Below are 71,670 nucleotides of genomic sequence, written 5' to 3' on the forward strand. Positions count from 1 at the left end.
AATTAAATAATTCTTTCTAAAAAAAATATAATTACATAATTAATATTTTCGCATTAAATATAAAAATATAAGATATTTTTATCATTACTATAAATAATTTTTTCTTTAATAAATTAACTAACTATTCACATGAATAAATTTTAAATGTGGTATCTGCTTAATTTTTTCATTTCTCTATGATTATAAAAAAAAAATCACTGATTTTATTTTTTGTTTATATTAAAATAAATCTTTCTAATTTTTATTGATGTGAATGCCCAGTGTATATTTTCATTTAATTATTAATATTTTTTCTTTTTTTAAAATTTTATTTCTTTTATTTTATTTTTTTCTAAAAACTATAAATTATGATTTTACAAAATTACTTTTTTTCCCTTGAAAATGATGGCTAACATAACCATGACTAATTAATGCAAAGTCTGTAAAAAATTTACAGAGGATCCAATATCAAAAAATAGGCTACAAATATATTTATTAATTGTTAAGTTAAAAAAAATATAAAATATAAAATATAAAACACTAAAATAAATTTTTTTTTTTACCCAAATAGCAATATATAAAAACATTCAAGATCCATGATGAAATTTCTCTATTTATAAAATATGAAAATTATGGTATTTAATTTATTATTAAAATAATTATTTATAATAAAAATAGAAAGATATTTTTTTTAAATAGGAAAGATACTAATTTCTTGTATTTAATAAAATTAATTATAATAATTTTTATGGATGATATTTTATAAAAATAATTAAGTTAAAAAATTAAAATTACATTTAAAAAATTGTGACTTTAGCTATTTTAGTTATGGAAATATACTCACTCTGATAACAAGTAATATAATTTAAAAAGGTAATTTAGTCATTTTAATAATAAATAGTGGCAAAAACGTAATTTTAAAAGGGATAATATTTTTAGTTAACAAAATATACGATGAAGATAATTTAGTTAGATTTTAAACAATAGAAATTTATTAATGGTAAGATGAAAATAGTAATTTAATATAAAATAAAAAAAAGTGAAAATAATTTAAAAGAAACAAACGAGAGAGGCAAGGGGCTTATTTTTTACTGTTAATTTCCGCTGGGCAAAAATGCCAACGGTGAATGAAAGCGACTGAAGCGAGAACCCTGCTTGTACAAGGTGATGGCCCCAAACTGACATGTGGCCACATCATTCATTACTATTCACAGATGGCAACGTTTTAATACTTGTGCTGGTTCCGTATACACGTGTTACTTTCTGTGTATCTATTCAGCTGGGACCAATAATCACTCTCCACCTATTAATCTCTTTTCTTATTATTTTTTGTAATTTTCACAAGTAGAATAAATAAAGAATTTTTTTTTTTTTTTTGCGAAAATTAGAACGGTGTTTCCTAATTCAACAACCAGGTAGCAGAGAAAGGGTGGTTGCCTTGCCTTGTTAAGCACGTCTCTTTGGCCTATCAAACTCTATAAATACCCTTTCTTTTCTCCTTCAATTCCTTCCTTCCCTTCTTCTCTTTTCCTTCCCTTTATCATTCGTAACATTTCATTTCCTTCCCTTTCCTTCCTAGGGTTTATCCTGCATTTCCAGCCTTTTTGTTTGGGATTTTCAGTTTCTGATCTGACAACTGCATTTTAGAGATCATTTCCTGTTTGATTCATGGGAAAACGATAATCGAAGACACCATCACGTTTTTTCTACACGTGGGATTAGGTATGTAAATGTTTCTGCTGCTTGTCTTTTATTTTTCTATTTACTTTTACCTGTGGAATCTAAATTTTCGCGTTTCATGTGCATTGCTGTTACCTTAATTATTAACTACTTAAATAAAGATGAAACCTTTTTTAAGATCCATATTGTTCTCTAACTCTTTCTGGTTAAACATGCGAAACCCATGATTTAAAGGTGAACCCTTTCTTTTTGGTTCATAAAGGCGAAATCTTTTTGTATTTTGCAGCTTCAATTTCATCCTTTTTATAAATCTAAAAATGGAGCTCGTTGACGTATGGTTACTCAACCATAATATTTGAGTTAACCGGTCTACCTGCTTCTTTGAGATTCTCTTCGATCTCTGTGAGTCCTGGGACCTCAGGTTGTCTGACTTTTGACAGCCTATGGTTCTTGATGAATTGATTCTGTGAACTAATGTTAACAGTGATTTAAGAGTATTTATAATTTTAAGGGAAGATTGATTTGACAGCCGATTTCTATGTTTTGTTAGTGTACCAGATAATATTTCTATTTTTGTCGGGTGTTCTTAACCAGCCAAATCTGTTGAGGTTTCGAAACGTGTCTTAATCGTTTTCTTTCGATGTGACTCGATGACACTTTAATAGGAAAATTCTATGATTTGATGTTTGGATGCTTTTTTTTTTTTAACGAGATGTTACAATGCCGTTTGGCCTGGCAATTATAAATAATGGGGTGATAATGTTCTAAGAAATTTCTTTGATTTTGATTTGCAATATATAATTAAGTATAATTTGTTTCCAGTATTTTTTTTTCTTTTTCCTGGTGGGGGTTGAAGTCTACGGTCGTTTTGGTAGTTGCAGTGTCTTGTCATTATAGGAGAAAAACCAAAAATTTTCCATCTGTTCTCAATTTTTTTTTCTTTGTTGATGAAAATTTTATGCAACAATGAAAGGGGTGCATTATTAGATCCACAAGCGAAAGATCCTTTCTAATGGCCCATGGAGACCCACCATCTGCATCACACACATATACAGACAAGTATTACATACATACACATTTCATTGTATGAAGTCATGTTTTATGTCCATTGCTGCTGCTATGCACTATGGAAAGTCCCAGAATTATTTGTCATCAATGTTTTCTCCTATAGGAGCTGCATCTAGACGAAGAAATGGCATCTCCGATCGTATTGGGTCAGGTGGAGCGTAGTTAGAGATAACTTGATTTTGTTAGAACTAAGTGGTTCTATAAGAATTCATCATTATTTATTCTTTGCTAGATAATGTTTGTTGTCTTTTTCTAGATCTTTTAAAAAGAATTATAAGTTTATATATATATATTATTTACTTGTGCCTTTTGATGCACTAGGTATTCTTGATTAATTGCACTCCTATAAAATTAGCTTTCAACAAACTAATCAGTCTTGATTTATTTTGGCACACTTCTTGAAGAAAAGGATTTTCCCGAAGGGTAGGTATGCAGATGCCTAATCTCTCAATCAATTCTTCTGTTGTGAGAATTGTTTTATATTTATTTGTGTTTATATGTAGAGATGCACATAGTTTCATTGGTCTTCTTTGCTGCCAAAAGAATACATTGAGCTAATGGTAGATTTTGAATTTCTGAATAAGATGTCTTTAATTAAAACTAATTCTACAAATCGAATATGCCTTGTACGGTAGGCTGGTTTTCTCGTTTGTGATACTTGACTTTATATTAAGTAATATGGAATTGCAAACAATAAAAGTTTAAAAGGTTGTAGGCTTGCAGCAGTTTTTTTTTTTTTTTCCTTTTAAACTGTGTTATGAGATGTGGAATGTTTAAAGAATAGTCGTCTCAAAAGAAATCTTACACCACACACTGTGATAGCAAGTGTTGTTTTTTATTTTTTTCTTTTAATTTGTAAAAGATATCTTAGATTAACAACAGCATAGCAAACTGTCATTTTCTTTTTGCATAAGTTCTTTATGTTGAAAATTTTGATCAAGGCCTAATGGCAACCCCAGTTAATACCTGTCAAAGCATGGCTACCCTGCTCGGGGTCATTAATTTTCTTTGACCTATATTCGCTATAGTATTTAGGATCAGTTCGATTCCCAAGATTTTATATATATATTTTTTTATGTTTATTGCTTGAGTATAAAGTTAAAACCAAGATGGCAGACTTTGATGTTGATGTGGACGTGCTAGTTTCTTAACTTGAACAGCAATGATTGTCAATATCAATCTGTGTTGGATATGACTGAGCTACGAAATCTTTTAAAATCTCCAAGTATTGCATTGGAGCTGAATTCAGAAGGAAAGATCGTTCCGTGACGTTGCAGGACTTTTTCGTTTTGAATCTTTTGATATTTACTTTCTAATTAATCCTTTGAAGTTTTATTTGTCATGATATTACTTGATTAATTTTTTAGGACCGGGAATTCTTACTCTTTTTTGGAAACCCTGGTGTTGAACAATTTATTTTATTATTGGAAATTTTGGACCATGTGTATTGATCGGATACCTTTTATATTATTATTATTTTGGTTTATCAATATAATTTTTGGCTGATTCAAGTCACTTGTGTGAATCTTCAAACTTGTTTATTTCAACAAGGCAATGTTCAGTAACATGGTTCTTTTCTTCTTAAAACTCTGAGCAGCTATTTGGTGCATTTTACTGGAGCTATATACCATCCTTTCCTCAAGGATTCTTGTGCAAATAATGTTTGGCAACTTGCTATAAATGCGGTGTAGTTTGGGGGATGAGAAGGTATAGATGTTTGATAAATATGTTACATTATTATTTTGGAGAAATTTTAGACTTCAATTTAATGATTTGCTGTCCAAGCAGTTTTCAGGAAGCCTATGCTTGATGGACTGCTTTCCCAGCAGCAGTGACAAGAAAACATTGAAGAAGTGGTTTTTCATTGATAAAAGGGTTGGGTAAAAAGTGCTGTCGGAGGTGCATATATCTGTGTTTTGGCTTAGTGGTTTGTTAGTATCAAACACTTAAATTTACAGTTTGGAGGTGCTTTATAAGTAATATTCTGGATCCAATGGACATGAAGTCAAATAATTCATCTCCAGTTCTCACTGATCCCGCACCAATAAACAAATCAAGGCTCGGCATCCGTTCTAATTTGCTGCCTTTCCCACAATCTGGAGCATCTTTTTCCTCTGGCAAGAACATAACTATTCCCAGGAAAAAACCAGGAAAGCTTGATGATGTTCGCTCCAACGGATGGTTGGATGCCATGAAATCCTCATCTCCGCCTCGTAAGAAGTTCATTAAGGATTTCAACTTTGAAGTTGCTACAGATGAGACTGACATTGCGTACTTCTCTTGGATGGTATGCTTGGCTTAGTTTTAATAAATTCATAGGATGTTATAAGTTAAAAATTTAATGTCCACTGCTTTGTTGATACATTGTTAAAAGGATGGAATTTGTTTCGGTACATTTAGTGATTGTTTGTGCTTACAAATTCTCATTTATTTCTTTTCATCATATTGTTTCCTCTTATTTCTGACTCTGCAGCTTAAGTACCCATCAGCACTTAATTCTTTTGAGCAAATTGCAAATTTTGCAAAAAACAAGAAGATAGCAATGTTTCTAGATTATGACGGGACTCTTTCTCCCATAGTTGATGACCCAGAGCAGGCCATCATGTCTGATGATGTAAGAATTGCCAATAAATATTTTGCATGTTTGATATAACTGTTTTCCCCTTTTCCCGTTAAATCCTCATTTACCACCTTTTATTTCCATCACATTGAAATTAAGATTAACTGTGTGGTTTTCAGATGCGTTCTGCTGTAAGAAACGTTGCAAAGTATTTTCCAACAGCAATTATTAGTGGAAGAAGCCGTGATAAAGTAGGCGGATGGTCCCTCAATTGATATACTAAGATTTGTATATGCATATTGTGTATTAATGATCTTGTAATTATTTGGCTGCCTTTGGGTTGCTAACTGGCTGCATATGTGTTGCAGGTATATGAGTTGGTAGGACTAACAGAACTCCATTATGCCGGTAGTCATGGGATGGACATCATGGGCCCTACCAATAAGGCAGTGTCCAAGGACATAGCAAATTGTATTAAATCTACTGACCAACAGGTATCAGATATGACTACATGTTATGCAACTGCTCATATTTTCAGTTCCATACAAGATAATAAAAGTGGTCTGTTGACACTAACTGATCTGTTTGTGTTGTTGCAGGGCAAGGAGGTAAATCTGTTCCAGCCTGCTAGAGAATTTATACCTATGATTGATGAGGTGCTTGATTGTTTTGTTGCATTTACATATAATGCATATGAAGAAAAAAAAAATTTCTGTTTGTCAATTTGTCATAGTTATTTATTTAGGTTTTGATGCACAGGTTTTTAGAACCCTTGTCGAGAATACTAAAGAAATCAAAGGTGCAAAAGTTGAGAATCACAAATTTTGTGCTTCTGTTCATTATCGTAATGTAGATGAGAAGGTAAGGAATGCTAAGGATTCACAGTCCATCTTTTTTTTTTATTTTTATTTTTAAAGAAGTCTGTCCCACTGCATGCATTTCAAGTTTGGCCATCAAGTTTTAAGATGCATTCTGTTTCCATTGATTTCAGAACTGGCCTATAATTGCACAATGTGTGCATGATATTCTAACACAGTATCCTCGTTTGCGGTTAACTCATGGGCGGAAGGTAATTTGCTTGCCTATGTGCTCTGATGATTTTTTTTTTGTCCCTCAATGATGTAAATTTTATCTTGCATGTCATCTGGTAATTTAAAAATTCTCGACTTACTTTCCTATGGTTATTAGGTTTTAGAGGTCCGTCCTGTGATTGACTGGAATAAAGGGAAAGCAGTTGAATTTCTGCTTGAATCTCTTGGTATGCAATCTCATTCTTGGTGATTCTAGCATCCTAGGTGATATCTCTTAGTATAAATTCTGCTATTCCCGCTTGAATCTCTTGGTATGCAATCTCTTTCTTTTATGCAATGCAGGCCTCAGTAACAGTGATGATGTGCTCCCAATTTTTATTGGAGATGACCGAACTGATGAAGATGCATTCAAGGTATTGAGTTAATTTTGTATTTGTGAATTTCTTGTAAATTCTGTGTAAAATTTTGATGTAATTTCAGGTGTTGCGAGAAAGAAATCAAGGTTATGGCATTCTGGTGTCTTCTGTACCCAAAGAAACCAATGCATTTTACTCCCTAAGGGATCCAATGGAGGTACAAATTCTGCCCTACAAGGCCGGCCTTTGTCCTTCATTTTTATTTGTACTTTGATTTGCTTGTGCTCTAACCTTAAGGGGAAACCATGTTAATCTTCAGGTAATGAAATTTCTGTCATCGCTGGTGAGATGGAAGAAGCTAGGAGAAGAGGACGCTCCATGAATAATAATAATAATAATAATAATAATGATGATGATGGAGTGTATATTATGATCAGCATGGCAATAGCCATTTAATTTATTTTTGTTGAACGATTATTGGTAAAATCGCTTTATGGTCCAATTCTGCTATTTGCTGTTTTATTAAGCAGATTAAGGAATAATGATTCTCCATCAAAATTGAATTCCATTTACATCATGTATTTTTTTTTTATCTAAATTTCTCAATTTAATCTCATTTGAAACAATGATGACCGACACATCGCTCCTTCATATATTTGTCAATTTTATTTTAAAGTTTTTCTTTACATCATAAGAAGGTAAGAAATTATGTAAATTATTATATTAAATAAAAATTAATAATATTAATATTTATTGATTTGTATGTTCACAATTAATTTTAACAAATAAAATTAAATATCGAATAAAAAATAATTACAAATAAAAAAATCAATATGGTATAAAATTATATCAAATTAAATTTTTTTTATTATACATATACAATTTAAAATTTTCACATTGATTATATATATTTTATAAAAATTATAAAATGTCAAAAATTAATTAGTGTTGATAAAATTAAAACTTTATTATTAAAGAAATTTAATAAAAAATATATGAATCAACATAATAATAAATAATTAATTTTACATATTTCTAAAATACTAATTATAAGATTATAACATAATAATAAGTTTTTCATAATAAATTTTATTTTTATAATTTTTTTTTATTTTTTTTAATATACTTATATTTTTATTAATTTAATTTAAAAATTATAAATACATATATAATAGACATATTATAAAAAGCAAAAATTTATTATATTATCACAATAATAATTAATAAATTATAATAATATTATATTATATAAATAATTAATAAAAAAATTTATATAAAAATATTAAATTATAAATATATTAACGAGAGTGTAGAAAACGTGTAACACATATTTTAAAAATATTAGTTATAAATAAAATTATAAATAATATATAAATAAATGAACATTTAATTATAAATAAAAAAATAATTAGTAAATAATTAAAATTTGAAAGTTTTAAAATTACTATAGAATTATGGAATCAAATTATATATAACTCTTATTAAAATAATTAAATATCATAAAAAAAATAACTTTCATTCATTTTATTCCGTTATGATTAAATAATACAAACCCTAAAGAGCCACTTCCTTAATTTTCGCTTTTCAGTCCCGTTGACATTTCTCTTAAGAAAATTAAAAACGCTAAATAATTAAATAATTTTTAAAAATTTATAAAAATTCAATTTTTAAAATTAAATTTTGAATAATATTTAAAATATTTCCTTAAAAAAATAAATATCTTATATAAACAGTAAGTAAATACCTAATATATCCCCAAAAGAGAAAATAAAACAAAGAAAGATCACAGTAAAAGCCCAGATGGCTCCATAAGAGAAGAGAGCACCTGTCTGTCAAATCCTCTGTCTATAAATCTCTATTCTCCGATTCACTCTATAGCACAAAACTGCACTATTCATTCTTATTTATTGTCTCTTCAGGTTCTCTCTTTTATGTGTATTGATATATATATATGGATATCTTTTAATGTACGTGTGCAGTGTGTTTTGTAGCTGATTTTGATATTTGGATTCGTAACAGAATGGAGGAAACTTGAGGCTGCCTGGTGAATGGGGAACTTCAAATGCAGTCTTCTTTAAGTTCCAACCATTTTCCCCTCAAATTCGTGCTTCTACCGGCTTCTCTTCTTCTCTAGATACTGGTTTTTCTCTATTTTTCTTCTCTTTTCTCTCTGATTTAAGATTTTTTTGTATTTAATATGCGACCCTTTTGTTCACTTTTCTTGAAAATTCATTCTTTGTGGTTTTTTTTTTTTTTGGTTAATCTAGGTCCTAGCACTGAATTGGATGCTGTCTCTAGCTTCAGTGAGATCGTTCCTGACACTGTAATCTTCGATGATTTCGAGAAGTGGAATATCTTCTATTCCCTTTAAATTGATCTAGCTCAACGGGAAATTGAAAGTTTCGATCATCGTATTCTGTTTGATTGGTTGACAATTGTGTACATAATTTAGTTGTTACAATTCTCATTTTTAATTTTTTTTTTTTGGTGGTGATTGTTTATAATGCAGGTTTCCTTCAACTGCTGCTACTGTTAGCTCTTCTCTTCTTTTGGGTATATTGACTCTCCCTGACACGATATTCAGAGTAAGCACCAAATTTATCTATTCATTTCGGGTGTGGGCGAAGGGAGAAGTATATTTGGAGCAATTATTTTGGCCTGCATATGTTCTTTCTTTGCTTTAAAATCGAAATCTTTTCTTTTCTCGTAGAATGCTGTGGATATGGCTTTTGGCAGATTCAGGGTGTACTGCGTTGGAAAATCCTGAATTGAGATCTTCTTTCGCAAACAAGGTTGATTTTACTAAACCTTGATTGTTGTTGTTAATAGATGCATGTTGACTTTGTGTTGTTGGATTGATGACATGATCCACATTGATGTAGGCTTTAGTTAATGTTGGAGGCGATTTGGTGAAATTAGTGCCTGGCCGAGTTTCAACTGAAGTTGATGCGCGGTTGGCTTATGACACTCATGGCATTATTAGGAAGGTAATCATTTCAAAGAAAATGATAAAAGTGTCCAGTTGTCAGTTTTAGTAATATTTCAAAAATTCCTTTTTTTCTGTCACAGATTGTATGTTTTAGTAGTTGTCTGAGTCCGTACTTTTACTTTGTAGTCTGTTTGTTTGGAGAATTGTTGAAATACATCTCTTTTTTATTTCCATTAGAAAAACGTGTACTTGTACTAATATTAATGGATCTCTGAGTATACTTTTTGTTGAATTAGTCTATATGAATCACATTGAATATGATTTATTGTTTAATTATCTTTGTCTGCTGTGTTATATGTATAATCATTACAATCACTTTGGGGTTTCTCTTTGTTAAATCATGTTATGTTCATGGATTTTGTATCTCACATTGATTGCTGCATTTGTAACTCAATTAGTTTGGGAGCCTAGAGCAATTAGTTTATTAGGAATTTCCTTGGAATGCTATCTGATGTTGGTTCTGTATCATGATATACAGGTGCATTCCTTGCTGAAGTTGTATGATGAAATTAATGTTCCTCCAGAGCGCTTGTTATTCAAAATTCCTTCAACTTGGCAAGTGAGTCCCTTTACAGAATAAGTCATTATTAGCAATATTAAGAATTTCCTACACAATCAAACGGGAAAATTGATGATTTTTTTTTCACACTCCTTTATGGTTTAATCATTTGGTCTTTTATTCAGGGAATAGAGGCCTCGAGATAGCTGGAATCTCAAGGCATACAGACGCATTTGACTTTTGTTTACAGGTGAATATTATGTTCTTAACTGAACTCATCAGAAACTCTACAATGAAAAGTAAATATATGTTAAGTTGCTAATATTAAATTTGCAAGTATGTCAATTAATTAATTTATTATTTATTGGGTTAGTCTATGTATTGGAGGTACTCATGGGTTTAGTAGTAATTATGGTTAACCTTGCCAGTTTCAAATAAAATTCCTGTGTGTGTGGGTAAGACTTATTTTTTGTGCATGTTACATTCTGAATGATTTGCTTGAGTTACAATTTTAAGTGTAATAAATATTAGTAAACTATCTATAGAATCAGACACTTCTTTGTATCTTTTATATAATTTGATGGTTGAATAGATTACTTTTAGACATTATTTGCTTATTCCCAATGTGTATATTTTTCATGTTTTCCACACTTTCACGGTTCCACCTATCTGCAATGGTTTACCAAAAGCAATTTATGAAGATGAAAAATGAAGTTAGACAACTAATGTTCAATTTTCCCATAGGGTAACAATGTATTTTAATGTTTATTTCTTGATTTGATTGTTCCCATGTTTCTCAGCTTTGCTCAAGCTGCAGCTGCGGCCCAAGCTGGTGCTTCTGTAATACAGATTTTTGTTGGGCGCATCAGGGTAATCATCCCCCTTGACCAAGGATAATAATTACATAGATTAGCGAAACTTAAGTTGATATTGTTGTTAAGGTGCATCTATTATCCTTCAGGACTGGGCACGCAGCCATTCCGGTGACCCTGAGATAGATGCTGTTCTGAAAAGAGGGGAAGATCCTGGTTTGTCTTTGGTTAGTCAAACAAATTTACTTTTCCATTTTTTATTTTTTGGCTGCCTTTATGTGATTAGTTTGTTAAGATTTCTTCTATATAATAAGCAGATACTTCATGAACTTAGTTTCAAGGAACAATGAAGATTCACTTCTTTGCTTGTTTGGGAATCATAAACAGACATGTCTCCAGGCACAATTTTTTGTTTTGGCCCTTTTCTTGGGGCATATTCAGTAGAATTTCAGTATTTTCTGCCTTTAATTATTGCTGCATTCAAGTTCACCAAGAGTTTTCACCATTCATGCATTGCAGCTGTTGAATGGGTTATGTGATTACTATCCAGTGTATTTTGCATGCAGAACATGATGTTGTCAATGCATTCAGAAATTTAAATTATGTTGTCTTTCAAAACTAGTTAGGGGAAAAAACAATCATCTCTTGATTTCAAGAATCTTGTTTGTGCAGCTGTTGAATGAATTACATGTTGAAGATATAAGGTTGTCATTATTTCCATTTTGGACTAAGTATTTAAAATTTTTTTATAACAACTGACAAGTGACAACATCACGTATGTGTGCCAGATACAATTTGCTAAGTTACTCAATAAAGAGTAGAAATGGCAACAAGAAAATTTGAGGCAGGGAAGTTTGTTGCCTCTCACTTTGTTTTTCATCCTCCTTTCTTTCCAAAACAAAGTTGGGGTTCAGATGAGCCCCAATTACTTTAGTGACCTAACAAATCTTCTATTTCTTCTTCTTCTTTTTTTATTTTTTTATTTTTTTAATTTTTATCTTTCACCTCTTCTAGTTCAATTTCACCAGAAGACCTAAAACCATTTAACGTGTTTTAAATTCATTCATTCATTTTTTAACTTGATAAAGCACCCAGACCTATTTTTACATTCTATACATTGATATATGTCATGTTAAAATATTCTACACAGATGCAATTTGTCAACTCAACTCAACTAAGCTTTTATCCCAAAAATTTGGATCGGCTATATGGATTCGCTTTCTCCACTCTAATCGATTTTGGGTTAAATCCTCAGAAATGTGTAATGCTTTTAGGTCACGTTGTACTACTCTCCTCTAAGTCAATTTAGGTCTACCTTTTTTTTTCTTTCTATCCTCTAACCTAATGTGCTCTATTTGTCTAACTGGAGCCTCCGTATGTCTACGCTTCACATGATCAAATCACCTCAATCTCCCTTCTCTCAACTTATCCTCAATTGGCACCACTCCTACCTTTTCTCTAATACTCTCATTACGGACTTTATCTAGTCTAGTATGGCAACTCATCCACCTTAACATTCTCATCTCTGCAACTCTTATCTTAGACGCATACGACTCCTTCAGTGCCCAACACTCACTACCATATAACATAGCCGGTCGTATGGCTGTACGGTAAAATTTTCCTTTCAACTTATTGGGAATCTTGCGATCACATAAAACTCCCGTAGCACATCTCCACTTCAACCATCCGGCTTTAATCCTATGACTAACATTCTCCTCACATCCCCCATCTACTTGAAGGACTGATCCGAGATATTTAAAGTGATTACTTTGGGACAGTACCACTCCATCCAAACTAACTCCTTCCCTATCACTAGTTTGGCCTTCATTGAACTTGCAATGCATATATTCTGTTTTCGTTCTACTTAACTTAAAACCTTTTGACTCTAGAGTACTTCTCCAAAGCTCTAGCTTTCTATTGACTCATTCTCGCGTCTCATCTATCAGAACAATATCATCCGCAAACATTATGCACCAAGGAATACTCTCTTGTATATGTTTCTTCAATTCATCTAAAACTAATGTAAAAAGGTAGGGACTTATAGCTGATCCTTAGTGTAATCCAATTGAGATCGGAAAATCTCTTGTGTCCCCTCCTACTGTGCGCACAATAGTAGTTGCTCCTTCATACATATCTTTCAACACTTGTATGTACCTAATAGATACCCTCTTTTGTTCTAACACACTACATAAGACATCTCTTGGAACACAATCATAAGCCTTCTCCAAATCAATAAAAACCATGTGTAGATCTTTCTTCACATCTCTATATTTCTCTATCAAGCTTCTAATGAGAGAGATCGCTTCCATAGTTGAACGACCGGGCATGAAGCCAAATTGATTGAGAGAAATAGAAGTATCATGACGTAGTCGATGCTCCACAACTTTCTTCCACAACTTCATAGTATGGCTCATGAGTTTAATTCCCTATAGTTTGAGCAACTCTGTATGTCTCCCTTATTTTTAAAAATAGGTACTAAAATACTCCTTCTCCATTCATCAGGCATTTTCTTTGAGTTTAGAATCTTATTAAATAATTTAGTTAATCATGACACTCTCATATCTCCCAAATACTTCCACACTTCAATTGGTATTCCATCGAGTCCACAGGCTTTATCCACTTTCATTCTCTTAAGTGCTTCATTTACTTCTAAAGATCTAATCCTTCTAGTATAATTCACATTATTTTCTATTGTTCTATAGTATATATTCACGCTATTATCATTTTGACTATTATTAAAGAGATCATTAAAATAATTTCTCATCTTTCTTTAATGTCCTCATCTTTCACTAACACTTTTCCTTCTTTATCCTTAATGCACCTAACTTGATTGAGATCTTGACATTTTCTTTCTCTCCTCCTTGCTAGTCTATAAATATCTTTTTCCCCTTCTTTAGTTTCAAGTTTCTCATGTAACTTTTTAAAGGCCTATGCTCTTGCTTGACTAACTGTCTTTTTTGCCTCTTTCTTTGCTATCTTGTACTGTTCATATGCCTTGTTATTATCATATTTAGGTAATTTCTTATACCATTTTCTTTTTATCTTCACTGCCTTTTGTACTGCCTCATTCCATCACCATCTCTCTTTTGAGGGTGGTCCATGTCCTTTAGACTCTCCAAGTACTTTTTTAGCTACTTCTCTAATCATTGATACCATCTGTATCCACATATCTTTGGCCTCCATATCCAGCTTCCATGCTTCGGACTCGAGAAGCTCATTTTTGAACTTCACTTGCTTTACTCCTTTGAACTCCCACCACTTTGTTCGAGCTACACTATTTCTTCTGACCTTACTTGAATTGTTCCTAAACTTGACATCCAAGAGCACTAACCGATGTTGACTTGTTAAAGCCTCTCCTGGAATGACCTTGCAATCATTGCATAGAGCTTTATTTGTGTTCCTGGTTAAGAGGAAATCGATTTGGCTTCTATGTTGCTCACTTTTGAAAGTCACTAAATGTGACTCTCTTTTTATAAAGTAGGTATTTGCTAGTATTAGGTCGTATTCCATAGCAAAATTCAGGATGTTTTTTTCCCTCCTCATTTCGACTACCAAAACCAAAACCTCCATGAACATTCTCATAACCTTGCCTATCACTTCCTACATGTCCATTCAAATCTCCACCAATGAAAACATTCTCTTCATTCAGTATGCTTTGCATTAAATGAACCATATCTTCCCAAAATCTTTGTTTGCTCTCACTATCTAGTCCTATTTGTGGGGCATAAGCACGAACTACATTTATTGTTTCTCCTTTTAGTACTAGTTTTACTAGTATAATTCTATCTCCTATTCTTTTCACAGCTATTATAACGTCTTTCAATGTTCTGTCTATGATCATGCCTATTCCATTCTTGTTTCTCTCCTTTCTGGTAAACCACAGTTTGTACCCTGAATTACCCACTTCCTTGCTTTTCTCTCCTACCCATTTAGTCTCCTGAATGCAAGCAATATTCACTCTTCTCCTTTCCAAGGTATCGACAAGCTCCATTAATTTTCCTGTAAGTGATTTAACATTCCAAGTACCAACCCTGATCCTCCTCCTATCCTGTTCCTTCCTAATTGGTCTCTTTCTATGATATGTTCTATTGTTTTTAATATCTATCTTGTGTTCTGTTCCACTATCTGTTCTACTATCTGTTCTATGGACTAACTTCTTTACCCACACCCGTCCATGATGTGGGAACCCTTGCTCACTTAACACCACACCTGGGCTCCGGCATGGTGCGTCGCTTTCGGTGAACGCCCTACACCCTTGCATATTTCTCGCTACATCCGGGCACTGATGTAGTGCATCGTAAGTAGAGGACGCCCCAACATTTATATCATTTGAATCCATATCATAAGGTGTGATGAAAGTTTTACGCTGTTTTGTCACCTACCGCAACCCTCCTCCTTTATCCGGGTTTGGGATCGGCTAAGCACAAACTACTTAGACGGAGTTACAGATGCAATTTGTCATTTTGTAAAATCTAGGACTGGATGGTTAAGTTATTCTTTGCCTAGTGTTTTTTGGCACCTTGAAATTGAATGATACTACTACCTTTTGGTGATGTGGTCCAGTGTTTGGCGGTATGAGACTAGCATGCCATCTGAACTTCTGAAGTAAATTTACTGAAGTTCAATGTTGGACTTTTCCATGTTGATTTCACGTCTGTCTTTCTGTTAGCTGGTGTTGACTTGTATAAGGAGGGGGTCTGGAGGTGTGATTTGGATGCGTTCCGACCAACTTTATCTTTGTATCTTAACATCAATTAATTTGATGGTTAAAATTGTCATCTCACTTCACTCTTGATAACTTTATTATAATAATTACTCTGAAATGCCAAGATTTTACTTTGATGCACTACTATATCTCGTTGTAGGTGACAAAAGCGTATAATTAGATCCACAAATATGGGCATAAATCAAAGTTGATGGCAGCAGCAGTTCGGAACAGACAAGATTTATTCAGTCTTTTGGGGTAATATGACTTTTGGGGTAATATTTTACTTGTATTCAGCTAGGATTTTTTACAGCTGAACACAAAAATTAACATTTAATACCTATGTTTTTTTTGTTCTACTCTTCCAGGGTTGACTATATAATTGCACCATTGAAGGTATTGCAATCCCTTTCAGAGTCCACCACTACTCCTGATGAGAAGTACTCTTTTGTTCAGAGGTTATCACCACAATCTGCTGCTGCCTACAATTTCAGTGAAGATGAGGTCTGTTGTCTCTCCATTCTAAAGCCTTTTCCTCCTAAGCATCTTGAATTTCCCTGTCAGTACAATATTAAAATGGGGAATGACGTCTACTTTAACTTTTAATTAGAACTGATGATCTAGATGATTGTTCAGACTATTGAGGAGCGCTGGAATCTGGTTATAGTGGCTACAAATTGAAATCTAAAGAACGCGCTGAAGTGATCTCAAATTAAATTTACCTGAAAAATACCTCAAATGCATCTCATTTTAGGGAACCTGTTATTAGTTAACACAAGATGGACCCATCACAATTACATCACTGCTACCATAGTTTTCTATTCAGCAGAAAGCACACGTCTGTTCTCTCTTTAATGCATACTATTGGATGTGCAGCTCTCCAGAAACCTGCTTTAGTCCTCAGCTTCTTGCGGGAAAATTTTTTTTGTCCAGCCTTCTGAGTGCCTAGCTATAAGACTTTCTAATTGGTCTTCCCTTGATATCCAGGTAGCAAAATGGGACCAATTAAGTCTTGCACTACCTATGGGGCCAGCAGCGATTGACCGTCTGGCTGCTGGTCTGGATGGTCACATTGATCAAGCAAGGCGAGTTGAGGAACTATTTACAAAGATTTGGCCACCACCAAATGTGTAAAGCTTTAGTCCATTCTGAGGGATTTCTAAGCTACATGGGTGTCCTGGAATAAAAGGAAAATACACTTTTTAGCCCCCGTTGAGTATTGCTAAGCAACTCCAATTAATTCTTCTTCACCTGTATCGCTTTTCAGGAAGGAAAAGCCACCTTCATCGTCGGAGTGGCACCCACCTTTTGCATTTTGTGGTTATCCATATTACCTGTACTGTGTTTTTTTTTTTTTTTTTTAATACTATTCTGTATTAAAATTTAGAAATTCATTTTATAATTATTCACTATTTAATTCTAAAAATCAAAATAACACAAGGAATAAACATTTTGCTAATAAAATAAACTCTCCAGGTTTATATAGTTTAGCAAAAAGAAGGTGGTTCTATATTGAGTTTAAATTTTATTCATGGTAGCCTAATGTTGATTGTATATCTGCATCTTAAGATTTCATATGTGATTATATGTACCATGGGATTTCTTTAAATATATGCAAGTATAATCATTGTTAACAATCGAGTGGTAATTGATTATTCATTTTTATCTCTTATATTTGAATTTTATATAATAATTAAAAAAATAATTAGATAATTTTATTTATATAATAATATATTAATAATTCATTAAATTATTTTCATCTCGCTTAATTATTTCATATAAATATTTATTATTTTTAATAGAGATAAAAAATAAAATAAAAAAATAATTAATATTTTTTTATTTGATAAAAAATAATATGATGTTCTTGCAATCACAAGACATGCATCGATTTAACGTGGAAGACACGCATAGAAAGTTGATAATAATCACTAAAATTTTATTTTTAAAAAAACAATTACTAATATTTTTTGATTCCTATTAACAATTAATGTTTCAAAGAAATTTATTTGATTAAATTCAATCATCTTTCAACTGCCAATCATTCTGCGGGACCAATTTTCTAAATTTTGTTAATGCCTAAGTGGCAAAGTAAGTTGTTAGTTTCATATTCATTAATTATTAAGTCCTCTTTATTTATGAGAAAATATTTTTCTATAAAATATTTTTTATATTTTTTTAATATTTAAGCACTTAGTAAAATAAATTTATAAAAAATATTTTTTTAATTGAAGAAAAAATTAAGTCAAAAAAATAACTTTTTTCTTTAAAAAAAATAAAGTTATTTTTTTTTATTTTCTAAATTATATAAGGAAACATTTTTTCATTGAAAATACTCCCCATATATAAATTATTTCTAAAAAAATAAACGAATTTTAAGTCACCTAATATTAATTAATTGGCTTAATTTCATATTAAAATATTACTATATTTTATACTTATAAATGTATCATTGCCATCTAAAAAAAATTAAATAATAAACCCAATTTTCTTGTTCTTAGACTTTTTACTTTCATTATAAGCCCTAAATCGAAAATATTTATTACTATTCTCTAAATTATTTTATTCAACTTGAAATAATTAAATAGACAAAAATAATGTTTAAAATTGGTGATAATATTGTTAAATATTAAATTTTATACAAATAAATTAAAATTAAATTAAAACTATTACATTGAAAAATCTCAACAACAAAATCTTATAAAAAATCATAGAGAAATTAAAAATATGAATTAATTTAATTCTTTAAAAAACTAAATATAATAGTATAATTTATTCGGTAGATTGCGTGATGTTCTCTTGTACGAATATGCTCCCAGGTCCTAAATGCTTTCATGTGGGACATCTTTGTTTAATTGTCGACAATAATTTATAAGGTAAAGCTCCACATCATCAACTACATTATTAAATTATTCCAATCATTCAGTTTCCATCATCATCAGCAGTGCCAACATCGGTGGACGTGGATCCACATATTATTGCTATTATTTATCATCCAATAAATAAATAAATTTAAGAAATTGACACTCTCTCTATTTCCAGATCCTGGGGGCGGCCTAACGCATGTGCAAAACACTGAACCCATGTATAGGATTAGGGATCGAGCATGTGGGAAGATGCATGAGATTAGAAGGACAACTCAGACCCATCAAGAATTAGGTGAAGGGATCCAGTTTTTGGTATTGAATGTTTTGTTTTCTCTTCAATAATGATGCTGTGAACAGGTTCATAAATCAACATCGGATCTAAGGCAGGCACTTACTGTAGTAAGCTGAGTCATTAGGTTTCTGTGGCCAATAGCATTCCTTGTCTAATAATGTTTCGAGGACAAATAGGAAACAACCATTTGTGTAGGGCAGCAAATTATTTAATCTAAGATGGAAAATGGAGAAAAATGAAAAAAAAAAATATTGGTGGCCGAGGAGATGGCATCAATCGTTTTCCGAAGCTGAATCAGCAACTAGGATAATTGTTATCGATTTGTTTAAGGGAAATAATTGTTTTTTTTTTTTGAAGATGTTAGAAAGCAGTGGCCCAATCCAATCAATCAGGTTGAATATTCTGCTGCTGTACTGTTGCTTTCTATACACTTATGCTTTTTAGGCATGCCACCTGTTATCTGTCTCGAATGTCCTAATGTGTTGTGATGTTCCTTCTTTTGCCACGTATGTAGATTCGCTAATCATCTCTGTTTTTATGGTTATTTTACGGTTTCTTTGACTCTGAAATTTCAAGAAAATTATGGTTATTTCTTTCTGCGATTTCCTCGCACTTTCTCTCCCGTCCTCTACTAAATTAATGTAATTTCATTATTATTTATTACGTACGAAACAAACATGGTAAATTATGACTCAAATTCATCCAAAAAACCAACTTATAATTATCCTTGGGAAATTATCATATGAGCTTCAAAATATGGTGATGGGTCCAATATTAACCTTAGATTGAGAAAAATAAGAGAAGAGAAAAGGGAAAAAAATTAATTTTATTATTTTGATATTAAATAGACTAGAGAGAAGGAGAAAGAGGAGAATAGAAATTAAATTTTATTTCTCTAATTTTTTTTATTGAGTTAAAATATTTATTTTCATATTAAAGTGAGATGGAGAAAAAAAAAAGAGAAATATAGAGATAAAGGTATTATTTATATTAAAATTATAAGTTTTTTTTTTTTTTGAAAAAACACTTGATCCATCATGCACAATATTTTTAAAATTTATGATAAATCAAGTCTATTCAAAAATTTTTCGAAGGGAGAAATTATATTTTCCTTCTATTTTAATATTTAATTCAAATAATATAAAAATAAATTAAAATTTTATTTATTTGCACTTATTTTTCTATTTAAATTTTTTCTATTATTTGCAAAGCGTAATTGATTTGAATTTGTGATGGACCCTATTCCTTATTAGAAGCGGTAGAACCATTATATAATGAGATTTTATGTAGCTAGAATATTATTTTTACAGGGAGATTTTACGAGTAAATTTGGACATTTATTTTTAGCTGCCATTCTTTAGCTCTTATTATTACTCCCCGGAATGAAAAACCAAAAGAAAAAGCTGACGACAACTCAAAAATAATTGGGAGGGCAGGGAAGGGTTGGTTGGCCCAGCCACAAGGCTCACATGGAAGGAGGATTTACCCTTTGTCTTTTTCAGCCAATTAACTCTCTCTCTCTCTCTCTCTCTCTCTCTCTCCCTGTTGAATCAAGAAAACACTATTTTTTAATACATGTATCTAATAATTAGCCTTTACATTCATCCTCCAGTCTCCCTTGAGAAACCACCTATATATAGCAACTACAATCTCTTACACACACATACCACCTCATTAGGCAATCTTCTCTGTGTCTGCCTACTCTCTTTCTTCTTTTATAAACACATCCTTCTTCTCCCCTCTCCGCCGTTATGGCAGACCCTAACCCATTCCTTCCTATCTCCCAACCACTACACCCCACCGACACCTCTCTCCCAGATGGCTCCCACCGCCCCCCCTCCAAGAAACTCCTCTTGGGGGTCTTTTCTGGTTTGTTCCTGGTTTTCTTGTTTCTCGCTTTAATTAATGATCAGAAGGGGTCTCAGCAGAGCATCCATTCACAAGAAGATGAAAATGTAGCATCATTGGCTTCGTCGAAAGAATCTGCGAAACCGGAGATTTTGAGGCCTATCTCCCGTGGCGTCTCGGCCGGTGTGTCTGAGAAAGCCAGCCTGATATCTAGCGGATCGGAATCGTCGACGGATCAGTATCCATGGAACAACAGCATGTTATCATGGCAAAGAACTGCTTTCCACTTCCAACCTGAAAAGAACTGGATGAATGGTACGTTCAATTATTATTTTTTTATTATTCGCTGCTTAAGATCCACCACCTTGCCTTTTTGGACAAAAGGTGCTGATCGGAATTGCTTGCCTAATCATCTTTGTTTTTATTCTAATTAGAAAAATATTTCCGTAAATTAATTTATTTTTAAAAATAATTATAAATAATGAAAAATCCTATCCATTTTAATATGAAAACATATTATTGGAGCGGTCTAATAATAATAACAATAATATGTTTGGTTAAATCTATTTAAGAATTTTTTAATTAAAGCAATAGTTGAAAAAATAGGAATAAATTTGGGACTTTTTTTAGAAAAGATTATTTATAAAAAAATAATTTATTTGTTACATAATTATATTATTTTTTAATATAATTTTTTAAATTAAATTCTTTCCCATACTAAATTTTTAAATAAAAAATTAATTAAATTAAGTTCTTATAAAAAATTAATTTACAGACAAGAAATTAGAGAATTTAAAAAGCAGGCTTCGCATGGCATTAATAATGGAAAGGCCTTTCGGCACCATACGTAGGAGTAGGACCCACCATGTCTCTTTAAACGATTGATATGCTTATGTGGCGATGACGAATTTTAGAGTTTCCCATACAATTTGTGTGTTTCAAAGATACGAAGAGTAGATGCATCACACACGTCCTACTCAACCTTTTCTTAAAATAAATAAATAAATAAATAAATAAATAAATAAAATTCAAATCTTAATCACTCGCAATCTATTTATATTGTGATTCATTTCTATTAATGTCTAGTAAAAAGAATAGTAACCCAAGAAGATGTTGCATAATTCTCACGTGCAAAAAGTGTGCGTGTATGTTAAATATTAATAATTCTCTTTAAAATTTATATTTAAATTTGAATTAAATGTGCTTTAAATTTTACTTTTGTGTAATTTAAATATTATTATTCTCTTGCTAAGACTTTTTTCCCCCTTTGTTTTCTAATGGTCGGCTACGTGGACGATCCATGCTCTGATGGGGAATTTGGTTTCTTCTGCTCAGATCCTAATGGTAAGACCTCGTTTCTTGTTTGTGAACCTTTATATGCTTCCTTTTGATTGCTTGGCTGAACATGACTGGTTCAAATATATCCGGCCCGCTGATTAATCCTGTAACTGGTCTAAAGATTGTAAATAATTAAAAAGCAGATTGATTATTGTTTAAAACTAAATATTCCAGCAGTGAAGGATTGAGAATTTTTTTTAACCTATATGAACTTGTAGGTCCATTGTATTACAAGGGCTGGTACCATTTCTTCTACCAGTACAATCCACATGCTGCAGTGTGGGGTGACATTGTATGGGGCCATGCTGTATCAAGGGACTTAATCCACTGGCTTCACCTTCCATTAGCAATGCTTGCCAATCAGTGGTATGACCAAAATGGTGTATGGACTGGCTCCGCTACCATCCTCCCAGATGGAAATGTTGTCATGCTGTACACTGGATCCACCAACGAGTCAGTTCAGGTGCAGAATCTTGCATATCCAGCAGACCCCAATGATCCTCTTCTCCTTGAATGGACCAAATACTCCGGCAATCCGGTTCTAGTCCCACCACCAGGCATTGGCACCAAGGATTTCCGTGATCCAACCACAGCTTGGTACACTTCCGAGGGAAAATGGCGCATCAGCATAGGGTCTAAAGTTGGCAAAAGTGGCATAGCTTTAATCTATGACACTGAGGACTTCATAAATTATAAGTTGCAACCTCAGGCACTTCATGGTGTCCCTGGCACTGGCATGTGGGAGTGTGTGGACTTTTACCCTGTTTCGAGGAAGGGTGAACATGGATTGGATACGTCTGATGATGGCCCTGAAGTGAAACACGTGGTTAAGGCAAGCCTTGATGATGATAAGCATGATTACTTTGCACTCGGAACTTACGATGAATTGAACAATACATGGACTCCAGACAATCCAGAGATTGATGTTGGTATTGGTCTTAGGTATGATTATGGAATATTCTACGCATCCAAGACATTTTATGATCAGAATAAGGGGAGGAGGGTATTGTGGGGTTGGATAGGCGAGTCTGATAGTGAAGTTGCTGATGTCAAGAAAGGATGGGCATCTCTTCAGGTTTGTTTGCTTTTCAAACATGGGATTTGAATTCACAGATGTAACAAAGTTGAAGCTCAAACTAATAGTTTCTATCAAATGCTTTTTGTAGGGCATTCCAAGGACAGTCTCGTTAGACGCAAAGACTGGCAGCAATCTGCTTCAATGGCCAGTGGAAGAGGTAGAGAGTTTGAGACTACGAAGCAGTGAATTTGACAAGGTGGAGGTCAAGCCAGGGTCAGTTGTGCCCCTTGATCTTGATGCAGCCACACAGGTCTGCTTCTATTCACTTAATTAAGTTTGTGAACGAATTGACTTATAAGTAATATAAAGAAAAACACTTATAACTTACAGGGCTAACGTGAGAATTATTAATATACAGCTAGATATCGTTGCGGAGTTTGAGTTAGACAAGAAGGTATTGCGGAACACAGCTGAATCCAATGAGGAGTTCAGCTGCAGGACAAGTAAAGGAGCAGCTCACCGTAATGCATTAGGACCATTCGGTCTTCTGGTTCTTGCTGATGACAGCCTTGCCGAGCATACCCCTGTATACTTCTACGTTACAAAAGGAAGTAACGGCACCCTCAAAACTTTCTTCTGCACAGACCAATCAAGGTAATTGATAATTAACTTTTCACTTGTTCTTGATTGGAAATAAATTCCCGATCATTACAGTGTTATTAATGAACATTCAATTCTCGTTTACAGGTCTTCTGCAGCAAATGACGTTAACAAACAAATTTATGGTAACTTCGTTCCAGTCCTGGAGGGTGAAAAATTCACTCTAAGGATATTGGTAATTAAGCTAAGCCTAATTAATTTCTCCTTCAATACGTACGAATAGCTATCCTGTCAATTATATAACATAATTTTCTGCGATTGTGTACATAAACCAGGTGGATCATTCGATAATCGAAAGCTTTGCCCAAGGGGGTAGAACAACCATCACCTCCCGGGTTTATCCAACAAGGGCAATCTATGGAAGTGCCAGGCTCTTTTTGTTCAACAATGCCATTGAAGCCAATGTTACTGCTTCACTCAAGATATGGCAAATGAATACTGCGTTTATTCGTCCCTATCCAAATATCCGGTAGACTGTGAAACTTATCCTTCCAGGTCTACCTCATTTGTTGCAATTTGTACAATAATTTTTTTTTGCCTTTTGCAATTTTTTGAATTTGCCTGGTTTCTTTTTCAATTTTGTTTTCATTTTGATCATTAGATGTGAAAGGTCAAAGAGATAGGTCTACTAGAAGTAGAAGAGCATATGTAAACATGTTTCTTTGTGCAAAGCATATGGTGTGATTGCATATATAGCGATTGATTCTGAAAGCATAGTATTTGAGGTTGTCTGGATAACAAGTCATCTGACTTCACTTTCTAATCAAGTTCTCTAACCTCTAACTTCAATTGATTTTCTGACAAGTCCTCTTTAACTTTTTTATTTTTCTTTTCCTTTTTTGGTATTGATTTAGTTCTTCAATGGTGGCTGGAATGATCTAATAGGCAACTTGAGCCGCATTGTGTTGAATTCCATGAGCACTAGATGATTTCCAAATGGATTAAAATTAACATGCCATCATCTTTAAACGAGGGGAATTCCTTTGGTTTTCTTGTGGACTAATTACGAAAGATGAATGACCATTCACTGACAATAGCTAGAACAGCTATCGATTTGTAATAGAGATTGTGACTTGAATTGATCAAAGGACACAACTTCTTGCCCTTTTGCAACTTGTGACTTGCTTTGAGCCACTGAAATGGAGAAATCAGATTATACCGTGCTATGAGTTGGTTTTGCTTTGAAATTTAAAACCACAATAAACAGTAAAAGTGAAAAGATACGTGTGGCGGGATTATTTGGAGGGTCAAAGGTAATGACTTGTAAGCTTGTTATTGCACCTTTGGAGGGCTGGTTTATGGCTACTTGAAGATGGATGATTTTGATGATTGAAATTCTGGTGGCATGGATTGAAGATAGCTTATGAGGTGGTGCAGGGATTGAAGTTAGCTTATGAGGTGGTGGGTTTTGTAGTGCCTATTCATGATTCACAATAAACAGTGAAGTGAAGGTGTTACCACAACCAAGTGGATTCCACATGCACCCACAAGGGTGGATTCTTTATTATAATTTTTCCTTGGACTAATATGTCAATTTCAGCAAATGTCAAACTAATTTGCAAATGTGGCGTAAGGGACTTCTAATTGATGATAGTCGTTGATCAGAAACAGATGATGGAACAAATATGAATCTTAATTGATGTTGAATTTCAGACCCTCAATAAATTAAAGAAATTGATTATGGTCCTATTTCGGGGTGAATAAGGCCAAAAGGTTTATGGATTAACCCCTCACCGACAGAATTAGTACTGGAAGAGAGTTTATGTGGAATTTGGGGAAGGAAAAAAAAAAAAAAGAAAGAAAAGAAAAAAGAAAAAAGGAGGCTAAGTCCAAGTCCGTAATCAAGGGCCGGCCAGTCAATTGTATCAAGAAGACAAGAGCAGAGCATATTAAGCAAGCAGCTGATACATGATTTTAATGTATTTCAAAGGCATCTACTTGGGTTTTAATCATTCAACTATTTGATGGACTGATACCATTGAAGTTCTAAGCATTATTTTTCTCCATAAATGAAGTAGCTGAAAATCCTTCCAGCCTTCCTTAATAGTAAAAGATTTGAAAAAGCACCCAACTTTCATTTCCATTAACAGTCTGTATTTGAGAACGGACTTCTGGCATTTGACATGGCTATCCTGTTTTTTATAAGTTCAGCAAGCAATGATCTCAAGTCATGAACATAGCTCGAATGGATAAGGTCATTGTTGAGAATATGAATATGGTTTGATTCGTAATTTGACCGGATTGGCACTTTCATCTAGAAGGAACCATTATGAAGTGTAAAAGATGTGTCGTTTCCACCGCCCAGGGAAAACCTGATAACTACCACTTTAATTTTGTAATTATGAAAAACAAAAAATAAAAAAATATAACTACTTTATTGAGATTCAGCCCGCTGATCTGATTGAAGTGATTTAGGTGGTTGAGTTGAGTTAACGGAGGGAGTTTAAAAAATAAATAATAATAAATAAATGAAAAGGGTATTGGAAAATGAAATCCTGATAATGTTGGAGAGAGCTGCTCCTGGATTTATGGAGCATTGATTAAGGGTGACATCATGACAGTTCATTTGCACTAATATATATTGTTGGTGGAGTTAATTAAGGTTAAATTATTATGTTAATTACTTATTTTGATCACTTACTTTTTAAATTAAATATTATTTTCTTCTATTTTTATTTTTATTCATTCTATTTTGATTTTATATTATAAAAATAAATATTTAAATAATATTATTTTAATAAAAATATATTAATAAATAATATTTTTTATTTAAAAAATATTTATTATATTTAATAGAAATAAAAAATAAGATTAAAAAAATTTAATTTTTTATTAATATAAATGAAATTATTTTTTTTAAAGAGAGCTAATCTAAGCTTTTCTCTTTTAATTGGATTGAGGTAAAATTAGTGGTTGATTGATTAAGCCAATATTTAAAAGAATTAATTGATAAATTATAAGTTAATCCATGAAAATATAAAAAAATTACAAATAAGTTATTTTTTATGATAAATAATTTAATATTTAAAATTTAACTTTATCAATAAAATAATTTATTTGTCTAAATTTATAGTCAATTTTTTAATTCTATTTTTAATTTAAAATAATAATATTTTTAAATTTTGTTTTATTTATAAAAAAATCTTTATTTTAATTTTATATTTAAATAAATATTTATTACAAAATCAGTGAAGATGAATTAAAATTAGAATTAAAATCAAACCAGCTTTTTAAGGTCTATTTGGATGGAACGAAAAAAAAAATATAAGTAATGAAAGGATAAAAAACGATAAGGAATAAGAAGAGTAAGAAAAGTTATAATAAAAAAAAATTTATATTTAGAAAAGGGGTAAATTAATGAAATGGTAAAGAAAAATAATGTATATTTTTTATATTTGAGAAAAAAAAAGTGAAGAAATAATAATTTTAAGGGATATATAGATAAAAATAATCATAATCCATATTTTTTTCATGATAAAATTAAGGGGTGTATGGATAAAAAAACGTCATAACCCTTTATCTTTCCCTCTTTGCACTCCAAATTAATGCAATAAAGAAGTGTATCCATTAAGAAAAATTGAGATTTAAGGAGTAATGAAGGGTAAGATTTATTATTGCTTATCCTTCATTAATTTACTTATTTCTAAATATCGTTATACAATTTGCTTACTCCTCCTTAATTTTATTTATTTCTCTTTCATTCTCATTCAAATATATTATCATTTTCTAAATAATTACATAGTACATTATTGATTTCATATGAGATATTCTATATGAAATAATAAATAAATAAGGATTAGTTACGTGTATATAAGTGAATCCTAAAAAATATAATTACTTAATAATTATCTAATAAATTTTATTTTTTAAAATTTAATATTGAAAATTACTTATTTATTTAATTTTCATTAACATACCATGCACGTAAATGACGACTTCATAATATAATTTTTCCACCTCTCCCTTTGCGAATGAGAACCAATCGAAACAGACACAGAACGCTTTCCATCCCTACCTTCCTCCTAAACCCACCCAGCGAAATTGCAAAAGCCCAATTTATGGAGATGGGGTCCACATATGGGCCGAAAATGATGTGGCATTTTCAGAGGATGTAAACGGTGGTGATTTCATACGACAACAGTTAGAAAGCCCACCTTCAACTTCAAGCCGAACGCCTGCAACGTGTGTAAAAAAAACTTAGATTTGTGAATTGGCAACTTGCTGTCACCCATTCTTGGTTTCTGTCTCCACGACACAAAACTCAAACGAATGATGACTGGTGACCGACAAAAACTTTCGACCCTATTGCCCTCTTTTACCCTTTACACTCTTGGCCAAGTTGGCCTCTCCCGAAAACAAAAATGACCACTGCTCACTACACTAAAAAATAGCCGTTTTCTCTTACTTTTCTCTCTCTAAGCCGCGCGCACTCGCATTCTCTCTCTCTCTGGTCTCTACACCACCGTCTCCTTTTGGTTTCTCCTCCTTCTAAGTTCTACCTCTTCCTTTTCTCCGTCTGATGATGTAAAACACAACTAAAGACAAGCTTAGCGAAGAATTGGATTCTGATTTTTTTTTTGTCAGCTGCTTGCAGAAACAACAAAAGGGAGTTTAAAAGAAATGTCTTTGTGTAGTAGGTTCTCTGCCTTCTTTTTTATCCACACTTGCTTGCTTCTGACCTCGTGTTTCGCTGAAGATCCTTTTGTTACCTATGATTTTGAGGTCTCTTATATCACTGCTTCTCCTCTCGGTGTGCCCCAGCAGGTCTGTTCTCTAGATCTTTCTTGCTTCGCTTCCTTTTTCTATATTTTATTCACTTCTTGTTTCTAACTTATTTTAGGGGATTTTCTTTATCCTTGTGCCTGCTTCATTTTTATTTTTCGAAAAATGAGCTTGCTTTAGATTCTCTCAAGTTTCAGTGGCTTCAGATCTACAAAATTTGCTTATGCACTCATCATTCATGCTTAATGCTGTAGATTTAACTTCTTCTATATAATTATGATGCTGAAAGTTTACGGAGGCCCAAGTAATTGCTTCTATATTTGCAGGTTATTGCTATAAATGGCAAGTTTCCTGGTCCTACTATAAATGTGACCACTAACAACAATGTAGTCGTCAATGTTAGAAACAAACTGGACGAGAATCTCCTCATGCATTGGTTGGACTGCAACTTTTCATTACTACTAAGCAATTTGACTGTGAATTTTGACTTCACATGTGAATATTTATGGTGATTTAGTGTTAATATATGCTGATTTCAGTTATTGAAACTTAATGGGTCTCATAGGTCTGGAGTTCAACAAAGGAGAAGTTCATGGCAAGATGGACTTCCTGGCACTAACTGTCCAATTCCTCCAAAGTGGAACTGGACTTATCAGTTTCAGGTTAAGGATCAGATTGGGAGTTTCTTTTACTTCCCTTCTCTTCATATGCAAAGAGCCTCTGGTGGATTTGGTAGCTTTATTATAAATAATCGGCCTATTATTCCAATTCCTTTTGATACTCCACATGGCGACATTGTCATTTTGATAGGCGATTGGTACAAAAGAAACCATACGGTTAGTGTCTCTTAGAATGTACTTAGATTGCTTGTACATGTTGGATAGTAAGGTGTTTGATACTACCTTGTCTTTGGAATGTAGGCTTTGAGAAAGGTCCTTGACGAAGGGAAAGATCTTGGGATGCCAGATGGAGTGCTTATTAATGGCAAAGGTCCTTACCAGTATAACACCACACTTGTTCCTGATGGCATTGACTATGAAACTATTGAAGTCAACCCAGGTGATTACTGCACACAAGACATTTGTGACAAGAAGCTATCAATTGTTCTGTTCCGTTACTAAAATAGAACTAGTTTGTGCCATTTTGAATGAAAAATAGTTCGTATGCTTCTCAAATCTCTCATTGCAGATCACTTTTTGACAATCCAAATTGGGCACATGTAAGCCCTACTTGTAGTTTACTATCATGTTGACTGTACTGTGTCATGTTGGGCTCCTGAAATATATTTTGTAATGACAGTTAGTCAAAGTTTCTCTTGTGAATGTGCATAATGTTGGTTATCCTGTAAGTATCTTTTGGTATTTCCTGTTCTTATTCACTAACTGTCTGTATCACGTGTAAGAACTGATTTTGAGAGAGAGTACCGATTGACTGAGTGTAGCAACACTGGGACAGACGAGTTGTTACATAACAGACTTGCATATCTTACTGGAACAGAGAAATAGGGAGATAAAGGGATAGAAATAGACTGGGTTGAGAAAGAAATAGAAAGGGAAGAAAATTAGAGAAGAAGAAAGAAAGAAAGAAAGAAAGAAAGAAGAATTCAACATTTGTTATTGATTAGGAATGCCTCAATTACAAGTACCTTCCTCCTATTTATACTAACACCTACTACTTAACAAAATAACAGATAACAGCCCGGCTCATCACAGTCAGCCCATCTAATTAAACTCATCAAACTCTTCCATCCCTTAGTCATAACATGAGTGTCCCTTGTGAATGTATTTTGTTTTCTCTTCCTAAACGTTTTTTGGCAATAGGTTTGAGAATCAGAATTGAAGACTAACATATTTTGCTGCTTGTCAGTTGCCTCCAAGTTTTTGTTGAAAACCAAGTTTTTCACATGTTCATGGAAAAGGGTATTTCTAGTGATGTGTACGTGCAGCCTTCCATTTATTATTGGAAGTTGTATTAAATGCCTGTTCACTCATGAAATTTGTGCTCTGCTCACCAATTTCATCTCTCTCTGAAGCTTCCTTAATTATTATGTCATTATCTTTGTCATGAAGTAGTTCTTGAGGCTAAAGTTCAAACTTTTAAATCATGATGTTGCCATCTTTGACAGGAAAAACCTATCGCCTTCGTGTACACAATGTTGGAACATCAACTAGTTTGAATTTCAGGATCCAGAACCATAACCTGCTTTTAGCAGAGTCAGAGGGATCATATACAGTACAACAGAATTATACAAGCTTAGATATTCATGTAGGACAATCATATTCTTTCTTGGTAACCATGGATCAGAATGCAAGTTCTGATTACTATATTGTAGCTAGCGCCAGGTTTGTGAATGAATCACAATGGAAAAGGGTTACTGGTGTTGCTGTCTTGCACTATACAAATTCCAAAGGGAAGGCAAATGGTCCCCTTCCGGATGCACCAAACGATGAGTTTGACAAAACCTTTTCAATGAACCAGGCAAGATCTATCAGGTTTGTTTCCATCATTTTCAATTAACTTAGCATTAGAGGTTTAATTATTATTATTATTATTTTGACATAGCTATTGGGGATTTTGTGGTGAAATTGTGCAGATGGAATGTTTCTGCTAGTGGTGCGCGTCCTAATCCTCAAGGTTCATTTAGATATGGGTCAATCAATGTAACTGAAGTTTATGTGTTGAGGAATAAGCCACCAGTGACAATTAATGGAAAAAAGCGGACGACTTTGAGTGGGATATCATTTGTCAATCCTTCCACTCCAATCAGGCTTGCAGATCAATTCAAAGTGAAAGGAGTATACAAGCTTGATTTCCCTAGTAAGCCACTTGAAGGGCCACCTAAAATGGAAACATCAGTAATTAATGGAACATTTAGAGGTTTTATGGAAGTCATTCTGCAGAATAATGATACAAAGATGCAGAGCTATCACATGAGTGGATATGCATTTTTTGTTGTTGGGTAGGAATTCATTTTTGTCCCTTACTCTTCATCCGCATTTGAAAGTGTTAATGAGTTGCACCACAATCAATGTATTTCAGGATGGACTATGGTGAATGGACAGAGAATAGCAGGGGCACATATAACAAATGGGATGGCATTGCACGATCCACGATACAGGTATGTATTGACAGAATTCCATGCTCCTTCATTTGGTTCCTTAAATGGCCTTGGCATTTTCTGGCTTTTGTCATCTTTGTACGTTACAAGAGATTATTAGGTAAATTTGGTGTACATGCATCATTTTTCATAATCACATGGGACTCATTTTTATGAGTGATTATTAGGTGCACCTGGTGCACATATACATCACTCTCCATATTATAAGGATGTCCCTCTTTTCTGTGAGAGAGGGCACTATTTTTGTGTGCACTGGGAATATGCTATAATCTTCCCTCACTCTCCATATTATTAGTATGGTTCACTTTTCTATGAGAGAATGAGCACTATAGTATCCTATAGTCTTCGTCCGTTACACTTTTGGGTTTTTCTCGCAAATATGTGCACAACAGCTGTCCTGAAGGGATTGGCTTTTAGATATTTGAGTGTTGTCTTAAAAAAAAAATGTTTCATGCACCTTGTTGGTAAAGTCATTGTTTGCTGCTGGTGAGATTTTGACTGGCTTTACCTTATTGCTGCATGAGAGTTGCTCATATTTTCTGTTGTGGACTGTTATAGCCTCGGGGGATTTAAGAATCTTATAAAGTGAAGCTAAACAAATATGTTAATCTTCAGATTATATGTATCTAACTAGATGGTGAAAAAGGATCCATATAACTAATCCCAAATTAGTTGGGATGAAGGCTTGGTTGTTATTGTTGAGCTTATTGTAATGCTAATTTGGCAATTCTTCCCAGTTAAGTCATTAATTCTGATGACACTTTCACTGGCTTACGTTATAGCTCTGTATAATCCTCATTTCATATTTCCTGCTGTAGATAGTTATTGCCCAAATAACAACTTTTATTTTTTTAAATTTTTTTCTCCAAGCCGTCTCTCGCTTCTATAGATTACGATATCGGGACACCAAAAATTAGGCAAGTTAACTACAAGCGTAAAATTCCCCATAGTACTTTTGCTTCTTTAATGTAATATTTATGTATATATATAGGTTTATCCTGGAGCATGGACAGCAATTTTGGTGTCACTAGACAATGTTGGAGTCTGGAACCTCAGAACAGAAAACCTCGACTCATGGTATCTTGGCCAAGAAACATATGTCAGAGTTGTGAATCCAGAGGCGACTAACAAAACTGAGTTGCCCCTGCCAGACAATGAACTGTTTTGTGGTGCTCTCAGCTATATGCAGAAGTATAGACTGTTATCCTCTTTTGCTATTTATTTTATTCTCCAAGTCTTCTAAGATGTTTGATGTCTGATTCTGATTTTACCGGTTTTTGTTTGTCAGACCACAAGATATCTCTTCTTTTGCTGCGTCGATCATGGGAGATAGATCAAAGTTATTTTTCACTTTGCTGATGATTGCCGCTGCAGTGATGTGCATTTTTCCCTGATTATTATTTGGGATGACTTCTTAAGACGTCTTGTGAGAGTGTTTAGGTATGTAGAGTTCAAAGTGATTTTGACATGCATTTTAAAAATCTTCTGTCCGGGTTACTTGTTTAATTCATTGGGATCATCATTCTTTTAATACCTGTAATTTATGCGGTGATGACGATTCATCAAACTTTCAATACAATTACTTTACTACGAGATGTAGTTTTATGTCTCTCGGACTGCTAATGATACTCCATCGATGGTGTCTAAAGTAGGAACCTTTCATGTTAATAAAACGCTTTCTGCTTAAAACACGCCACGATTCTTGCCGAAATATGCTGTGAAAAAATAAACATTCCTTCACTTGGCTATTTTTTCTTTTTATCCATTTTTATTTGTAAAAAGGATTTAAAAAAAATTATTCACACAATTATATATAAATTTTATTTTTATTTCTTTTAAAATAATTTTTTTAATAAAAAAAAAGAATTTTTTTATTCTAAAAATAAATAAAAAAAATTAAATTAAATTTTCACACAATTCTATTTCAAATAAGTTGTTTAAGTTTATGGCAGCATTAACCCTGTTAGGAGTCCTTTTGGAAATCCAAACATCCACCATCTGAATATGATTATGGTATTCATCTGGAACGAAACATTAGAGCACTTGCATTGTGTGCCGCACTCGCATTTTGTCCGGTAATCTTATATTCAAACGGGCTTAAATGAGGCTACCCATATGATATCCGACCCAGAGTTGGGACGAGATACATGAGGTAGTCCAAGCCCAAAAAAGTATGCAAGGTATTCTGTCCTGCAAATTAAATTTAAACTCCATTCATTAAATAAATGACTTTTTTCGACTCGGGTTTGAGTGAGTGCCTCCTCTCATTTGGGATTAATTATTAGATACATCAGAGTATTAAAAAATAATGTTCATTCTCTTATAAAAAAGTAAACTTTTTTTATAATGAGAAAAATATATTTCATATAATTATGAGAGATAATACTTACACCTAATAATTTCTCCTTATTTAAACCTATAGTCGAGTTGCTCTATTTAGTTAGCTTTAACGCAACTTTGATGGGCTTATTTGGTATGCATTTAAAGCAGTGTGGGTTTGAATTCGAGTTTAAAATGAAAAATAATAAATCCAAAATCTAATTCATAGACAAGGAAAAATTACCGTACATTTATGTACAAATAAATGATTTTGATAATGAATTATGATGGGATTCAAGTAGAATTTATAATAATTAATGGCTATAATAAAATTATTGTACATATAATGATTATATTTTAGAGATTTTAGGATTTTGTTTTAGCTGAGATAAAACAAAATATTAAATGGTGCGTGAGAAAGGTTTGAAGAGAGAAGTGTAAATATTAAGAATGAATCTTTCACTTCTTAATTTGAATCTACTTATAGAGAAAAATATGGTAATATATTTTATTATATTTTTGTGAATCACAAACATCAACATTAATACTAAAAACAAAATATTCATTCATTTAATCAAATTCTCATCAATCTAATATTGGAGGTTAAGACTTTGGAGTTTATTTTTGTCTCATTAAGAAATAAGGGGGAAAAGTTACAATGCTATATATATATAAACTTTGTAAAAAGCTGCAGAGTATGCTGCTTGGCATGTTGGACTTAAAGATTTACGTACAGCTACATGCATTTTGTTTCAATATTTCACACTTTTGGTAGTGAAATGGAAGTGACAAACGAAAGTGCCTTTTGCAGAGATCCAAGCAGTTGATATAAGTGGGGGGCTCTATTGCACCCCTTTTTCTCCATAACTACAGTGTTTTGTGTTGGAGAGTGTTTTGTGTAACCTTTTGGTTATGAATATATAATTTCAACTTTACAAGTCACTCTATCCTCTCACATAAAACTTTCATTTTTTTGACCCTACAATCATGGATTGAGGAATACAAGCATAGAAAAATCCTGTTTCTTCTTGGAAAATTATTGCATATATTGGAATATTAAAAAATAGTGTCCCTTATAAATATAATTTCAGTTTTTTCTTCGTTTAAGAAAGGTGAAATCTAAATATTTAGAAACAAAATATATGTGCATCAAATACACTAAATAATCTCTTATTTCTTTAAGTATTTTTTAGAAAATCTTTGTAAAATTGTGAATTCATAGCTCAACTTATGATGCGGTTTCCAAATTTATTTTTCTACGTAAATTTTGATATAATTGATTCATACTAGAATTCTAAATATACTAATTTTATAAACAACTTTAAGGGCATCTGTCTTACTCATTTCTTGGTTTCCCGTGTATATATCTGCTGTAATTAGACCACATAATCAACTTTGAACCGGCCCCAATATCTAGTATTCAGCCTAAAAGACTAAATCTGCAAATGATACATATAAAATTTTTCTTAGAAATATCGCATCATTGCTGTAGTGAACGAAAATTATAGTGGAGAGGGTATGGTGATGGTAATAATTTTAATGGTTAAATACATACTTTCACTCTTATATTATTTGGGATTAACCTATCAAACGCCAATACTAAATTCATAACCTAGTGAACATCTAAACTCACTAATAAAATCATTACAATTAAATACAATTTTGTAAGTTTTGAATTCGTAACCTTTGCTCATTGTTTGTGGTTTGTGAACTAAAATTTTCATTTTTGATTGGAGATTTTTTTTTTTTTAAGAATTTCTCAACATATTTTCTCTAATGAGTTCTTGATGCGTACTCCACAAGTATACGGGTCATTCAAGTAGTAAAGAAAATATATTATCCAACAGATATTTGTTATTTGAGTAGCAAACTATAAAAGTCACGATTATTTGGACTATCAATAATTTGTGCTAAAAATAGAGTAAGAGATGCAGCAAATTAAATTAAAAAAAATAAGAAAATTATAATGAAATAAGCAATTAAATTTCTAAGCACTATACTACTTTACTAAAATTTTAGCAAGTAATTAAAGATATAATTAATTAATAGTAAAAATTAATTCAAGAGTTGAGGTTCATAAAGTAAATTTCATTGGGATTTGGATGGGCAAGACCAATATCAAGGGAAATACAAGTTTGAAGGAAGTTATTCTGATTTCTTTTAATTTTTCTTTCAAGCAAACTAAAGAGTGTTTTAAAAGAAACTAAATCCTATTCTCATGCGATGTTACTGAAAACCCTTTAAGCACTTTAATCAACTTGAAATTTCTCTTAACCCACTAGTTTATTTCTAACACTAGGTTATTAAGTTTATTATCTTGATTATCTATTATAAATTTTCACCTCTCAGTCATTCAATCTAAGATTAAGAACAAAACCCGAAGGGTACCAACAATGGGTATGTAAATAGCACACAAGATAAGAATCAAAACTTATATATACTAAAATCTGGCTAAAACCAGTCCAAATTCACAAATAAAACTTAAATTATTATACCCAACTCTGAAATCTTAAGTATCTACTCACTCATGCTTATATTTACAAGTAGCAAATATGAAATAGAGCAAAGAAATATGAAATAGAGCGAGAAAATATGAAAATAAGACTAAAAATAAAAGAACCCAGAAGAAGAGAATCTAAATATTTGAAAATGGAAGCTGGAAACGTCACTCTGCAGGTGTCATTCGTCCAAAAAATGGCGTGATTCCTTCTTTCTTTCTTCTTTTGATTTTTGTCTCTCTTTCTCCTTATAGTAAAAATGAGAATATGATGGTTATATATCCATTCAAGTTTTGCCCTAAAAATGGTCTCTAAAGGGATAGAGACAAAAGGTGTAAAAGATATTAAAAGAGAAAATTTTTTTATGTCAGCAAATCTGTCAGCGTCATCACACATGCCTCATGTTCATTCAAGTTATTTTTAACATGTCTTATGTTGATTCGGAGGAGGAGCCTTTAGATTCTGCACAACCAACTAGGGGTGAGCATTCGGTTTAAATCGAAACGAACCGAACTACATATTTTAGAAATCGAACCGAAATGAATGAAAAATCGAATCAAATCGAACCGCTTTATTTTCAGTTCGATTCGATTCAAACCAATTGGTTTTGATTTTTAATTGATTTTTAATTTTAGACTTGATTTTTAAGTTATTTGATCTAATTTTGAATTTGGTTTGAACCTAATAAACATTAATCAATGAAATTAAATAATTTATATATATATATAATTAAATATAATTCATAAATTCTCCATAAAAATAAATCAATTAAAAAATTAATTCGGCTCGATTTGAATATATAAAATTACTATTCGGTTCGGTTCGATTTAATTAATTTTTTTCTCTTTAAAATTGAACCGAACTAAAATGACTAAAATTTTTATAATATAAAACCGAATTGAACCGATTAAAATTTAAAACCGAACCGATTGAACCAAATTGACTCTATTCGGTTTTTCAGTTCAAACCGAAATCTGCTCACCCCTGTGACCAACTACACGGGGCATGTTGAAGTCCCTAAACTTTCGGCAAGTTTTGTTCCAAAATCTCTGTCTACACGACCCAGTGTTGAATCTACATGCCTCACGTGGATTCCTGCTGGCTGACTCTTATCTTCACACGACTTTCAATACGGGGTATATTGAAGCCCTTGAAAATCTCGGCTGGTCTTATTTCTTAGGCAAATTTTCTTCACTTTTCATACTACTTTAAGATTTCAAATCGTTATAAATTTCTTATATATGGATCTTTTTACCTTTAAAACTTATTAAAACCTATCAAAAACATTAAAATTTCAAAAAATAAATATAATGAAACTAAAATTAACAAATTAACTACAATAAGTACTAAAAGTATAAAATTATTAAATCAAAAAGAGCAAAATAGATGCAAAACTACTCTAAAATACTTATATAAAATGAGTTTATCAATTCTCATAGTCTGTAAAAAATCAGCCTTTTATGGTTTCATGGAGTTTGATTCTTGTAGCCTTGTGAAAATTAATTCTTGTAGATTAGAGGGAGAATTGAGAAAATTCGAAGGAAAGAGAAAACCAATAGTTCTCCTAAAATAAAAAGGAAAAAAAAAAAAAAAAATCAATGCTGCAAGAATATCGTTAAATCATCTTGCTAGTTCATAATGGTTTTCGGCTCTTTGAAAAAAGATGGGATAAGGTGATAGGAAAGGGAAGGGATATGGCGTGGAAGTGGAAGGAAGAGAACTATAAGATGATTTAATAATAAAATAATAATATTAAATTATATGTCAGCATTATTTTAGTTGCTTCACTCGCTTCATCACACGTGACTACACATCCTGTGTTGACTGTGTTAATTTGTGCATAATTATCATGATTTTAATGAGTTGGGTATTCAATAGCTAATAAAAATAATTCAAATGTTCAATAGATCAATCTCAAATAATATAAGAATACAAGTATGTGTTTAGCCTAATTTTAATAGTGATAAATTAAATGAGCATAAGATATTGATGGATTAAAATTATAATAGTTGGTGAAAAGAATTATTAATTCTATGCATTATTTGTAATTTATTATTTTAATAAATTACATGTTGAAAACAATAATGTTAGTAAATGAAATCACAAAAATGACTATTTAAAAAAAGAAATATTAGTAACCAACATTAATAAATAGATCCTTAATATAGTTGTCTTTTTGCTTCTATACAATTTTATCATTTACATATTTAGTGATAAAAGAGAATAAATTAATATATCATGGAAACATTACGCTCAAACATTAAATTAGCTAAATATAAAAATAGGATATATAATACGTAGCCAATAACGAAAGAGATTTTTTTTTTTTAATAGAAATCAGACTAAAGGCAAAGGCCAGCTTACGAATTACATATAACGAAAAATCATTTGGGATAATCCAAAAAGGTATTCTCCCGTATATCTCCTAAGTGAATTTCACATTTAGATATGTTATTATTATTATTATTATTATTATTATTTTGAAAGGGAGAGCAAAGCTTAAATAAAACTATACAGGATAGTTATAGCTAGGGTGAGCATTATTCGGTTCAAACTGAATAAACCAAATCAAACCACCTTAATTTAGTAATTTAATTTGGTTTTTAATATAATTCGGTTCGGTTTAGTTTTATATGATAAAAAATTTCGGTTATTTCAGTTCGGTCCGATTTTGAAGAGAAAAAATAGTTAAACTGAAACGAACCGAATAGGTTTATTGATTTTTGAATTGATTTATTTTTATGAAAAATTTATGAATTATATGTAATTATATATATATAAATTGTTTAATTTCATTGATTAATGGTTATTATGTTCAAACCAAGGTCAAAATCAGATCAAATAATTTGAAAATTAAGTCTAAATTAAAAAATAATAAAAAATCAAAACCGATAGGTTTGAACCAAACAGAACCGAAATATAATGGTTTGATTTGATTAGGTTTTTCATCAATTTTGGTTCGGTTCGATTTTTAAAATATATAATTTAATTTTCATGATTTAATTCGGTTTGATTTGATTTGAACCGAATGCTCACCCCTAGGCCTTTAAGGATTTCCACTAGCATCGTGAAGTAACCAAGAAAAAAAAAAGGCCTGAATGAGAAGAGTGTAAAAAGTGAGACCCTGGAAAAACGAGTTGGCATAATTGGGCGAGTTAATTTGTGCATAATTGACGAGTTGGCTCTTGGACTGCGAGACTTCGTCAGCGCTTGAGATGTGAAGAAATCAACAGGATTCATTTATGACCTTAGAGGGATGAAAATGGATTATTTGACTTATATTTTCATGAATCACTCTAAAAAAATTTACTTTTGGTAATGGATTTACGGATGCATTGCTTATAATATGATTTAGCAATAAATCTATCAATAATTCATTGCAAATACTTTTTAGCGGGTTCATGCGACTAATCCTTGAGAAGATGCACTAGGGATATACTTAGTTCATAGCATGAACTCTGATTGCTAGAAGGATTAGCAACAAATTTATTGTTAATTCGTCTTCAAGCCATATTATTGATAATAAATTTAGCAATGAATTCATAAATTTATCACTAAAAGTAATGTTTTCTTGTAAAGAATTTATTCACTTGGATTGTGAAATAACAACCCCATCAGAAACTAGTAAGTTCCGGCAACATGCTCATTTTGGGCTATATACACGTTCGTGGAAAGTATAATCTGCATAAGTGTTTCAGAATGTACTTGGTTGGCTTTATGCCATTACTAGTAGATTGTGATATATAATTAAGCCAAGTTGATGTCATTCATATCCATATTTTTCAATAGACTCATATGTTCAATTAATCACATTTGAAGGAAAATTTTATGAGTTATTGTGAATTGCATCTGTTCGTATAAATTAAGGACGAGTACGATAATATATAACTTAAAATTGGGCATATGCCTTTTCTAATAAAAAAAAAAAAATTGAAGGATTGTTCGTTTAATTTAACAATTCCATTGCCATGTGAACTGAGAATTTTTCAAGAGTAATATATTCAATGTTCAAGTATAGAAAACATATAATGTCTTCTAAGTAGTATAGGAACATGTAGAAGTACATATAGTAAGTTCAAATTTGCCACATTAAAAGACATTTTTAGTGGTAGATGGGTTGTGAAAATGCTTGCAAAAGTAGAAGAAGAAGAAGATGGGTTGCGAAAATGGATTAGAATTGTTAAACTTGACATCTTTAATTCAGCTTCAAATCTTTCTGCCCCTACTAAGCGCAGAATTAAGTACATGGCAGAGAGAGAGAGAGAGAGAGAGAGAGAAATAGATTAAAGAAAACTAACAGCTCAACTGCTTCTTAATTAGTATGGAGAGACACCAACATTAGCTGAAGCAAAGAATCCATCCTTCATCAGAACATCTTCTCCTTCCTACACAGACCCAAAAATAATTTAATGTCTGCTTTGCCATTCGACCTAGAGGAGGTGGAGGAGGAGAAAGGGGTGTGCTTGAGTTACCTGTTGGCGCACGTTAGTCTTCTTCACAGTCTGATCTGGCATGAGACCAAAGTGGATGTGGGGAAAGTGGGCCCACTGACATAATAAAAACAAAATACGATCAGAGAAATTAAGGACCGCGCACAGACTTAACTTATATTTTTAAATTAAAAAAAAAAAAGAGAAACCCTAATTTGGTAAAGTAACTAGAAACCCTAAATAATTTTCTTGGATCTCACATTCTTAGCAGCTGCACTAAAGGCTTCTCTGTGGCTTATATCAGGATTTCCAGCCTTGATGCGTTGGATCTCGTCCCTGCAGATTGTTGGTCGTCCATTAATATTTTTTTTTCAAATTTAGCAAATTTATAGGATAATCTGCGTAATATATATATATATATATATATATATATATATATATATATATATATATATATATATATATATATATATATATATATATATATATATATACATCCAAAGAGTCACAAAGCAAGCGAAATGTGAATGCTTTGAAATCATTACTCACTTGATGAAGCGATTGTACGCTGAGGGGACTCTCTGTCTCTTCTCCGGGGCTGGACATGGACAGAAGACAGACACAACACACAGAGATGTGTTAATATAACTTGGATAACTTTTAATGCTTTTTTTTTTCTTTTCTTTCTTTCTCTACTGTCACTTCTCATTGTCATTTCTATATCTCTCCCTGTCCATCCATCCGCCAAACATTCTTCGCTAACTACATTTCCGGGAGAAGGAAATGCACGATCATTCCATACCATCTACAATTCCGGGGGAGTATATGCTTTCAATTCATATTTATATGCATACAAACAAAAATGCAAAGCTAGCTCTCTGTGTTATCAGCTGTTGTGTGTTAAAAGAATAATGATTTATAAATGGGTTTGGTTAAAAAATGAGACCCACATGGGTTTTACTAGCTAGTGATTAAGGGTTTTGTTTAAAAAAAAAAAAAAAAAAAAATACTGATGCTTATCAAGTTTTAAATCCTGGGCAGCAGTATATATATATTTGTAGATACTAGGTTTGCTGTCAAGGATTTGCCTACTTAATGTAGTGATTGGAGGTCGAAGAATGAGAATGGAAGCCATAAGAGGGTTTCGTTTCTTATTAAAGTGACTAAGGTCCTTTTCCCCCCACCATCAAACATATAACCTCAAGACTGCTACGAGTGAACCAAAAGGGCTATTGATACGATTCTTTTCCCACTATCTCCCTTGATTCGCTAAGAAACCATTGACCACGCCAAAGAAAGAAATGGTTTCTATCTAAAGCAATACGTAAGAGATTCTTCGCAGAGAAAAAGCAAAGCCAAAAACAATGAATCTGTCATCTGATACAGTAGGTCTTGATTATTCTCCAAGATAATATATGACAATGACAAAGTGAAAGAAAATCGAATAAAATTTTGGCCTGAAAATTATCTAGAAAAGAAATTGAGAGAATAAAGAAATGAGGAAAAATGAGATGAATCTCACGTCTGTTGATAACTGGTGGCCTTGGAAGCTCATCATGAGTTACACCTCGAGCTGGAACGCTAAAATCATTCACATTGGTTTGATTGATCAAGAAGTTTGAAGATGGGTTCGGAATCTCATCCTGCAACAAAATCATCATCACGTACCACATATACATATCCCATGAATATGACATGATATTCTACAAAATCAAGGTCATTTACAAGTAAAGTAACTGAATTTATCTATTAAATTAGCAGGTCTAATTTTCATTGCATACCAGAAGATTGTGAGAAGGAGAGAAGAAACTGTGACCCAAGTGGAACTGATTAGCAGACGGCAAAATCAACCCACGCATGTTCACTGGGAGGAGGTTGGTGCAGTGACCGCATCGAACAGTAACAGTCTTAAATAGAGTGGTGCAAGGAACACTCACCTGCCATAAATCGAAGAAAGTGAGCAACAAAACAAGAAATGAAGAAAGAAAGCAAAGATACCTAATTGGGTGATCGAAGGACATGCAAAGAGGCAAGAAAGAGAGAAACGATGAAGACAGCATAGGATTAGTGATATTAATACCGCGAGAATAGTGTCGCAAATGTTGCAATGGACATAACAGAGCTGCTCGGAGGGAGGGAAGTGGTCCAATGAAAGTGTAGAAGAGGATGACATGGTGTTAATGATTCCCTTTTTAACTCTTTCAAAAATTGATTGATGATTGCTTTCTGGTTGATTGATTGATAAGATTGACAGCTTAACAACCACCTTGGTTCTGCCTTTTCTCTGGGTATGAAGGGCTGTGAAAGAAAGGTGATCAATTTCGTCCGGTAAATATAAGAGGTGCGGGTATGTAGGACAGAATACCCTTCTCTTCCCTCTGTTTATTGGTCTTGTTTATAGGTCACATCTCATATGCATATGTATGTATGCATAATTGATGCATATGATCTATATATGTACATGGCATGGCAATATCATATGCATAACACAGTGAGATGTTAAGCATAGGACAATTACATGTGTGGATGGCATTCCCAATGCAAGAGAGAGAGAGAGAGAGAGAGAGGCGGCAGATGTGGGGGAGAGGAGCTAGAAAGGGACGTGTGCATGGGGTGATATAGCTTTCACTTACTCACCTGTTGTTTTCAGTAGTTAAGAAGGTGTGTTGTTTGATGTCTTTTTGTGGTGTGGCTCAAAACCCAAAACCCTTTTCTTGGCCTCAATTTCCGAACCCAAACCCTAAATACCCCCCTTGTATCTCCCGGACAATAAGCTTCAAGCGACTCATCCCTCAACACCCCCAGCCCTCAGACTAGTTAGGGCTATATATATAAATAAATATTATTCATTCATTCATACACAATCATACACTCAGGCCGTGAAGAGCTTTGATTACACATATCATGCAATAATCATAACGCTTTATTTTTTGATTGATCGAGCGATTACTTTTGGTGATTTGACCACTCATTCTTTTTTGTCTCACACTATTATATTCATACGCTCACCTATATAAGTCAGTAAAACAATCACAGCACCAGAGACATGCGCTTCCCTCTCTTACAACCTTTGTCCTTTTTGCTATACTAATTTCTCTCTTCTTTTCGGATTTATGTTTGCTTATTTGGTTAGAATCTTTTACCACCGTTTCCTCCTCTAGGGTTTACTTTGCAAATTTCTCAAATCCATAACTTTGGCGGAAAAAGATAGTTGCAGGTTCTCTGTCCCTCTTCATTTTGTTTCTTTAAGGAAGCATCACCATCCATACTCATTTAAGCCTGTGTGGGATTGCTCTTCCCCAAAAAGTGAAGTAAAGATTAGTGTGTTTATCGTTGGCTAACCAGTGAGAATGGGTCCTGTGCAACTGCTATGCAACACATTAAATGTGATACTCTAATCAGTAAAAAAAAATCAATAGAAAGTTAAGCTTGTTGGCCTTTTACAGACCATCAAATGCCCTATTTAAAATTTGTACCATAACCATTTAACAAGTTGAAAGTGAAATAAGACCGAGAATCTATGAGACACACTTGAATGAGTAATCCTCACTAGAAAGTCAAATTTGAAAAGATAACGACCAACATTTGTAACAGGTAAAGAAAGTAGAAACCAAGAAAAAAAAAAAAAGGGTTAAAGCTTGAATCCAATAGTAACGAAAATCAAGGATTGTCCTTCCTTCCTTGGGTTGCTATGATTTCTTTGAAGATATGCTTCCAATATCCAAACACCCATGTACAAAAAGGTTTCTGCTTGTAAAGATTAATTAAAGATAAATCAAGATTTCTATTTTTGTTATGTTTCTATAACTAATTACCTTTTTAACAAAGTTGTTTTCTTAGCATTTGTTACGTCATATATAAGCAGTTGCCATCATTCCCGTCCCTTAAACATCAACATTGTCCATCTTTCGGCTGACCACTACAAGTTTAAGCATTTGTTGACGCTAATAAAAGTAAGGGAGCAGGCCTTTTTTTTAAAAAAAATTTTGTTGATAAGCAAGGGAGCAGACCTTTTGTGGCAGCAACAACGGTAACTAAAGATATAACATCCCCTTCTGGGGTTAAACACGGGGAGAAATCATTCTATCACTTTGGGGAGCTAACAACAAAAGGAAATAGCAGTTAAGAATAGAAATAACTCATTTAATCATGTGGTGGGGAGTCAAGCTTTCACCTTTTTTACTCAAGTTACTAACTTTTGGACTGAACCTGCAAATTGTTAACATTTTGGGATATTGTTCTTCGGCTGAAATCTTTTTCTCAACGAAAGATGGATAGCATGAGGGCTTTCTTGTTTAGAAGTATTAAAATTCATTTTTGGGCATCACCTACAACTTTGACCTTGTATGCTATAATGATTTTCTAACAAGGTATAATCAAAACCTTTTCAACCACAGGAAGGTTGAGAGGTATACCAATCCCACATCGGTGGGATTATAAACCCAAGTCCAACGGTTAGTACCAGCCAATCAGGACACTCATGCAATGGCTAAAGGCATACACCAGGTTTTAAAAAAAAAAAAAAGAACTGTTTAGTCTCATAATAATCTCTCAAGCTTTACAGTCTCTTTGCAAAAGGGAAAAGAAACAGAGAAATCTACATTATATTCATGATAATAATTTTAATTAACATAATGAAAAGCAAGTAACCATTAGTACTATTGCGAACGAATTCTGGCAAATTTGATGATTAAAGAAAAAGGCAAATCATAAATGGTGAGTATTTATATTTAAATTTGGGACGGAATTGAGTTGTAAAACTCTTTGGGGGCTTTTCTCTTTGAAGTTAAGCAGCAATTCAAATCCTACCACACGGACGTTTTGTCCCATTTGTCTCATTACGCTTTGCAATGTCATTTCTGACAACATGAAATGATGTTTCTGATGTATATGAGAGGACATGTTGTCCAACATACAAAAAAAAAAAAGAAAGAATAAGTGATGAACTACAAATATTGATCTGGTTCGGCCGTTATATATCATCCACATATGCTTGGTACCCAAAAGGACTAGTCAATTGCGCCTAAGATCGTGTGGTACTCTCATATTGCTTCAATAGGAGGTCGGCATTCCAATATGCAATCCATTCCTTGTATGGGTGAGTAGAGGTTGGGCTATAAAGACAATTTTTTTTTGTCTTCTTGTTAATCCTCTAATCTTGAGATAAAGGATTGGCTTTTTGACTGAATTGGAATTATAATGTTGATACAATATTCAAAAATTTATCTACAATATAACTAGTGTAACTTTGTGCTATAACCTTTACTTCGATCATTTAATAAAATCTTTGCTTATAATATATATATATTGGCAATTGTTCTGTTATGTCCATATATATTCTCTAAGATATTTGAAAAATAGAAGTCCTTAAAAGGGATCCCAACAATTTTACATTTGACAGGATTATTCTAGGATATGATGATAGGTAAGACCATATAAATGAACAGTAGGAACTGTGTAGAGACGAACTTTCATGAGAAAGGAAGAGGAAAAAAAAATCGAATTGTTGGATTTAATTATATATTATGACCTATTATAAATTTTACTTTATATAAAATTTAGTTTAGCAATTTTAGAATATATAAATAATTGATCTTATAATTGCTAAAATTAATTTTATGCAAGGTTACTTGATGGATAATTTTTATAGTTCATTCCGAATTTTGCCCCATGTCTCATTTTTATTTCTTATCTTTAATTTATTATTAAAAAAATTTTAAACTTTAATTTTGTTTCAAAAAAACTATTTAACTGAATATAATAGATTTTCAGATTAAAAAAATAACTAAATTATCTTTTTGCTTTCTTTCCTTTTACACTAAAAAAAATTAGTCATTTCAATTACTATCTAAACTTATTATAAAAGTATTAATATTATCACAATGATCTGTTTTTTGAAAAGAACGAGGATTTCCCTTTTACTGAAAAATGCTAAAATTACATTTATAGATGTCACAATGTTATTTAGAGGAAATTTTAATTTGAAAATCAACTATTATAAATTAGAAGAACTTTTTTATAAAATAAAATTAAAATTTAGAAATTTTTTCAACAAATTGATGAAATTACGAGATAAAAGGGTAACACATGTATACTTCAAGGACGGGCTATAAAATTACTGTGTGAATCGATAGACCACATTGATATGTAGGCAGAGAATTAGGATGGCAGACTAAAAACCTAGCTAGAGCATACCTGACAGAAATCTTTAGACATCATCATCAGGAAATTTCTGTGTATGGGATAGGGCAGGGCAGACGCAGATCCAAACCTGATGAAAGAGAGCCTCCTGCTTCACTGACCATTGGTGCTTTTTTCTGATAGAGCACAAGGCTCGAGTCCTCGCCCAGCTCCTAGCGTACTTAGCACAAAAGGTTTAACCCATAATCCCACTTTTGCAAATATTATTGGGTTACGAGCGAATACAGAAAGAGACAATAAAGAGTTTTGTTTCGTTTTGCATCTTTTTAAATTTCATATTAAACCAATAATACATTCGTTATGCAACCTACAGTATTGTCAACGCTTTAATCAGAAACCGCTCTTTGCCAAAAAAAAAATTCAGAAACTGCTAACTGTTGAATTGACTATCTAAATGACAAACCTTTTGATTGGGATATCAGCATTTGAATCCTCTCCTATGGGTTAAAATTTGACATATGTATGTGAAATCATTTTTTTTAAAAATAATTAACTTTTACATTATTGTCAATTGATGCAGACTAAAAATGTCTATGGTGATGTGCAAAAGAAATAGTTCAGTGGACTATCTTAGACAAAATAAAGAAAAAAAGAGGAAGAAGAAGAAGAATTAATTTAAGGACTACTACACTCCATGTTTAAGGCAATAGCTAGGACTTAGAGAGAGAGAGAGAGAGTTTAGAGAAAAACAAGAAGTGATATATATATATAAAATCGAAAATATTATATTATTATTATTATTATTTTTAATTCTTGAACTGCATTATTGCTGTTTTATTCGCGTGTGTATGTATACTGCCACCATGGCGTGCATGCATGCATTGATGCTGGTATGTACGAATGAGGAAAAGCTATCACTGCAAAAAGCCTGCTGGAGCTATTTGTTGCTGTTTGCGGGGATACCATCAGGTTCAGGATCAATCTACTCTCTCTCTCTCTCTCTCTCTCTGTGTTATTGTGGTGGGGTGGGCAGAATCCGATTAAGTTGATCTTGAATGGGGTGTGGTGAATGATATTTCCTTGGCCTCCTCCAACTGACCTGTGTCTGTGTGGTCTCCCAATCTCTCCCACTCTGATATTCATTTACGTGCGAGAGTTTTAAGGGGGAGAGGAGAGGGAAGGGAATGATGAATTGATAGCTAAAACCACCTTAATTAAAGCTTAGGTAACCCCACATGCCGTTGCCAAACACTTGCATTGCATGGCCATCCCGTAACAGATTTCTTCTTTTTCAATACATATGTCCCCACGAAAAGGGATGGGTTTTGAGGGAGCACGGTTTGCCCTACTTTAATCATTCAATTTCCCTCACCTTCTATACCTTCTTTCACCTTGGATAAAGTCACACTAATTGGATCTTTTTTTTGTTTTTACTTTTTACCTCTTCAGTCGCATATCGAGACACTAGCCAGTATTACCTATTTCCTAATATGGGCATTATTTCTCAAATAATTTTAGTATCTATTTAGTGTTGAGGTTTCCAGGTAAAAATTACCTTTTTTTTTTTTAAATATCATTTTAAAAGCTGTTAGAAAAAACAATTTGAAAAAAATTATATTATTATTTCTAGGTTTTAACTAATATATTTGAAAAATATATATTTTTTAATAATAATTTTAACAATAATGCCAAACAATACCTTAAATAAAAGTATATCAAATTTTTCCTAAATTAACTTAAAAAACCATAAATTAAGATAAGCCAAGCCATGTTCAATAGCGATAACCATACGAGAGGATTGGGCCTATCTGTTGTCCAGTCCAGGTGACGGACATGTTGGAGTAGTTAGAGCCCAATGGCTGAAGACCCTAACGCCTGGGCATTATATCAGAGCCCAAGGGTCGTGGACAAGGCCCGTTAAGAAGTTAGCCGGTGGTGAGAATAGCAAAACGTGTGACTATCATAGCCAACGCAAAAACAAGTGGATGAAGATGCAGTGGTGAGCGACAAAGTTAAACTTCACGCTATCCATTTCTGTGCCTAGCTATTCTTCGTTCCCCCTCTTTTGGCATATTCTTCTCCTGCATGATAAGAAACTTTGGCGATGGCATTCGCTTATATCTCTCCATTGTCCATTAAATCCCTCAACATCTCCACCTCATCCTCAAAATCTCCATGCCATCAGATCCCACACTCTAAGCCTTTTCACATAGTTTCTCAATTACATACACAAAGAGGAGACCAATTTCTTGGTAAGTAAATATACACTGATATTGCCAAAGTGAAGTGATATTAATCTTATTAATTTTTAAAAGCTAACTGAATTTTCCTTGAAAAGGAAGATTGCTCCACAACTAGGTACAAGGTCGATAGTTCTAAATCCAACAACTGGAGAACACTAGTTTCAATTGCATTGGCAGCTGCAGTTGTTAGCTTTGGCTCAGGTTTGCCTGCTGTTGCTGATCTTAACAAGTATGAAGCTGAGATTCGTGGTGAATTTGGTATAGGATCTGCAGCTCAATTTGGTTCTGCAGATCTGAGGTTTGTTGTGTTTACAAGGCTTCTGCATTCCGTAAGCATTCTGGTGTTCTGAATCACTAAATTGAGATTTTTCCCCTATACAGGAAAGCAGTGCATGTGAATGAAAATTTCAGGTGATTCCTCGTCTCTAATTCCCTTTTGTTTTTTTTTTTTTTTTTTTTAAGGGGAAGGGCCCAGTCTTGGAACCGATGTACCAAGTACCAACTGGGTCTGGGCTAACTCCAGTTTGTGTATGATTCAATCTGTAAAAATGTAGGGACATTACATATCCATCATAGTTGCAAAGATATAAGCTAATTCTAGCCTATTAACTGAGCAAATATAATTTGAAAACCATAGATGAAAGAAGATAAATTTGTATCATAAATTAGCAGAAAAATCCAACTCAAAATTTAGTATTTTATAAGTGAACCACTATACTACTATTTGAACAACAATACCATTGCCTAGATATGAAACGCAAATTTTGTATCCATATAATGCTCAATTGAGTACCGTATGGACAATGGAGCTATTTTGGATTGCGCCAAATATTAATTCTACTTGACTGAACTTTAATAACTAAACGTGCTACTGCATTGTGTGCTTATAAATCTCAATGGCTGATACAGAAGAGCAAATTTCACAGCTGCTGATATGAGAGAATCTGATTTTAGCGGTTCAACATTTAACGGTGCATACCTGGAGAAAGCAGTTGCATACAAGGCAAATTTTACAGGTAAACTTGTAAGAGTCCATAATTTAGTAGCAGAGTAACTTTGTGATGGTCTGGCCACAAATTTCCACAGCAAAATAGTAGTTTCTTAATGTAGTTGTAGCAACTGTAGATAAGTAAATCCTTCAATATGACCTTCCTTTTCACTGTACCATATAAAATTCATCTCGTCCTAGATTAAAGCTTCTTGGGTTTACTTTTGGCCACACGACTAGTTAGTTTCGATCTGGACCACCTTTTCCCATTTCTCCATGGAAAATTTGATGCAGCCATCAATGCCTGCATTATCACCTGATGTCCAGGAAACCCCAAATGAGTAGAGCCTATTTCCTGCAATGGATGAGTGCTGCTATGGCCTGATAATTTTCCATCAAGGCATTTGTCCATATTATTCTCATGCAGTATCCCCTTCTTAATCTCCAAGCATTCAGAATATGTTGAAACATACTACTTTCACTAGTACTTGAGACATTCATTCGATGTCCATCCTTCCTAATTGCCTCTCCTTTCTTCCTTAACAATATGTTTTCAACATCAGCTGTATTGTTATCTAATCCATTGATTTCTAAAGCATTAGATTCTGGGGCAACCTCTTTTATCAACTTGTTGAGTCTTTCTCCTAAAGCCCTTGGGGAACTCTCCAATGGCTGAAATCCTTTTGCAAGGCGCAGTTCATTTGGCAATTTAGTGGCTTCGGAAACTGAAATTTGTAATGGGTTGACCAATCTTGCATTATCTAAAGAATCTTGCAAAAATTTTCGTAGCAGTTTTTGATATCATCCAAACTCTTCACTGTTATCAATTGGAACAATTAACATGTCTTTAGACATGGAATCATTTGCTGTGTCCGGTACCCCAGAGTGAACTGATTTTTTAAACACTTCAGAGGAAAATCTTTTAGAGGGACCACATCCTATTGGAAAATCTCGAAGAGCCAATGTTGTCCTCTTTCTATGCTCAATTAAAACGTTAGGAGAAGCACATTCAACATCCAATGCCTTACTTTTAAAACTCATTTGAGAAGATCTGTTTCTGAAAGCATTGTTGATCCTCTACATCATCAACACTTCTAATACATATCTGCATTACCCAACGTGATTCCCATTAGTAAGAATTTTATGGTTCCTCACACAGCGCAACAGAAGCTTTAATTTAAACAAACCACCATATACCATAATTTGAGCAATAAAACAGGAAGAAACACGCTTCATAAACCAAACTGTTATGCATCCTACAAATCAAAGAACACAAAATTTGAAGTAATTCGGATACTAATTATTTTTCTCAAACACTCACTCACAAACTCCTAATCACTTATGTTTCTAACTCACAACACCAATTTAACCTCACAACTGCCGCACGTATAAAATTCTCACTGTTTGCACAAAACTTTAATATGTGGCATCAAACTACAGCACTGAAGGAAAGAAGAGAATAAATTCTCCTCTTATACTTCTCATGCATGCTTACCAAGTCCAATTCCAATTGGATAATTCAAGCTTCTTGTTTTGCACTGCGGAAGTGTGTAAACTGCAAAAAAATAAATTAAACATACAAAATACCAATATTTACGTGGTTCATCCTCTCAACTTAGGGTTACATCCACGGGCATGCCATCTTCCACTATCATCAACAAATAAATCATCGTTACAAGCTCATAGTTACACTATCTATCAACCCAATTAGAACCCATACAACATTAAACTGCTCATAGTAAATATATTAGTTAGTCCCTCTTAGTCTCCTCAAGACATAACCCAATATATTTACTATTACAACGCTACACCACAAAGGGTGTCTTTAACTATATGGGCAAGAGCCCTCTCACCAATGGACATGAATTCCTTTCTCTTGAATTCTATGTCATTATTCCACCTTAGGCCGAAGCCTCTCTCCACTGCAATGGGCAAGTGCCCCTCATCAATGGGCAAAGTTAAATTCTTAGCAATTGGTAATGACCCTCTCTACAATGGGCAACAGCCTCACTCCATGAGCTGAAAGCCAAATAACCTTTTCCACCATTTTCCTATTTATAGTGTTAATTCCCTCAATCCTAATCTGATTAGGAGTCTCACTCAATTTAGGAATAACACTAAAATAAGAGTTCTACTTTATATAGGAAATATTCCTCTATCTTCTTGAGGAATATTTCTCCCACTTAAATTAGGAAAAGATCTCTCAAAATCCCACTAGGATTTTGAGTCATAATTCTAACAATCTCCACATTGACTCTAAATCCATAAACCATTTGCACACCTCGAATTCTTGAGTGCCTTAAATCATTATATCTCCATGCTTGAGCTTGAACCCTTCAAATCATTAATCTCTCCAATCTTCATCTTAGGTGTAACTTGCTTCTTTGTTCAAAAGATCTTCGCGTTATCAACTTTCTTGATTTTGCATCAAGAGCTCCATGTCAATTTCAACTCTCCACCATCATTATTATTGCTTGTGCAACTTTCTACATGTCACAGCAGCTCAACCTTTAACCAAACTCACCAAGATCATCCCCATGCTCTGATACCAATTTGTTGTGCACTGCGTAAGCGTGTAAACTATAAAAAAACAAAGCAAACATACAAAACACCAATATTTACGTGGTTCACCCGCTAAATATAGGGTTACATCCACGGTTATGCCATCTTCTACTATCATTAATAAATAAATCATCATTACAAGCTCATAGCTATACTATTTATCAACCCAATTAGAACCCATACAACATCAAACTGCTCATAGTAAATATATTAGTTAGTCCCTCTCAATCTTCTCAGGACATAACCCAATATATTTACTATTACAATATTACACCATAAAGGGTGTCTTCAACTATATGGGCAAGAGTTCTCTCACCAATAGACAATAATCCCTTCCTCTTTAATTTTATGTCCTTACTCTACCTCAGGCTGAAGCCTCTCTCCACTGCAATGGGCAAGTGCCCCTCATCAATGTGCAGAGCTAAATTCTCAACAATTGGTAAGGCCCTTTGCTACAATGGATAATAGCCTCACTCTATGAGCTGAAAGCCAAATAACATTTTTCTATCATTCTCCTATTTATAGTGTTAATTCCCTCAATCTTAATCTGATTAGGAGTCTCACTCAATTTAGAAATAACACTAAAATAAGAGTTTTACTCTATATAGGAAATATTCCTCTATCATACTGAGAAATATTTCTCCCACTTAAATTAAGAAAATATCTCTCCTAATCCTACTAGGATTTTGAGTTATAATTCTAACAATCTCCACCTTGACTCTAAATCCATAAATCATTGCATACCTCGAATTCTTGAGTGCCTTCAATCATTATATCTCCATGCTTGAGCTTGAACCCTTCAAATCATTAATCTCTTCAATCTTTATCTTGGGTGTAACTTGCTTCTTTTTTCAAAAAATTTTCACGTCATCAACTTTCTTGATTTTGCATCAAGAGCTCTACCTCAATTTCAACTCTCCACCATCATTATTATTGTTTGTGCAACTTACTAAATGTCGCAGTAGCTTCACCTTTAACCAAACTCATCAAGATCATCCCCATAGCTATACTATCCATCAACCTAATTAGAAGCCATACAACATCAAATTGCTCATAGTAAATATATTAGTTAGTCCCTCTCAATATATTTAATATTACAACACTACATCACAAAGGGTGTCTTCAACTATATAGGCAAGAGTTCTCTCACCAATAGACAAGAATCTCTTCTTCTTGAATTTTATGTCCTTACTCTACCTCAGGCCAAAACCTCTCTTATCAATGGGCAAGTGCCCTTTATCAATGGGCAGAGCTAAATTCTCAACAATTGGTAAGACCCTTTTCTACAATGGATAACAGTCTCACTCCATGAGCTGAAAGCCAAATAACCTTTTTTTCATCATTCTCCTATTTATAGTGTTAATTCCCTCAATCTTAATCTGATTAGGAGTCTCACTCAATTTATGAATAATACTAAAATAAGAGTTCTACTATATATAGGAAATATTCTTCTATCCTATTGAGAAATATTTCTCCTACTTAAATTAGGAAAATATCTTTCCAAATCCCACTAGGATTTTGAGTTATAATTCTAACAATCTCCACATTGACTCCAAATCTATAAACCATTGCATACCTCGAATTCTTGAGTGCCTTCAATCATTATATCTCCATGCTTGAGCTTGAACCCTTCAAATTATTAATCTCTCCAATCTTCATCTTGGGTGTAACTTGCTTCTTTTTTCAAAAAAATTTCGCGTTATCAACTTTCTTGATTTTGCATCAAGAGCTCCACCTCAATTTCAACTCTCCACCGTCATTAATGTCAAGTGCCCCTCATCAATGGGTAGAGCCAAATCCTCAGTAATTGACAAAGCCCCTCTCTACAATGGGCAACAGCCTAACTCAATGAATCGAAAGTCAAATAATTTTTTCGACTAATCTCTTATTTATAATGTTAATTCTCTCAATTATAATCTGATTAGGAGTCTTACTCAATTAAGGAATAACTCTATATAGAAAATATTTCTTCCACTTAAATTAGTAAAAGGTCTCTCCAAATCCCATTAAGATTTTGAGTCATAATTCTAACACTTCTTTTTTCACTTAAACTTTCTTAATTACTTTTAACTCCCAATTAATTTTTAATTCAAACTTTAATTCCTATTTTGATTTAACACAATCTTTATTTTATCAATTGGGAAATTGCAATGTAGATAAATATATCAAGGAGGTGAATTTGATTTCCTTTACTACATCAATTTTCTTGTACAATGACTTGATTGGTAACAAGTAATTGTAATAACTGACGAACAGAAAATATAATCTAATTTAAACGCAAATCGGCAAACTGACCTACGCTTTCGTGGGGATTGAATGGTTCTGCCCAAAGACTCCGCAGACCCATTTAGTTTTTGAGTAATCGATCATCCTTAGAGAAAAGGTAAACCTAAACCCCAGCGTTCGTAATTGTCGTTCTTTCTTTTAATCTTTCTGTGAGACTCTGATAAAATAAATATTTTTTTATTAATAATTATTATTAAAAAATAGAATAAATATTTTTTTTTATTATTAAAAGCATAAAATAAATAAATGGCATGGTTACTTTGACATAATAAACTCATATCACAACGCGAGAAAAGATGTATAAATGTGGCCTGAAAGGACAATAATAATTATTGTAAAAATTAATGTCAAATAAGAAATTCAATCAAATTGATTATATTATTTAGATAAAAGCCAATCTTTTTCTTAATAATGTTACTTTATTTTATGTTTGATACAATATAATTAGCCGAATCCTTAGATAAGAGACATGTGTCCTAATAAAATAGTCATATTTTTTTAATTATTAGATATAAAATAAATCACTTTTTTACACGATTATTTTGGCCTAAATTATTTCTTAACTAAAGAAAAAAAAAGGGAGTTGTATATCTGATTTCAACTTTCAATAAAAGATAACTATTTTACTCTATTAAGAATTTATTAATTACCAACATATATTTTCTTTAAAGAACTAATTATTGAGTCTCCTTTAATTTATATGATAACCTTATAATGAAAAGATATATATATTTGATTATCACAATCAATATAACCCTTAATTTCTTTTGATGAAGCTATCATGTTTAATCTAAGATGCTATGAAATAAAATTAAAAGGTTATAATCGCTCTTTTTCTACCTACTTTTAATAGTTACTTTAGAAAAATAGGTCGATTTATCTGCTATTCTTGATGAATAAGTCGAGCAAATTAATTATTCTATAAATTCACTTTAATACCTCTAGTCTATATCACCTTATATGATTAAACTTCTTGTATAGATTTCTATAATAAGGACAACCCACTTGAGAATAACTTTACATTTATTTAATTGTTATTTGTCATTGGTTCACTTATTATAATATCTATCATTGTAGGAAAGATAGAGATCCTTTTTGCTATCTTTTACCTTTTTTCATATAGGTACTAAAGCGTAAAGTTTACTTTGGTCATCAATTCTTACCATCCCGTAAAAGAAGTGGTTGAATTAGATTCTTATTTAATACACTATAAAATAATCACATATAATATATATTCATTTCATTGAGGAATATAGCTCTAAAGAATATTTCTTAAAATATGTTAAAGAATATGATAAAGAATATACTCTCATTATTTTTTCATATAAATAGAACCAGGTAAGAAGGTATTCATCTCTCGTATCTGCTCTCTCTTTCTCCTCTCTCTCCTTCCCTGCCTTATTACTCTTCTCTCTCTCGACTCTACCTCCCTTTTCTCTCTGCACTACTACCCCTCTAACAGATCCCTTAAGCTGAGACAATGGAAATAGAACTTATATCAATAAAGCTACAGTTTTATGCTTCATTAATTGACGCCGTTTATGGGAACCGACACAAGAAGCTGTGTTTTTCTCATTCTTGTTGAAAAATCAACATCTTTTTATTTTCTAAAGTCCCGACATAGGAGGGATCCATTGTTCAAGAAATAGGACGGATCCATTGTTCGAGAAATAGTTGGTGGACAAAGAGGATAGCCAGTGGTTTACAACTACCCGGCTTGAAGAATTTATTTCTCTGATGAAAAATCTCCATACTATGAGGTAAGTAACTCAAACCTATTTGTTCTAAGCGCATTTGCAACCTCTGCTCGAGCTTTCTCTACCTTCTTGTTACCAGAGTGAGATCTAGGAATTTGTTTCTGACCAAGTCTAGATCTGTCTAAATTATCTGAGTTTCGAATTAATATAAATAAATAAATAAATAAATGCGACAAGAATGGATTTTGTTTGCTATAAACATGTTTTCATAATATTGAAGAAAGTTGGGAGCAAGTGATGATACAGGTGTGATTGTGGCGGTGCTTGTTGAGAGTGCCCAGGACAGTTTTGAGTCAAACGGGCTTAGAGTTAAGGGACGACCTCCAATGGTCGTACTAGGTGGTTGTCTAAAACAAGTCGGCTTGTTAAGAGACGACCTCTAATGGTCGTACTTGGTAAGGGTGAGTAGTCGTACACGGCCAGAGTGGTCGTTTGGAGAAACTATGGGCTGAGACGAGCTCGTACACTGAGACAAGCTTGTGCAATCAATCAGTCGATGGAGGAACGACTCATGTTGGTCGGAGTCATAGCATGAGCAAGTGTCCGTCTCTACATGCATATTGCAAAAAACCACTATTTGTTATAAAACTTGAGTTTATTTACAAAAACTGTCATCATTACCTTTCTTCAAAGCAAATTTTTGGTTGTCCAAAATGACTCGGGGTTGGACGAGCTCTATTCAATGACACGGAGAGAACTTGAGGGCTCTGAACATCTGGAACAAGTAGGCTAGATGTGTCATGACCAGCAGTAGTCGTTACTAGAAGACGAGATTGATAGCCCGTACGTGTTAATTGTAGAAGAAGTGCTGCATGGGCAAGGCTGTCTTTCTATAGACACTGCACTTGTCTAACCTGACATTGAGCCGAACTCTTGTAGCTCGTAGGATTGGTGTCAATGACCAAAAGAAGTCATAGTTAACCAAGCTCGTGGGATGAGCTTCAGAGTGGGGCTTTGAATAGAGACCTGAGCACAGCACCTGGTCATGAGATTGTGCCCTTGGTGCTCGTAAGCGTTGCGCTGGTGATTTATGTACTCGCAAGCTTGTCCTGGTCGGTTGTCGGGAAAAAATTGTGTGCAGAAAATGGTCCCTGCACATGTTTTGGCCAACGAAGTAAGAATATCAGGCCAAGTAGGGTATAAACTTGTGTAGACTTATATTGTTATTGCCAATCATAGCAGTACAAGTTTTGTTTAACATTTCATGAATGCCATGTGGAGGTATGTTTATAATAAAAAGAAATTATTATAACTCATTTTATCTAATATTGCAAATCTCCACATGGATACATTTGCTTAAAGATTTAGTTAAGCATTTACGAGCTTCAGTCCCTCTAGTATAAGTATAAACAACTCAAATGGTTGCCACTTATCACCTGCAACTTGTAATTATCCCGTGGTTAATATGAATTATACACAAATAGCAATTTTCATAGCCATGAAAGCTACCAAAATTGGTGAATTATTATAATTTAATCCAATAAATGCGGATGGACCCATCTCATAATCGAAAGTGCTTGGCATGTCTTTCTTGTCGTTGGTTTTAATTTTCATTATAGGCCCAATTGTTACTTTGCTGATTTAAACAATTCTCATTTGTCAAAGTTCTTGGTCATGGACATATTTCTTGCTCTTAATTATGAAATGTACCATTTACAGCAAAATGGTCTGCATGCTTGAGAAACTAATATAATGTCTTGTATTTTTAATAACCATAATTCTTATCACTTACAATTTTTTAGCCCAAGAAAAGAAAGACCATTACTCGTAATTATTACCGTATATTCCTTTCATTTATAGTTTAGCATCATAAATTTTTATCCAATTTACTTTGTTATATCCTTGCTGTGAGGTCAAATATAAGATGTAGATTTATAATTGTTTAGAATTAAATCCAATTTTACTTTAGAATAAATATAATTATAATTTTAATTTCAATCATTTCCTTTATTTGTTTTGAAATTTCAATTTATAATCTTTTGATAGAATTATTTTTCAACCCCCCTCATCTAGACTTTTAGAATCAACTCGGGCAATATACAAGCTTAATGAAGTTAAATTCTTAAGGAGTGGGGCATCTGAATTTATTTTTAAATTTTATTTCTTTAAGTTTATATGCTCTAGTATTGCTTTAATCATATGTATTCTTGCTTATAATGCTATTGATTATAAATTTTGATTGAAATTAAAATTAATTTCATGTCCATGTATATATAAATATATTTTTATGAATAAACATATCACTGTGAAATACTCTGTGTCCAAAAGCTATCGTTATTAATTAAATTTAGTAAACAGATCTCGTAGAAATATATACTATTTTTTTAATCTATCATATTATTTGTTGAGAAATATTGAATGCGTTTATGACATATCATAAATATTATTATCTTCACAAATATGCATCTATAAGAATTGTTTTACAGATAAATATTAATAAAAGGCTAAAAGATGTCCAAAACAAAGGTTAAGAACCTCCAATCAAAGGCTCTTAAGCTATTGAAGATCGTTGGAAAAAGAGAAGGGGTCAAACCCTAAAGGTTATGAGCCTCAAAGAATCTCCAGGCCAGAAGAGTCTCTCGTGAGCCTTCGGCCATGCTAAGGAACAACCACTTGAGCCTTTTAAGGTAACTTGATGGGAGACCACTCCTAAGCCTCTTAAGGCACCCTGACAGGAGACCACCCCTAAGCCTCTTAAGGCACCTTGATGGAGGAAACACTCCCTGAGTCTCTTAAGGCACCCTGATGGGGTCTCAACTCCTGAGCCTTTTAAGGCATGAAGGCTGAAGACGGGCTTTTAAGCCTCAGAAGATGAGCTCCGACTCCTAGGCTCTGAGGCCCCATATTCAAAGCTTTAGCTCCCAAGCCTCGAGGTCCCACATGTAAAGCCTTTAGCTTCAAGCCCCCAAGGTCCCATAGTCAGAGCTCTAGCTTTCAGGCCCCAAGGCCCCACATGCAAAACCTTTAGCTTCAAGCCCTCGAGGCCTCACATTTAGAGCTTCGACTCCTAGGCCCCAGAGGCCCCACATGCAAAACCCTTTAGCTTCAGGCCCCCGAAGCTCCACATGTAAAGCCATGAGCTCCTAAAGAGGAAAACGTACAATTTTATTGAAATTATTTGCTAATTTTACATTTATATTTCTCATGTTAAAAGTAAAAAAAAAAAAAAAGAGAATAGAAATTGACTACCCTAAAACACGAGCCATAAATAGCTTGCACTTAGAGTAGGGGGCATTTCTTAATGGTACATAAAAAGTTTATGAAATTAAAAAGAGTTATTTTACTAATTAGAGACTTGCAAATTTCAAAAAAAGAAAAAAGAAAAGAAACAACACTGATTACTCTAAGATACAAGTCATAAATAACTTGCACTTAGAGTAAGGGGCATTTCCCAAAGTTCCCAATGGGGCATAAAAATTTCTAAAATTAGATGCAAAAATACTTTTTAGAGAACAAAATAAGAGTAAAGGACCCCTCCGAGGAATAAAGTTAATAAAATATGATACAACATTAATGAACGAACCACCCTTAGATGAAGGACAAGTGTATACTCATAAAGGGGTCATCAATTCTATACGGTATGAGTGGATAAGCCCTTGAGTGAAGGACTCATATGCACTTATTAAAAGCGTTGGATACAACTGCGCTAGGCATTATCTCGCCGCTAACATTGAGATAAAAAAGGTCGTACAATTAACCCTAGCATTGAAAATAGTAATATAGCCCACAAGGTCAAAGATAGCGACAACTATCAGTTCTATTCCCTAGACGATCATGATGAAATATTCCTAAAACTAAGTACTCAATATAATAGAGGGACATACGAATATAAGAAACAAAATTCTCCTATAAGGTCCTTGGAATCATGAAATGTCCTACTTATGGCTTGAGAAAGCATGGTTTAGGGGAATTGTGTTATCTAGACAAAAGCTTATGTTATCTTTCGACTAGTTTAAATTAGAATATCTCCAAATGGAAAGTTGGCAAACTTGCTCGTTTCAAGGAAACAAGTTTGGTGAGTTGTTTATTATGCTAATCCGACTTAATTCGACCTGTTACCACCCGTCCCTATTGGTTCAGGCATGTGAAAGTCATTATTACCCTGAAATACTTTGATTGGACCTCTTGAAATAGACTGTGGCAATCGAGATAGCCCACTTGTAGTGCCTTTACATGTGCCAGACAAGTATTGATTCACTAGTTCTGTAAATAAAGACCCTCCCTATTAGGAAGTTCAGAATTTTTCCTAGCCAACATCATGATCCCCATTAGAAGATCACTAAAGCTTTTTTCCTAGAAGTAGTCATAGTAGAGCAGTTCTAGGAAGAAGCAGTCATATGCACTATGAAAAATACTCTAGTACCCATATTATCCCAAAACCTTCATAAACCACATGTCACTGTTCCAAACACCATCTGATTTCTTAATTATTAAAAGAATTCCATACGAGTAGTGAATGAAACACTATAAATTTACTTCCTTCACGATCTAAATTATATATAGTCATATCATCTTCAGTTTTATCAAGCTTGAAGAGGTTAGTTGGTTGGTTTGTGCCCATGGAGGTGATGGTGCTCATTAAGAACACGAGAGTCATGATGTTTATTCGAAAAAGTTTTAAAGTTAGTAAATGCAAGAGGAAGCACTTGAGAATTGTTCCAGGTGAGCTTCGCCTAGTAAAGGTGACCCATTTCTCAACATTTGGCTGACTAGTTTTTAAAGCTTGGATAGCCAACTTCTTAGATCTTGGATAGCTGACTGGTCCTTCATGCTTGAACAACCGACTACTTCATGTTTGGATGAACCATTTTCGCTACATGTCACCAACTTGAATGAGTGCATGGAAAGACTTGCCCATCATGCCTATTGTTGTCCTAATCCCTACATTTGTCGAAACTCATGATGGTTTATGTCAAGAGCTCGGGACTGTTATTATATACAGAATAACAAGTCTACTTACAAAGAATTAGACCCAACAAGGAAGAAAAATCCTATTGAATTTATCATTAGTTTCTTTTGGAATTACAAATCTGCCATTGGTCGACTAAGATTAGCCAGAGTTACACAACGTGTGTTACTTGTCATAGGCTATATATAAATCTAGTATTATTTGCCAAATTTCAATTTCCACGTCGCTACCACCAATTTGTTAGAATTTATGGACCTCTCATTTATTTAATAATGATTTAATAACTCCTCTATTGAAAATGTTGCTAAAAGACTATCACATAGTTTATGTGAAATTTTATTCTTAACTAATTGGATTAAATTAAATAGTCATAGAGACATAATAGTTTTAGGACAAGAAAGTTTACCCTAGCATAATTCATAAATAACTTGCACTAGAGCAAAGGGGCATTTGATATACTATAAATTAATCACATATAACATACCCATTTTATTTAGGAATATACTCCTAAAGAATGTTTCCTAGAATATGCCAAGGAATATGCTCATATTATTTTCCTCTACAAATAGGGCTAGGTAAGGATAAAAAAGGGATTCCATTCCCCTTAGATATGCTCCCTCTCTCTCTCTCTCTCTCTCTCTCTCTCTCTCTCTCTCTCTCTCTCTCGCTCTTTTTCCTTGTGTAAATGAACCAAGCCGTTTGTGAGCTACTCAAGACTCGGCTCGATAAAAGTTCAGCTCGGTTCGACTTATTTTCTAAACTAGCCGAACTCGAACTTGAATTTTAGGCTCATTTAATAAACAAGTCGAGCTTGAACTTAGTAGTATTTGGCTTGAGCTTGAGTTCGAGCTCAACTTGTTTACAGGCTTGCGAGTTAGATCATTGAACAGACTCATAATCTGGCTTGTTAAACAGGCTTGTGAACTAGCTCGTGAATAAATTCGTAAATAAGCTCATTTTAAGGCTCGTTTATAAGTTCATGAACTAGCTCATTTATAAAAACATTTATAATAATAATTATAATTTATGATATTTTAAATTTATTTATTTTATTTATGATTGTTTTGAAAATAATATATAAAAATATATTATTTAAAATTATAATATAATCAACATATAAAATATAATTATTTGTAATTTATTTTTTTAAATAAAGTTAATTTGAATAAAAATAAAATCATAATATTAAATATATGGTCCCAATATAATAAAATAATATATTACTAAATATTTTATTATTATATAAAATTATAATATAATCAAAATAAAAAGTGTATTTATAAAATGCAATTATTTGTATATTAAATATAATTTTTATAAAAAATAAGTTAATTTTTATATGAGAAATAACTTTAAAATATTATATAATAATTACCTAAAAATTATTTTGAATTATTTTATTTGTACTAAAGTACTAAATAAATTAGAACTTAATTATGTAGTTTTGGTGGCGATTGTATGACTTAAAATATGAGTTCATCTCTCTCTTCCTCTTTCTCTCTATATTTTAAACTTTTAAAATATTAAACTCCAAATTTAATACTAATCATTCTAATCATTATTCTTATTTTCTCTCTCTTTACAGTCTCTCGTTTATTTTTTTTTTATTAACACTAACTAATCTATTCATAAATTATTTTTACTCTCTATAGTATCCCTTTCCTAGTATTTTTTTTATAATATCTCTCTCTTTAAACTGTAAATTTTTAAAAGGTTAAGATTTAGATTTAACATTAGTCTATCTTTTCCATATATAACTTAGATATGTACTTTTATAATTAATATTATACTTAATATTAATTGTCTATTTATTCAATACAAATTAATTTGTTCATGTCTTAAATAGAGTATTGGTTAAACGTATAAAGCACCAAATATAATTTGATAAATTAAATAATCTAATATATTTAATCCTTTTAAACTTATTTAAATAAATTAAATATAAAAATAGTAAAAAGTTCAAATTATAATATATTTATGTAAAAAATTAATAAAATTTATTAACAATATGAATTAATTAATAATGTAAAAAGTAATATATTTTATCAGAATAACATTAGAAAAATAAAATAATAATTTAATTATAATTACATAAAATTTATAATGTAATTTTAAAATTAAGTAATTTTTTATTTAAAACTATGCAATTTTAAATTGAAAGAATAAATAATAATTAATTTTATTTGAATTATGATGGTATTATAATTTGTATTATTTTAAAATAACTTGAATGTCTTTTAAACTATTTTTCTTGTTATTTTATATTATTATGACTATAGACTCATGTAATAATATATTATGAAAATAATTATATAAAATAGATATAATAACTTGAGCTCGAGCTTGAACTCAAACTCGAGCTCGAGCTTTAGCTTAAGCTCGAGCTTAAGCTCGAGCTTATCGAATTTGAGATCGAGCTTATCAAACTCGAACCGTGCTTGATCTTTATCAAGCTTGTGTTCGAGTTCATTTTAATGAGTTTATCGAGCTTGACACGAGTCGAGCTTAAGTTTGGCTCATTAATATAATAAACGGACTTAAAATGAATTGAGCTCGAATCAAGTTCGAATTCAACATATTTCAAACGAGTAGAGCTCGAGCATTAATATTAAAGCTCGAACCAAACTCGAGCCTGGATCAATATTAACGAGAAAAAGCCTGAACAAGCTAAAACTCGACTCGGCTTTGTTCGTTTACACCCCTATCCTTGCCTTAGTACTCTTCTCTCTCTCCCTCTCGACTCTGCCTCGCTTTTCTCTCCCCACTGAAGTATCCCTCTAACAGGTCCCTTAAGCTGAGATAATAGAAATAGAACCTATATTAGCGAAGCTACAGTTTCAAGCTTCATCACTGTTCACTAGTATAGTTCACGAATAATCACAAGATCTCCAATCCTAAATCAAAAAAAGCAATTATACATCCCACAAAAGTATTCGGAGGTAGTCATATATGCTTAGATAATACTCGGGTGTTCTTATTCCGCTTACAAAAATAGCCGGTACACGTGTCAATCACCTAGATACCCTGATATCAACTTTAGCTTTAACTATGCAAAAAATTGTTTGTAAGGGCGTGCATATCATATGAAATAAAAATACGTAGAACTTCTTTTAGAATTTTTTTTGTTGTAATAAATTAATATCACAGGCTAATTTTACATACCATCTCCACAGAGTTATATGGTCTGACAGTAGGATTTGACGTAGATTAAGCTATAAAGCAAATTAAATTTGTAAACTAGGCTAATTTTTTGGTCAAAATACAAATGTGAAATATTATACATTTGTTGGCAAATTTTCTATTCTAGTAATTATTCCCAATAGCATAAGCCCTTTAATTTATTCGGTAAGCGAAAATGAATATAGTAGAATTTTTTATGATTGTATATTATTATTCTATTAATTCTAAAACTAATACGTGTTAAATTTTCAGAATAAAGCCAGTAATTTGTTGATTTGTTTTGACAATTAGCAGGTGCTGATTTGAGTGACACCTTGATGGATCGAATGGTATGATAGAAATTGCTTTTCTTGAAAAATACTATCCCATTCGACGGGGTTGTTTATATAATCGGTCTGAATTCTTAATGGTCTCAAGCATTTGTCAGTGATTGCCAATTTCTTTTCGTGAATGATCAGAAAAAGAAGTTTTGACTGTAATGATCGATGAGTTGTGCATATTTTACTGCATATGCAGGTTCTCAACGAGGCCAACCTCACCGATGCTGTGCTTGTTAGATCGGTTCTCACTCGCAGTGATCTTGGAGGTGCTATTATTCACGGTGCTGACTTCAGCGATGCCATTTTAGACCTTCCCCAGAAGCAGGTATGGTATTTATTTTGCTCAGTTTTAGAACTTGGGATGAACAGTCTCAAGCCCAGCAATGCCCCGTTAATGGGTCCTGAAACTGTTCCTTTTTGTTATTAGGCCCTTTGCAAGTATGCAAATGGAACAAATCCAATAACTGGAGTAAGCACCAGAAGCAGCTTGGGTTGTGGAAACAGCAAACGAAATGCTTACGGTAGCCCATCTTCTCCTCTTCTAAGTGCTCCACCACAGAAACTGCTAAACCGTGATGGTTTCTGCGATGATGGCAGTGGACTCTGCGATGCCAAGTGATTCCAGGGATAATTGATTAATATCAGGAGACTAAGCTTTCCCTTATCTATGTAAATAGATGCATCACCAGGTCCAAAGTCAAAACGCTGCGTAATTCACAGCTCTGGATAATTAATACAACTTCTATTAAGTTAGGAAAAAGCTAGAGAAACAACAAGCATCGGTTATTTGTGTTTCACAAATTGTGAGGAGAGTTTTCTAATTAAATATAATCTTACAATTTCTATGCAGAGTTTTCTAATTAAATTTAATCTTACAGTTTCTATGCACAGTCAATTATACACTAGGATATCGTCCAATTGAATATCTAAACATAAACAGCACATAATTGACAAAAGCAGGCAGGGTATTGGTATGTGGGACATGTACACAAGGTTTTGCAATTATTATCAGGCCTGCATGCTGCTCTTAGTTCTCAAAATTACTGAGCATTCGGCGCAGTCCTATAATTGTTCCTTTTTATATATACGCCTCTATAGATATTGAGAGAAATGGCCAAGATCATCTCAAGACACTCTAGCTAGCTTGCTAAATATATAACCATTAGCCATTTGGCAAATTATAGCACCCTGCCTCAAATGGGAAGCCACCGATCATATCTCAAGACAAGCCTCTAGCTATCTAGCAAGCTTGTTTTGGTTCATGTTGCTCCTGTGCGCAGGGCCTGGACTGAACTAAAATAACATCTAATCGCAGATATTTAGGCATGTCTTGGTTTTTACACTGAAAATGCATTAATATATATATATATATATATATATATATATATATATATATATATTAATGCATTAATGCATTTTCGAGTGTAAATATATAAAATATATATTAGCGGACTCTTACTAGTAATATTAGATTCAATAATTAATAAGATCTAATCGCAGATTCTAGCTATCATAATCAAATTGTTTTTTGTGCACTATTTATGTGAATTATTGGGAAACAATTATGAGAAGAGAAAGATCACCACCAGATCAAGTGAATTAGTCTTGCAAGGTAAGGTCAATTAACTAAAAGAAAATAGGAACTATTAATTCATTATGGGGAGGAAAAGGCTTTGTGTATATGATGTCATAGCACAGAGGTACTGGTGGATAAGCCTAAGTGTCTCAACATCAGCCATTAAAGAAATCAATCAAGTTGCTTGCTCTTTACTTTTCTCCTTTTTCAAAGTGGACCAGAAAACGACCAAAAAATTAAATAAATAAGTTGTGAAAAAATAAAGAGTGTGAAACATCAATCAACAAGCTAAGAATTGCCTGTCCCCTTGATGGTTAGCCCTCAGGCATTACCAATCAGGGAATGTGCCCTTATACCCTGCCAATTCTCTTTCCTCTTTTCCTCCTCAAGAGACATAACCTGAACCTCTAATGACAACTTGAACTCTCACTTCATTAATCCATCAACTAACAAACCACTGTCCAGAATACCTTTCTTTATTATTAATAGCTATTTCTGGTATCTATGCTGTAAGTATATACTACTAATTAATTAGTCGTGATAAAATTAGGACACGTATTTGTATTGCTTCTGAGACATAACAGTGTATCGGCGTATTCATTTTGTCTTGTACCTACTTTATAATAAAATTATACTTTAAATTATATTGCCAATCGTTTGAGAATAGTTCGCTATATCTTTTTCAAACTGTGAAACAAATAAGCCAAAGAGCTTGAAACTCGTGTCAGAGCCATCTCATGCATGTTGAAGAGTTGGTAGGATTTGATTCTAATATAGCACCAAAGCCAAACTCTTGTTCTTTCGGGAAATGGGTGATATATAATATTTGTAGAGTTAATTGTATTAGTTCATGGAAAAATTTAGTCTTTTAATTAATTTTAATTATATTTTATAGTTTTATTTAATTAAAAGTTAATTTCTTTCATGTTATTCTTAGAAAAAATTATAAAAAAAAGTGAAGAATTGGAGAAAGTTAATTTTTGGCAAAAGATATCAGAGCCAATCATGAGATTCTCATGGTTGCCGGTGAGATTGAAAGATCAAGCATGACCTCTTGTGGGATAAGTGTAGGGTGCATGGCCAGCTATGAGAATGCATCCTACGTGCATGGTTGGCCATGAGATGATCTTTAAAGGTATTTTCTCATCCATTAGACTTGTGACACATCACGAAGTGAAGGGAGATAGTCAAATTAGAGTTAGTTAGAGATTTTATAAAAGAGAGCAGGAAGGGACGTTTTTTGGAGAGTCTCTTAGCACCAAAACACTCCAGAAAATTTCATTGTGGAGAAAGAGTAAGAATTTAAAGAGTGTTTTCTTGGAGCATTTGGAGGATAGAGCAAAGGTTCTTCATCAAACACACTTAGAGTTTATTCTTTTTATTCTTTTCTTTTCTTTTATTTGAACTCATTTGTTGATTTGATGTTTGTATTTACTTTTATTGATTTTGAGTTGATACTTAAGAAAATAAGTTGTTAAATATTTTAGCTGAGAATTTGATATAGCTTGACTTAATTTAATCTCTAGATTTTGATTTATTTTCTTTACTTTGCTAATAGTTGTTATTTTTGAGTTTAATACTTCTGAGTATCTTGGCCAAATACTTGAATGATATTAGATTTATAATCTATGGTTGTAAAATATGATTATGAGTTTAATTGGATAACAATTATCATAGATTTTAATTAAGAGTGAAAACTAAGATTGGGTCTATGAGATTTTGTTAAAATAGTTTTTCTCTTAATGCTCTAATTAATTGAGTAATTCTCTATTGAAAAATAGGAGTTAATTCTTTAAGGTTTGATGATGCTCAGAAGAGATTATAAAATTCTTTTGATTATTTATCCTTGCAAGAGAAGTTAAAATTGATTATTATACAAAATTAATTGAGATTAATTATTGAGTCAAGTGAAATCAAAATCTCTAGCCATTTTTATTTGAATTTAAATACAAAGTTTTCATTGCTCTTATTAGTTAATTTTCAATTTTAGTTAATTTCATCCTTAGTTCAAATTTAATTTCTTGAGTTTAATCTAATTTAATAGTCTAAATATTAGTAAAATTAATAAAAATTTTGATAATTAAAAACAATTATCGTGAAAATGATATCTTACTCACTCTTTATCATTTATACAAATCCGTGCACTTCACTTATACGAATCCACGCACTTGTGGAGACGTGTGAATGGGTAACGCATTGTCCATTTTCCGGATGCAAAGCCGGTGAGATTTTGGCCTACTGTCAGTTAATGGTGCTACCCAACATTACAAATAAATACACACTTCAATATTCAAAGATACCCTTTAAAGGGCATATATTAATGTCTCGACCAGATTTAGTGCCAACATTCACTTAATTTGGGCAGACCACATGAAAGGAGCCCACCAATCACAGAGGTAAGATCAAATGAGGGACATGCGGTGTCTCTATGTATATGTATCTTTAATGACATAACTATTGGCTAAACCTACAATATGATATATGCACTTGTCCATATTGGATTAAAAATTTAGCGGCTTTTTTAAGGGATAAATTTGTATCACTTCACTCTTGTGGAAATATCTATCGATTAATTTCACGAGAACTAATTATATACGCAAGTGAGAACGTGAAGGAAAGTTCCGGCTCCTCGAACTGAGGAGGCCTGGGATCAGGGTGACTAAGGAGGCACAGTAATAATAGTGCCTCACATGGGCCTTTTTTTTCTGTCTCACATGGTCAATGATGCTATCTTAATCTGCAAACAACGTTTCTAAATGCAAACCCTAATTATACATTTACAAAAATTGAATTAATTAATGCGCATGACTTGCTTATTTGGGCTTTACAGGAACAATAGTAGCCAGTGGGGAAGGTGCTTAACTAAGCTTCTTAATGAAAGGCTGAGGATCGATATTGAAATTCTTGCATAAAACCCTAACGAGAAAGGACAAAGCCTGCATGTCAAATTAACTTGATCAGCAAGAAGTACTCACTTTCTCTGCCTTCCTTTTCCACTTTCTCTCTTCGTGATTTCGATGAGTCCATGAGAGCACGCCCACTCATTATGTCGCTTGGAAAAAATTTCATTGCTTTAAAGGGATTTTAACGCTTGACTTCAACCCAAGAAAGAGTTTGTGTCCTCCAGGTCAATAACAGCCAAACCAACATACTTTTCTTACTAGTTAGTCTTGTTACCCATTATGAGACTCCTAAACTTTAATTGCTTCCTGCCTATCGAGTATTTAAACCCTGGTAATTTTTCAAAATCTACTTTGACGAGGTCAATGTCTACGCTTCTTCCTTCTTCTACTTCAACCATCTAAATCTATGGTTGGTTCCCGCTGCTCTCTTCACTTAACAATTAAGCTGAGGTGGGTCATTCAAGTTTAATAATTTGTGTATCTTGCATACTTTCATATATCTAGTCTTGGAAAGCTTTTGTTTCTTGTGCTTCGCAGCTTTTGTTTTTATCGACCTTGGAGATACATGGCCAGCTAAATTACAAGAAAAGGAAATAGACATCCCATGACTCTCAAGTAGTTGACACATATTTCTGGAGAAGGAGCTTCAGGGTTCATTTTAGTTCATCTTCTTGAACAGGTATGTGTTAAGAATAAGGTGGAAAAGGGGCTTGATGAGAATCGGAAGTTTTGTGCATCCTGCATTTTTGTTCTGTGCATGTTCTTATTTGCCAAGTAGCTCAGTACATAGCAATCAACTCTATTCTATATTCCCAAGTTCATTGTTTTAATGTGCTTAAGGAACTACATATAGCAATTAGTACGTATAGCAAAACTTTTAAACTTCTTTAATTTATTAGATGAAACTAATTGAAATTTTTTGTGTGATCAAAAGGTCAGTGTAAATATATAGCTAGATAAAGCTTAAAATAAAGTGAAAAATGATTAGTCACAACATTGGATCAAATAACTTAAATTCAATATCACTGTTATTGAGGATGAAACTTGCTATAGTGGAATCCACATCCATTCAAGGCCTCACTGTTCTTAATTGTGCCACAGCCAAATAGAGATATATCCTAGCTAGCTTTCTCCCATTTTAGTTAGAGCTATGAAAATTTCAGCCTTTAGTTAGGTTAGGCTTTTTCTGTCCAGTATAACTTATTTCACATTGCTATCTCAAAGTAATCTACATCGTAATTTGAGGTAAGAAGACTTCTATAAATCTTACATATATGAACTGAAAGAAGATGAAAAATCCAATTTAATCAACAATTGTATTGATAAATAAGTTGATTGATTATCAACATCTTTGGTAAACATGACAGCTTGTGTACTCTGAACATGATGCAATTTCCATTATATGGGTAATTGATAAAGCAAAAAAAAATTTAGAGTGCAATATAATCTCAATCTTATATAAGAATGAATGTAGCAGCTTGAATTAAATATTCATATCAAAATTCATACTGGGCCAATTAAAATATGCACTTAATTGAAATAATGAGTACACAAATATTAATGCAAATATTTGATCTAAGGGCTGATAGGCTCATTTTTATATATATATAAGATCAAGTTTACACTAGCTACACCCGAAAATTTATTTCTAGACAAGGAGAACATAAATTATATTGACATTTAATAAAATTGAATTTTTAGCACTTAAAAAGAAAAAAAAAAAAACATGTGTTTGGCTAATTTAACATCCATTAATTGTTAACAGTAAGGACAGGGGGTGTATTTTTTTTTTTTAATTCTCTTTAAACCAAAAGAGACAAGCCTTCATTCCATAAACTATTATAGGGACAAGAAAATAACAGGATAAAACACCTGCAAGGAGGGAAACGTTTATAGAAAAAGCCCTTTAATTACAATTCCTGTAAAAATTGAAAGGGAGGAAATAATAAAACCCTTGCTTTAATGCTAACTTTGGTTGAACATATATATAATATTCTAAGTAGAAAAGGTTACAAT

General features: G+C 32.8%; 5 protein-coding genes, 1 long non-coding RNA gene and 1 pseudogene across 10 annotated transcripts in view; 6 read left to right on the forward strand and 1 right to left on the reverse strand.

Moving 5' to 3' along the window:
- The first annotated feature begins 1,416 nt into the window (after positions 1 to 1,416).
- Positions 1,417 to 7,264, forward strand: LOC110631793 (probable trehalose-phosphate phosphatase F). Of its 4 annotated transcripts, none has more exons than XM_058137686.1 (14): positions 1,417 to 1,701; positions 3,049 to 3,154; positions 4,325 to 4,434; positions 4,516 to 5,014; positions 5,201 to 5,341; positions 5,467 to 5,538; positions 5,656 to 5,781; positions 5,887 to 5,943; positions 6,047 to 6,148; positions 6,279 to 6,356; positions 6,476 to 6,545; positions 6,661 to 6,731; positions 6,799 to 6,891; positions 6,994 to 7,264. In XM_058137686.1, exons 4-14 carry the CDS (start codon positions 4,721 to 4,723, stop codon positions 7,054 to 7,056), a joined length of 1,167 nt encoding a protein of 388 aa, XP_057993669.1. In that variant the 5' UTR covers positions 1,417 to 1,701; positions 3,049 to 3,154; positions 4,325 to 4,434; positions 4,516 to 4,720; the 3' UTR covers positions 7,057 to 7,264. The 4 variants fall into 4 exon arrangements, with proteins under 4 accessions (XP_057993669.1, XP_057993670.1, XP_057993668.1 ...); XM_058137687.1 differs by having other exon boundaries at positions 3,049 to 3,150; XM_058137685.1 differs by lacking the exon at positions 3,049 to 3,154.
- A 1,175-nt stretch (positions 7,265 to 8,439) lies between these two features.
- Positions 8,440 to 17,160, forward strand: LOC110631802 (uncharacterized; annotated as a pseudogene).
- Positions 17,161 to 20,487: 3,327 nt separating this feature from the next.
- On the forward strand, positions 20,488 to 24,413 carry LOC110631791 (acid beta-fructofuranosidase). The gene is made up of 7 exons (XM_021779754.2): positions 20,488 to 21,001; positions 22,022 to 22,030; positions 22,243 to 23,099; positions 23,191 to 23,352; positions 23,461 to 23,696; positions 23,790 to 23,877; positions 23,978 to 24,413. The coding sequence occupies exons 1-7, from the start codon at positions 20,590 to 20,592 to the stop codon at positions 24,173 to 24,175; spliced, it is 1,962 nt and encodes a 653-aa protein (XP_021635446.2). The 5' UTR covers positions 20,488 to 20,589; the 3' UTR covers positions 24,176 to 24,413.
- Positions 24,414 to 27,788: 3,375 nt separating this feature from the next.
- LOC110631862 (monocopper oxidase-like protein SKU5) lies at positions 27,789 to 33,151 on the forward strand. The gene is made up of 9 exons (XM_021779854.2): positions 27,789 to 28,466; positions 28,751 to 28,860; positions 28,990 to 29,260; positions 29,345 to 29,483; positions 30,550 to 30,916; positions 31,018 to 31,383; positions 31,464 to 31,542; positions 32,534 to 32,733; positions 32,831 to 33,151. The coding sequence occupies exons 1-9, from the start codon at positions 28,323 to 28,325 to the stop codon at positions 32,934 to 32,936; spliced, it is 1,782 nt and encodes a 593-aa protein (XP_021635546.2). The 5' UTR covers positions 27,789 to 28,322; the 3' UTR covers positions 32,937 to 33,151.
- Positions 33,152 to 40,536: 7,385 nt separating this feature from the next.
- LOC110631794 (axial regulator YABBY 1) lies at positions 40,537 to 43,159 on the reverse strand. The gene is made up of 7 exons (XM_021779758.2): positions 42,870 to 43,159; positions 42,571 to 42,726; positions 42,312 to 42,432; positions 41,339 to 41,387; positions 41,050 to 41,125; positions 40,832 to 40,906; positions 40,537 to 40,744 (listed from the first exon to the last, which is right to left on the reverse strand). Exons 1-7 carry the CDS (start codon positions 42,960 to 42,962, stop codon positions 40,676 to 40,678), a joined length of 639 nt encoding a protein of 212 aa, XP_021635450.1. The 5' UTR covers positions 42,963 to 43,159; the 3' UTR covers positions 40,537 to 40,675.
- A 5,751-nt stretch (positions 43,160 to 48,910) lies between these two features.
- Positions 48,911 to 66,024, forward strand: LOC110631795 (thylakoid lumenal protein TL20.3, chloroplastic). Of its 2 annotated transcripts, none has more exons than XM_021779759.2 (7): positions 48,911 to 49,182; positions 49,273 to 49,471; positions 49,555 to 49,584; positions 50,083 to 50,189; positions 65,150 to 65,184; positions 65,372 to 65,500; positions 65,603 to 66,024. In XM_021779759.2, the coding sequence occupies exons 1-7, from the start codon at positions 49,035 to 49,037 to the stop codon at positions 65,792 to 65,794; spliced, it is 840 nt and encodes a 279-aa protein (XP_021635451.2). In that variant the 5' UTR covers positions 48,911 to 49,034; the 3' UTR covers positions 65,795 to 66,024. The 2 variants fall into 2 exon arrangements, with proteins under 2 accessions (XP_021635451.2, XP_021635452.1); XM_021779760.2 differs by having other exon boundaries at positions 49,036 to 49,182; positions 49,269 to 49,471; positions 50,100 to 50,189.
- A 3,860-nt stretch (positions 66,025 to 69,884) lies between these two features.
- Positions 69,885 to 71,670, forward strand: part of LOC131174773 (uncharacterized) — a 1,854-nt gene continuing 68 nt past the window's right edge. Inside the window, exons 1-2 of the long non-coding RNA XR_009144999.1 lie at positions 69,885 to 70,104; positions 70,192 to 71,670. The exon at positions 70,192 to 71,670 is cut by the window's right edge and continues 68 nt beyond it. This is a non-coding gene — a long non-coding RNA (uncharacterized LOC131174773). The remainder of the gene's footprint in view (positions 70,105 to 70,191) is intronic.

Source organism: Hevea brasiliensis, chromosome 16, assembly GCF_030052815.1.
Source record: "Hevea brasiliensis isolate MT/VB/25A 57/8 chromosome 16, ASM3005281v1, whole genome shotgun sequence".
Classification (NCBI taxonomy): domain Eukaryota; kingdom Viridiplantae; phylum Streptophyta; class Magnoliopsida; order Malpighiales; family Euphorbiaceae; genus Hevea; species Hevea brasiliensis.

Bases quoted from the DNA above. Each gene is read 5' to 3' on its own strand.
- LOC110631793 (XM_058137686.1), top strand. From the start codon at position 4,721: ATGGACATGAAGTCAAATAATTCATCTCCAGTTCTCACTGATCCCGCA. The intron at 5,015-5,200 runs GTATGCTTGGCT...CTGACTCTGCAG, and splicing joins TTGCGTACTTCTCTTGGATG to CTTAAGTACCCATCAGCACT. The intron at 5,342-5,466 runs GTAAGAATTGCC...TGTGGTTTTCAG, and splicing joins AGGCCATCATGTCTGATGAT to ATGCGTTCTGCTGTAAGAAA.
- LOC110631791 (XM_021779754.2), top strand. From the start codon at position 20,590: ATGGCAGACCCTAACCCATTCCTTCCTATCTCCCAACCACTACACCCC. The intron at 23,697-23,789 runs GTAATTGATAAT...TCTCGTTTACAG, and splicing joins TTCTGCACAGACCAATCAAG to GTCTTCTGCAGCAAATGACG. The intron at 23,878-23,977 runs GTAATTAAGCTA...TACATAAACCAG, and splicing joins AATTCACTCTAAGGATATTG to GTGGATCATTCGATAATCGA.
- LOC110631862 (XM_021779854.2), top strand. From the start codon at position 28,323: ATGTCTTTGTGTAGTAGGTTCTCTGCCTTCTTTTTTATCCACACTTGC. The intron at 28,467-28,750 runs GTCTGTTCTCTA...CTATATTTGCAG, and splicing joins CTCTCGGTGTGCCCCAGCAG to GTTATTGCTATAAATGGCAA. The intron at 32,734-32,830 runs GTATAGACTGTT...TTTGTTTGTCAG, and splicing joins GCTCTCAGCTATATGCAGAA to ACCACAAGATATCTCTTCTT.
- LOC110631794 (XM_021779758.2), bottom strand. From the start codon at position 42,962: ATGTCATCCTCTTCTACACTTTCATTGGACCACTTCCCTCCCTCCGAG. The intron at 42,727-42,869 runs GTATTAATATCA...GATTTATGGCAG, and splicing joins TTTGCGACACTATTCTCGCG to GTGAGTGTTCCTTGCACCAC. The intron at 41,388-42,311 runs GTGAGATTCATC...GTCCATGTCCAG, and splicing joins GCCACCAGTTATCAACAGAC to CCCCGGAGAAGAGACAGAGA.
- LOC110631795 (XM_021779759.2), top strand. From the start codon at position 49,035: ATGGCATTCGCTTATATCTCTCCATTGTCCATTAAATCCCTCAACATC. The intron at 49,472-49,554 runs GTTTGTTGTGTT...TCCCCTATACAG, and splicing joins TTTGGTTCTGCAGATCTGAG to GAAAGCAGTGCATGTGAATG. The intron at 65,501-65,602 runs GTATGGTATTTA...TTTTGTTATTAG, and splicing joins TAGACCTTCCCCAGAAGCAG to GCCCTTTGCAAGTATGCAAA.